The sequence below is a fragment of the Artibeus jamaicensis genome, unplaced genomic scaffold, assembly GCF_021234435.1.
Source record: "Artibeus jamaicensis isolate MK-2021 breed Jamaican fruit bat unplaced genomic scaffold, CSHL_Jam_final scaffold_3222, whole genome shotgun sequence".
NCBI classification, from domain to species: domain Eukaryota; kingdom Metazoa; phylum Chordata; class Mammalia; order Chiroptera; family Phyllostomidae; genus Artibeus; species Artibeus jamaicensis.
Window position 1 is genome coordinate 6,836,445 of NW_026522038.1, and position 71,172 is coordinate 6,907,616.

The following is a 71,172-nucleotide window of genomic DNA, read 5'->3' on the forward strand; positions in this document are numbered from 1 at the left end:
GTGTAATAACAATACGTGTGTGCACATGTGCTTTAAGAGACATGTTGGAGAATGTTCATGGCAATGCCGGTCATAATATCAAAAAATTGGAAACAGCACAAATGCCAATCAATGCAAATAGGAAATGATGGTATATTCATGCAGTTGAATTCTATGCAATGATGAAAATGATGAACTACATTCAGACAACATGGATTATTCTAACAAAGAAAACTATTGAGATAAAGTCAGATACAGAAGAATTTACATCAGTTTAATTTATATAAAGCTTTTTAAATAGATAAGACTAAACTACAGGGATTATGGACATGTGCTTGAATACATCTCTAATGAAAAGCAAAGAAATGTTTATAATATTAGTCAAGATATGAATGAACTTTGGGAGGGATGAAGGGGGCAACAATTGGGAGGAAGTGTGGAGGGGAACTTCCGTGGAGATAACAATGTGCTATTTCTTGAATGGGTTACATAGGTATTCACTTTGCAATAATCGTTAAGCTGTATTTTTATTTTGTGTACTTTTGTGTATGTGCCTTATATTTCACAATGTAAGAGTATTTTTTAAATTACTTTCTATGTTAGGACTGAGATTAAAATTTGAAATATCATTTTGATAGCTCTCTGATATTTTAGTGATGTACTTGAAATGAGTAAAAAATACACTGCAGAACAATATTCACCAACAATTGAGCCAAGGTAATAATAGTAATAGTCATGAACATAATATTAATAATGGCTGAGACATACAGCACTTAGTACGTGTCAGGCACTATTATAATTACTTATGTATATACTAAATCATTTAATCTTGCAAGCACTATAAAACATGTAGAACAGAAATATCTAAATAGATATCCTCTCTTGTAATCTGAACCATTGCAATGCTATTTGTGAAGCAATGCACAGCACAAGAAAAGCAGCTCTGGCTATAATAGCCCTCACTGCTCCCAGCATGTATCTTTTCCCAAAGTCAAATGTCACAGCAAACAAAACCATTTACCAAGAAGTTTATGCCAACAGTCAAGAAGAGATTAAAAGCACCTTTTTACATCATATAAAAGAATAAACTCAAAGTAGATTAAAGACTTAAATGTAAGTCTTGAAACCATTAAAACTCCTAGAAGAAAACACAGGCATTAAATTCTCTGGCATTTCTCTTAGCAATATTTTTTCGATGTATTTCCTTGGGCAAAGGAAAATAAAATAAAATAAGTAAAATAATGGGACTATAACAAACTAAGAAGTTTTTGCACAGTGAAAGAAACCAAAAAAATGAAGACAGTCTACTAAATGGGAGAAGATATTCATCAATGATACATCTAAGTGGTTAAGAATATTCAAAATGTACAAAGAACTTATACAACTCAACATCAAAAAAATAAACAATCCAATTTAAAAATGGGTAAAGGACCCTAATAGATACTTCTCCGACAAGGACATACAGATGGCCAATAGACATATGAGAAAGATGCTCAACATCACTAATCAATTGGAGAAATGCAAATTAAAACTTCTATGAGATAGATACCATCTCACACCTGTCACAATGGCCATCATCAGTACATCAACGACCAACAGATGTTGGCAAGGATGTGGAGAAAAAAACCCTCTATATCAACGGTGGGAATGAAAATTGATGCATCCTATGGAAAACAGTATGTAGGTTTTTCAAAAAATTAAAAATGAAATTGCCTATGCAATTCCACTTCTGCTCATATATTCATTGAAACCCAGAACACTAATCTGAAAACATATAGACAACCAGAAGGTATTATCTTACCTTCTGGGTGAAATAAGTAAGACAAATACCATATGATTGTATTTACATGTCCCCACTTGGGGGTATGCAAGAGGCAACCATGTATTTCTCACACAGTGATGTTTCTCTCCCTTTCTCACTCCCTTCCCTTCTCTCTAAAAAAATAAATAAAATTTTTTTTACTGTTGTACAATTACAGTTGTCCTCAGCTCCCCCCCCATTATTTTCCCCAACCCTATCCACACCCAATAACCCGCACCCATTATCTTTGTCCATGGGTCCTTTATACATGTTCCTTAATGACCCTTCACCTTTTTTGCCCAGTTATCCCCCTGCCCCACTCCCCTCTGGTTACTGTCAGTTTGTTCTTTATTTTTATGTCTCTGGTAATATTTTGCTCAGTTGTTTATTTTGTTGATTATGTTCCACTTATAGGTGACATTACATGGTATTTGTCTTTCACCACCTGGCTTATTTCACTCAGCATAGTGCTCTCCAGTCCCATCCATGCTGTCACGAAGGGTAGGAACTCCTTCTTTCTTTCTGCTGTGTGGTATTCCATTATATAAATGTACCACAGTTTTCTGATCCACTCATTTTCTGATGGACACTTTGGCTGTTTCGAGCTCTTGGCTATTGTAAATTGTGCTGCTATGAACATTGGGGTGCATAGGTTCTTTTGGATTGGTGTTTCAGGATTCTTAGGGTATAAGCCCAGTAGTAGAATTTCCAGGACAATTTTTAGTTTTCTGAGGAAATTCCATACTATTTTCCACAGTGGCTGCACCAGTCTGCATTCCCACCAAAAGTGCACTAGGGTTCCCTTTTCTCCAAAACCTCACCAGCGCATGTTGTTTGTTGATTTGGTTATGATGGCCACTCTGGTTGGTATGTAGTGGTATCTCATTGTGATTTTAAGTTACATCTCTCTGATGTCTAGTGATGCTGAGCATCCTTTCATATGTCTATGACCCCTCTGTATGTCCTCCTTGGAGAAGTGCCTGTTCAGGTTCTTTTGCCCATTTTTTAATGGATTGTTTTTCTTCCTGGTGTGGAGTCATGTGAGTTCTTTATATATTTTGGAGATCAAACTCTTGTCTAAGGTACCATTGGCAAATATATTTTCCCCTACAAATAAATAAAATCTTTTTTAAAAAATGGAAGAAAACAACTCAATTGCCCATCAATAGGCAATTGGGTAAAAAAGATGTGGTGCATATATACAATCTTGGCCATAAAAAAATGAAATCTTACCATTTTTAACAGCAAGGATGGCCTAGAGGATATTACGCTAAGTGAAATAAGTTAGTGAAATGTAAATACCATGTAAATTCACTTATATGTGGAAGCTAAAGAACAAAATTAATGAACAAACAAAACAGAAACAAACTCGTAGACACAGAGAATAAACTGATGATTGAAGGAGGGGAGGCAGGTTGGGGGAGTGGGTGAAAAGTAAAGGGATTAAGAAGTACAAATTGTAGTTACAAAATAGTCACAGAGATGTAAAGTACAGAATGGGGAATATAGTCAATAATATTTTGATAACTCTATGGTACCAGGTGGGTACTTGAAATATCGGGGGGACTGTTTTGTAAATTATATAGTCTAACCACTATTGTGTACCCTGAAACTAATATAAACTAATATTGAATGTCAACCATGTAATTGAAAAATAAAATTTAAGAAAAAGAAGAGATTAGATATTTTAAAAGAGATCAAGCCTGTCCATCAGCTAAGGGTGGAGTCAGTTAGAAAGCACTGTAAATAAATGAGTGAATTTAGTAGAAGATTTTTTAAAATCCCAGTTGTCTAATTCATTCAGCCATTTTGGACATCTCTTGCCTTGAAATACTCCTCAGTAGAAGATTGTGCTATGAAGTACATTTCTTTTTCATTTTTAATATCCTAATATAGTTTTGAGATAACTCTTCCATAGATCAGCTAATATCCCAAATGAAATCGAGCTGACCTGCAGGGTAGTGATGTGAAACACCCCACCAATGCCCCACAGGTGGGAGGATGTATTTGGCCAAGTAGAACACCTTTTAATATATAAACACTACAGTACCTTTGAGATTCTAGGGAGATATTTTAATTCTTTTTAAATTCTGTGGTTAAAAGCTCACTAAAAATTGTGTTTTAGCTTGTGACAACTCAAATATCTGATCTACTACTTGGTAAAATAAAATCAGTTTCTTTAGATACACAAAATGGCATGGCCAACTAACTTGGAGTTTGTTGAATATTTTACTTTCAATTCTCTGATTATATTTGGTATAGACAAACTGATTGTTTGAGCTCCTTGGCTCTCTCAACATATAAAATAACTGCAGATGTGGAAAATAATTCTTCTTATAATTTTGATAAAAAAGATCAGTATGGAGAGCACCTTCAGCATGGTGATGGTAATTTATAAAAACAGAATAATAGATATCCATCGATAGATGAAAAGGCTGTTCTGCTGACTAAAAGTTAATTAGAAAACAGACTGTTTTATCTGGATTTAGTGAAACATTTAAAGCAATTTTATAAAGCTGTGTTCATGAATATGTATACAAGATAAAATCACTTTACCAATATCTATTTTCTTAGTGAATTAAGTTATTTACATTAGGAAATACAAATTTTCTTTTGTTCTGTTTATAAATAATCACTCCAGTTAATTTAATTTTAAAAAAATGTTTAACTATGCAAATATAGAAAATAGTAATATAGCCATTTTACAATATTAATATATTAGTGACATAGTAAAAACTATTTTTTAAAGCTATTGGGGTATTACATTGTATGTCCTTCACAATCAGGATGCTGTATTTTACTGTAACAGTGGAAAATTGTAATGGGGAATTCTAACCCACCCCACCATTCTTTCGATATTGTTTCTGTAAGTACTGACCGACTAATATGTAGCCTGTGCATAAACAGTGCATTTGTATAAGAATCCCAGGAATTAATTTCAAAAGATAAAATCTCTGACCTTCAGGCATTCGAGCTCAAGGATATTTGCTGACCTCCAAATATAAAACCCAGATAACATGAAGGCAGGACGACTAACCCAGGATGATGCACTCGGGACCATCACTTGCCTTACTGGAATGGACTGTGCTCATCTGCACAGAGAGAACTTATCAACCCCCTCCCCTATCTCTTTGTTCTGTTCCCCTCTCCCTCCTTATAAAAACCTCTTTCTCCACTAATATGTAAAGATGGGCTTTATGACATAAGTCCTCCATCTTCCAGGTTTCGGACACCTGAATAAACCACTTTCCTTTGCAAAAGTACTGGCTTTCATCATACAGGGGCAGCCAGACCTGAGTTAGGTTACCTTATGATGCAAACTTTATGTTAATAGACTTACAGTATGATGCAAATTTTATGTTAATAGGCTTAATTTAAATAGGAAGATTTAGTATACAAACCTATGTGTACATTCATTAATTCAAAACTGAGTTATCTTTTGTAAACCCTATTATACTTTTGATTAATCTTTTATTTTGAGATAATTGTAAATCACATGCAATGATGAGAAATGATATAGGGAGATCTCATATACCACTTATATACCTTTACCCAGTGAAAATATCTTGCAAAACTATAGTACCATATTACAACCAGAATACTGGCATTGGTACAGTGAAGATCCGGGCAGTTGACATCACCACAAGGATTCTTCCAGTTGCCCTGTTACAGCCACACCCACCTCTCCCCACCCTTCCTTCGCCCTAAACCACTGGCTACACCTAATACATCCATCTCTATCATTTTGTCACTCAGAATACATATAATTGGGATCACACAGTACATAACCTTTCAGGATTGGCTTTTTTTCCCACTCAACATAATTCTCTAAAAAGTCATCAGAGTTGTTGCTTGAAAAAATGATTTGTTTTCCTGATCACCAAGTAGCATGGATGAATGTACCAGAGGTCCGGGGGGGGGGGGGCAATACAATATTTGGCCCACCTAGGGATGCCAAAATATTGCTACACAACAGGGGCCCCTCCCAAAAACAAAATACTAAAATCTACTGGGCTCTTCTGTCTGCCGCCAATTGGAAAGACATCTCTCAATGCCAGAGATTTGTGAAAAGGAAACAAAATGTTTATTTAGTGCTATTCAGGCCTAAAGCCTCCATTAAAATAGCAAAGTCCTTTAGGGTATACACTTACACCCACACAGCGCTCCCTTCTCCCACTGTCCCAACTCCGGGTACCGTAAATCAGGAAAAGAGCACACGTCTGTGTTGCAGGCCGCTGGCACCGTCAGCTGTGTCACCATGCAGGCAGGATCTCTGTCTAGTTAATCCAAAGTACTATGGTACCCTCTCATGGTCCACTGGTAAGAGTCCTTTGTACCCAGTTCCAGTCAAAGTCTCTCTTGCTTTCCAGGCCACTCGGCCAAAGGGGGCACCCCAAAGCCGCAGGGGTTCAAACTCCACCAAAAGCATGTGGCTTTCTTCTTCACCTGGCTGCAGGGATCTCCATTCTGGCAAAGCTGCGTGGTTTTCCCTTTCACCTGGGAAAGAGGGGGTCCGCACTCTGCCAAAACTACGTGGCTCCCTCTTTCACCTCACCAAGAGAGGGTCCTCACTCTGCTGAAACCGCGTGGCTCTCCCCCCTCCCCTCGGGCAGTTATCCCCTCATGTGCTGGAGCCCATCTTTTCCAAGCTCTCACACAGGCCTTCTCACTCAGGAGTGCAGCCCCTAGTTTCATCCTGAGTCCCAGCCACTCCCTTCTCCCTGGCTCCAAACTTGGCCACAGCTATTTAGCATATCTATGAAACCAGTTAAAGGTTATAGATATGTTAAATAATCATTCCAGAGGTTAGCTGCAATACTATTGCTATGCAAAACAGCTCTCAATGTCCCTTCCCCCTGGGGGGGGGGGCGGTGAGGACATCTTATATGTCTCTCCAATATTCCTATACACTTTGAATTCTGGACACCATTCCAAATCTTTTTTTTGTGCCCCCCCCCCCGGCTGCACCCTGTATCATGACCATTCATTCATCTGTTGAAGAACATCTGAGTTGTCACTAGTTTGGGGCTGTTATACACAAAGCCTCTATAAACAACACGTACCGGTTTTTGTGTGAACATAAATTTTTATTTATCTGGAATAAATGCCAGAAGGGCAATTACTGGGTTCTATCATAGCTGGGTGTTTAATTATTGTGTGTGTGTGTTTCCAGAAACTGTCAAATTGTTTTCCAAATTGGCTGTACCACTTTACATCTCCACCACCAATGTGTGAGTGCTCCAGACTTTTTACATTCTCACCAGCACTTGGTGAACTCTACTACAATTTTTAATGTCAGCATATTGTTAGGGCACAAATATTCAGATAATGTATTTATGTAAGTAATTCCATTTCCTTGTGAAATGATTTGTTCAATTACATATAATTAAAAGATGGTCAGTTTAAAAATTAAGAATAAATATTGAAACCAGTTAAAATTGAAACTAATAAACTAGGTGACAACTACAAATAATATTTTACTTAATGTGGCTCTCTAAAATAATTTTTATAAGCCACTGACTTATCCTCCATTGAAAAAGCTCCTGACAAGCTCATCTTCACCAACCACATCTTAAGTTTATAGCTTTACCAACAGTTTGTTGGGGGTGGGGGGGAGTTGCTGGGAGAGGTGTTGAGAGGGTCAAAATCCAATAAAAAATAACTATCAGCATAAGTAAATAGCTAAAAACAGAGTGTTTCCACGTGTATTCACTTCATTTTCTTCTCTTTCATTCTCTATTTCTTGGGGGTTTTCCATATTTACTTTGTCTTCGCTTCAGCTTATTTATCTAAGCCAATTGTTGCCTCTCAAACAGAACTGCCCACAGAAGTGTTGCTAATCGTCTGGAAAGACTCAAAAAAAAATTGTAATCCACCTAGACTCAACTCACAATTCACTACCTCAATAAATCCATAGGATTATATACCTATTCAGTTATTTAGGAAGTTAAACCCAGGCTTAGGTATAATGAAAGCTTGCTAAAATGTCTTTTGTCCTTTTACTGGAATACACAGTCTCACATGCAAAACAGAGAAGCAGGAAGCCATCCCAGGAAGAGGAAGGAGAGCCCTGCACACTGAGACTAACCAGAACGTGTTCTCCTGTGTTTTGAGTTAGCCTCTGCTCTCCATACCTTGAGAAGCATCAAATTAAAAGAATGTGACTTGAGACAGCAAAAAAAAAAAAAAAAAGTAACCACATAGATTTACAGGCATGTTCACAAGTGCATGTAGTTGCACAGCTCCAGGCAGAAGGTTTATGTTCATTTAAGAGTGGAAAATGTTTAACTTCTTCCAGAAGCACCATCTGTTTCCACGGCTGGTCTTGGTTTGAATTATTTATTACAATAATCTCAGATTTATCAGGTTAACCTCTGGATTGCCTCCTAAAAATAACTATGGAATATTTAGAACTTCTTGAGTGATGTAGCAGAATAGAGGAATTAATTTTACCATTTTTACTGAAAGGACTTTAAAGTCTTTATCACAGCAAAACTGACTCAAAAATTGCATTATCACATTTAATGGGTTTGATTTCTACAGATATATATAATAAATCCACAAGATGGCGCTAAGGTAATTCAAATTTTTAAAGGATGATTGGGTTGGGGGCAATTTCAAATAACTAAAAAAATTAAAAATTTCCCACCATGGTTGCCATAAGGTATCAGTCTTATTGATCTGTTAATGAAAAATGGGGGGTGGGGGGGGACAACAGGATTCCCAAAATCAAAGCCAGGATTTTAAAACCTGACAAACAGCTTTCTATGCACCTTTACGATCTGGTAAGTCTCAATATCTTAAGAAAACTATAAGTGACTTTCTACAAGCAAAGTTAAAGATAAACTGCATGCAGTGAAAAGATTAAATATAGAAACACGGGGAAAAATGCATTTCCAAAAGACGACATAGCTTTCTCTACTGCATGTTACATTAATCTCAATGAAAGTTATTTTCAAGAAATGGAGGGTGAAAAGAACAAGTTTTCACATATCTGTTGATGTAAGAAACATCCAAAACCATAGAGAAGTCTCATAAGAGTTTATCTGAGCCAAACTGATGACAATGGCCAGGTGTCAAGATCTCAAATGCTCAAGGCCGGCGATTTTCAACCTGCCACGGCAGGCACACCTGCGCAAGGTTTTCAAAACATGCAGTGTCTGACTAGTCAGAGGGAATGATTTCTCTCCCCTTAGATTTTCAAATAAAAAATGACTACCACCAACAACACAACAATAGTTGTCCTGTGTGAGCAAATTAAAAGTATACTTGTTTTTTGTCAGATAGGCAAAAAATAATGGTTTTTTGGTGTGTCACAGAATTGTAGTAATTAGTTTACATGTGTCATGAGATGAAAATGTTGGAAACTGCTGCTCTAGAAGACAGTTTTACAGTTTTTTTAATGCACTTAAAATTAAGGAGGAAACATAAGGGAGATTACATGAAGGCTGGAGAAAGCAAGGCAGGAATCTGACTGCACAATGGTTAACACCATGTGCTCTCCTGAGAGTGGTTATGCTTTCAAAGGAGGCATTTCATAGGTATCTTAACATAAATGCACCAGAACGATGGACGAGACTTGGTAAAAAGCAAAGATAAGCTTTTTACTAAAGAAGTTATGTGCCTGGAACATGACTACCACCATTACCTGCCCAGTTAAGAATTTATGATCAGATCACCCTATGAGGTTACTTTCCACAGAACTCCTTTTTTATCTACATATTTAAGAACTCCACTTACAGTGTCTTGGATTTTGTAGACTGGGACAACAAACCGTCAGTTAAAAATAGACAATTTTTTTAAACTGGTTAATTAAATTACTACACTAAATTGACTAGTCAATTTCCACCCTCTTGAACTAAGTGACAATTAGACATTGTCTGTCTAATTCAACTGAATTTTCCCAGGGTCTGGCTTCAAGACAGCATCTAACTGGTTAATAGCATAAAAAACAGAGGAGGGTACAGGCTACAGTTCCTTCTAAATGAAGGTATCAGCTTTTCTTTCTGTGTTCTCTTGATTTTGTTGTGGCTGTATTTTTTTTTGGCTTAAAAATCTCCCACACTCATACCTAATACTTTTTTACTACTTGGGACCAGCAAGAACTGAGACAAGCAACTGTCTCTTATCTTTCTTAGTGAGAAAGCGTCATTTTAGTGTTACAAGCCATTTGTAAATGTTGATAAATTTTTAAGTTTGTTAGCCAAAGTTCCACATGAAAAAAATAAAATGGAGTCCTAGTGGCTTTTGAAAGCATAAACCACAACTTAGAAAAGAACTACAAGTCCCACAAGACCAACAATATTCTTAATGGGAAACATTTCAGACTGTGAGTCCATTGTAAGTAGCTAGGAGTTTTACATCTTTAAATCTTAATCCTTTGAGTCTGTGTGTAGGAGAGCAAGGAAAGCACCCTGCACCTAACTCCTAAATGACCTCTTAGGATTAAAGCCTAATATTTTCTTGGCCACATTGAAATTCTGTGTTACTGAGCAAAATACTCAAAAGCCACTTCTTAATTATCAAATTACGATCAATGGGGGAAAACTATCATATTTTTGGACTGTAAGATGCACTTTCCCCCCCATATTTGGGAGGAAAATGGGGGTGTGTCTTAATAGTCTCAATGCAGCTTACCTGGCTCGCTGCGGGGCTGGGGGGGCAGGCAGCGGTAGAGCAGGGTCACAGGTTATTAAATTTTTTTTGCCTCAATTTTTTTTCATGTTTTTTCTAAATGTTTTTTTTCTAAACATTCCTTTCAAATGAGAATTTAATCTTATTCATCGTGAAGGAGTCACGGCAACTTTGAAGATTAAGATGTTTCTTTTTATCTCATTAAAAAAACAACTAAACAATTCAACTAGTAAAGAAGTCATGTATTTGTCTAAGCTGTTTCATAAAATTGATTTTGGTATTTAATAAAAGTTTTCAAATCACAAAGTAATAAATAGTATATTAAAATGTTCAAATGTTTTATTTGAACTGTTTTCTTAAAAATTCACCACTTATTCACTAAAGGAGAAAAAAGAAGGCCTAGAAACAGAATTTAAAAGTGTCTTTAGAGAATGGTAATAATTTCTAATCCAAAAACCACTGGATTTTTAGTTCAGTTCAATAAGGAGGGTATAAAAATATGCATTATTATTGATTGGTCGATCCTTAAGTGTATGTCTGATCTAAGACACCATTCTTGCAAACAGAGAAGAACAATGAAGCTACAGAGGAAAAGAATACTGAGAGGGACCCTGTCTGGTGTTGCTCAGTGGATTGAGCATGGTCTTCAAACCAAAGGGCTGCCGGTTTGATACCCAGTCAGGGCATATGCCTGAGTTACAGGCCAGGTCCCCAGTAGGGGGTGCTTGAGAGGTAACTACACATTGATGTTTCTCTCCTTTCTCTTTCCCCTTCCATTTCCCTCTCTCTAAAAATAAATAAATGAAATCTTTTTAAAAAAGAATACTGAGAGGGAAAGTTTATATTTTGGTGGGTCACATCTCATATTAATATTGGTGTGTTATACATTATATTGTCAATGGTATAAATAAAATACAATTTATGATTTACCATTTATAATCTTATATTAGCCTTTGGTTAAGAGCTTAATCCAATACTGGTAATTAAGGAATTAATTATTAAATAGGTGATTTTAGAGATATTTTTTGTGGAAAAAGAGGCTTTCATTAGTAGAGAGTGAGTACAGAAGTTAGACAAATAGATTATAGATAGAAAATGATGAGGCCCTGGCTGGTGTAGCTCAGTGGATTGAATGCGGGCCTGCAAACCAAAGGATCACAGTTCGATTCCCAGTCAGGGTACATGCCTGGGTTGCAGGCCAGTTCCCAGCAGGGGACGCACAAGAGGCAACCATACATTGATATTTCTCTCCCTCTCTCCTTCCCTTCTCCTCTAAAGATAAATAAAATATATTTTTAAAAAAGATGGCAGATACATAGAAAGAGATTCAGTTAAGTTGAATGTTTTCTTTTTATAGTATATTTTATTGATTATGTTATTACAGTTGTTCCACTTTTTTCTTCCCTTTATTCCCCTCCACAGTGTACCCTCATTCCCACCAGCATTCCCCCACCTTACTTCATGTCCATGGGTCATACATATAAGTTGACTTCTGCACTTCCTACACTATTCTTCACCTCCCCCTATCTATTTTGTACCTACCATTTTTGCTCCTAATTCACAGTACCTTTTTCCCCATTCTCCCCCTCCCCACTGATAACCCTCAATGTGATCCCCATTTCTGTTATTCTGTTCCTCTTCTAGTTGTTTGCTTACTTTGTTTTTGTTTTTTAGATTCAGTTGACAGTGTGAGTTTGTTGTCATTTTACCGTTCATAGTTTTGATCATCTTCTTTTTCTTAGATAAAGTCCTTTTAACATTTCATATAATAAGGGCTTGGTGATGTTGAACTCCTTTATTTGAAAAGCACTTTATCTGCCCTTTCATTCTAAATGATAGGTTTGCTGGATAGAGCAATCTTGGATGTAGGTCCTTGCCTTCCATGACTTTGAACACTTCTTTCCAGTCCCTTCTTGCCAGCAAGGTTTCTTTTGAGAAATCAGCTGATAGTCTGATGGAAACTCCTTTGTAGGTAACTCTCTCCTTTCTTCTTGCTGCATTTAAGATTCTCTCCTTATCTTTAATCTTGGTTAGCTTAATTATGTTGTGTCTTGGTGTTTTACAATTGTATACAATTTCTTTGAGACTCTCTAAGCTTCTGGGACTTCCTGGAAGTGTATTTCCTTTGCCAGATTGAGGTAGTTCTCCTTTATTAATTTTTCAAATAAATTTTCCATTTCTTGCTTCTCCTCTTCTCCTCTAGCACCCCTATGATTCAGATGTTGAACATTTAAAGTGCCCTGGAGGTTCCTAAGCCTCTTCTCATTTTTTTTTAATTCTTGCTCCTTCATTGTATTCTGGTTCTTTATTTCTTCTCTCTGATCCAAACTGTAGATTTGAGTCCCGGTTTCCTTCCCTTCACTGTTGGTTCCTGTATATTTTTCTTTATTTCACTTTGTATAGCCTTTACTTTTTCCTCTATTTTGTGACCATGCTCAACCATATCTGTGAGCATTCTGATTACCAGTGTTTAGAACCCTGCATCTGATAGGTTGCCTATCTCTTCATTACTTACTTGTATTTTTTTCTGGAGCTTTGATCTGTTCTTTCATTTGGGCCATATTTTTTTGTCTTGGTAAGCCTGTTACATAGTGAGGGACAGGGCCTTAGGTATTCACCAGGATGGGACAACGTGAGCCCCAACAAATTTGTCACTGCTTTGTGGTGCCGTATGTGGGTGAGGGGTCAGAGAGGGAACAATGCCACTTGCTCAGCTCAGTGGCTTTCAGTCACTGCCTCCACTAACGTAAGCAAATTGGGCCCTTCTGGTGCTGATTCCTGGGTAGGTAGGTTTGTATACCTTCTAGGACCCTGTGGGTCTCTCCAGTGAATTCTCCTATGAGGCTGAGAGTTTCTCCTATAGCCTCAAACCCCAGAGGTTTTTTCAGTCAGTAGTTTTGAGGCTTTCTTTTCCCCCCTGAACCCCTAGGTTACATGGCCTGTCTCGCTGTCCAGTTTTTCCTCCTAGTTTATCTGCACATAAATGTGGGACTGTCAGCTGCTGCCTTGCCATGGGTCCTCTCCACCCCAGCTGCCCAACTCCACCCTTCCTACTAGTGTGGATGAATGTTTCTTCCTTAACTCCTTCGTTATAAGACTTCCATACTGTTTGATTTTTTGGCAGTTGGCAGTCATGGTTGGTTTTTGTTTTTAAAGTTGTTGTTGTCCTTCTTTTAGTTACAAGGAGGCAAAGTGTATCTACCTACACCTCCATCTTTGAAAGTTTTCTGATATGGTGTTGAAAATAATGCTAATTTTCCTGGATACGGTTATCAGTATATAAACACCGGTTAAACTTGAGAAATATTCTAATATGCAATTTCTTCAAATTAACCTAAGGCAACAGGAAACCACCAAATGGTCCCTACCATTAGGAGAGTCTAAGTCATGTCATCACTTATTAAGGTCGTATGAAGCAATGCCAGCAGCACAAAATGCACCTGCACCAGAAATCGCTGGCATTGGTTTTCTAACACACCGGGATTTCTCTGGAGGAATTCTCTGGAGGTTTTTTCTATCTTGAAGGGTGTCATAAAATTATCAAAACAAAATTAACACTCTTACTTTTTAAAACTATATCTTAAGGCTCTGCAAAAGAACTCAATGAATATAGCCAATAAATAATAAAACATTGCACTTCAAAATTGCCAGAAATCAACAATCTTTACCTATTATGGCTAAGCAAAATGTTGGTGAAAAGTCAGGGAAGTTACTGCTTGAATCTGTGAAATGATCTGTGAAAAGATTACTTGCCTGATGCTATACCTCCACCCAGTGGCAGTTAATGCTAACAGGACTAGAAGCACTCCAACCAGGTAAGAACAAAGAAAAGAGCAAAGATGTTCACAGTAAGGAAGGAGAATCTGCAAATAGACAGGTTCCCACCACACTAAAACTGCCTTGTACCAACACATGCATTATTTCAAAGTATTTAAAGAGTCTCAAAGCTGCAAGGCCATTTAATATGAGGAAACTAAATCATTTGAGACACCACAGTCATGTCAACAGTGTAAAAAATAAAGTCCAGTGGAAAGTGAAAAATTAGGTCAATTGTCAAATGTTTGACTCTACAGAAATAATAACCCTTGGACTGACCCTCCCTCCGCAGATTCCTAGGTAACAGTTGTATAATCTTAGATTAGAATCTGAGCATTTTGCTTTCATTGTGTTTTCTCTAACTGATTTCCATGACATTTCTTGTGAAATGTTACTCTCTCTGGTATGTAAATTCAAGGAAAGAAGAATCTGTCTGGTTCACAGCTGTAGCCCAGCCTCAAAACAATGCCTGTTTCATATTATGTTCTCAATACATATGTGTTGATTTAATGAAGAAACATAATTCTTTAGATATGCTGTCCTTTATTCTCAAATACTTTTGAGAATCTGAAAAAAGCAATAAACTGTTTCTCCCAAGATATGCATATATAGTTACGCTTATAGTTTTGTGGGTTTCAAGGATTCTATCACTCATGCTTATGGACCACAGGATAAGAAGTTCTACTCTAAAAAGAATGTTAAGATTAACTTCATAATTGGGAAATTGAGATGATCAGTTCAATAAATTATTTTTGCCCTCCTTACTTCAGCTATTATAGTCTCAAATTATGGTCCAAGAGGAAGTGGATATCCTGATGGTAAAAATAAAACTAATAAGAAAAAATCAGTGCTATTTGAAAATATTGCTAAACATCAAAAATATATATGAGAAGAACATGGGGGGGGACTAATCTGAGAACACTGAACATTCAGTCCACCATTGTTTCCCTTCTGTTCTTCAAATGGATGTGTCCACAGTGATCCTAATGATCAGTAGTCTGAGAAGAATGAGATTCTCCAGGTCCAAATGCCCTTAAAAAGTCACTCCTGGAGTATTACTCCCATTTTCAAGAAGGGCCAAGTCAGTGCCCAGAAGTTTCCCCATAAGGCAATAATACTGTTGCTAAAAAAATGGATTTGACACTAAGACAGTTTCCAAGCTCTGGGCTCTGAAATCTTTGTTGCACCAATAATTGTACAACCTCCCTTTTCTATGCCTTAAGTCTTACAACCATTCCTTACCTGCATCTTTGTAGTAGAACATAAGAATTTTTCAGTTACTCTCTGCAAGGACATTGCTATGAGCAGATCCTGTGCTGGTTTGGAACCTCTTAGTTTGCAACCTCTGGAGTTCCCCCAGGTGAAATTTGACACTGGCCCCCATACATGGAGGGCAGGGAGATACTAAAGAAAGAGGCAGACCATGCCAGGTTAGTAGGTAACAGGTTTAATAAGCAACAGAACTTAATATATGTGGCTTGTCTTGAAGAGCCACAAATTGAGATCTCTTCACCCTCCCACCAGAATCTTAAAAGTCTATATAGAAGTGCTAATGGGGTTAGACATGTACACAGTCCAGATGGTCTCAACAACACAGTGCTCTTTCAAGGTTGCATCCTTGAAGTGGCTGTCAGTATGAGAATAGTAGGCATAGCCTGCCTGTGTTCCAAGGACAGAAGTGAAGAGCTTCTGGTTGCCTAGGTTCTGCTATCAGGTTGACAGTTACTCACATCCTCTTAATGACTTCCTCCAACACCTTGTCATAACCCATGAAAGCCATCTACTTTAATTTAATTAAACCATTATTTAATGATAACTCCTATGTCCCAGGCTAACTACTAAACATAAAGGGGGAGGAAAAGAAACAGCAATTCCACTCCTGTGAGAGTTCCTGAGAGAATTAAAATCATAGGCTTATACAAAAATTGTTCACAGCAGTATTATTCATAATAGCCAAAAATGGGAAGCCATCCAGATGTCATCAAGTGATAAGCAGCTAAATAAAATGTGGTATATTCATACAATACAATACTTAAAACGTCATAAAAAGAATTAAAGTCTTGACACATGCTCTACACCATGACTGAATCCTAAAAACACTATGCTGAGACTTCCAGCCAAGATGGAGGCATAGGCAGACACTCTTTGCCTCCTTGCACAACCCTAATAAGGATTACAACTAACCTTAAAACAAAAAACACCCACAACTGCCAGAAAATCAAACTGTATGGAAGTCTGACAACCAAGAATCTAAAGAAGACATATTCATCTAGACAGCTAGGAGGAGGGGAGCTGGGGAACCAGGGCGGAGGGAATGTGGTATGGCAGTGTCGAGGCAGCAGTGACAAGGCAGCAGCAGCCAGCAGAACAGGCGGCCCAACACTGGGGATACCTGGAGAGCTAACACCTGGCCAGAGCGTGCAGTCCAGGGTTCCAGCACTGGGGGAAAAAAGTCTCATAACTGCTGGCTGTGAAATCCAGTGTGGGTTAGGGCAGTGGAATAAACTGTGGGTCTCTCAGGACAGTCCATTTAAAGGGCCCACAGAGTCTTAAAACGTACACAAACCCACCCAATCTGGGAATCACCACCAGGGCAACAGCTAGAGGGGCTCTAGTCGCATATATGACTGGAAGTGGGGCAAGTGCTGAACAAGCTTCCAGCAGTCAGGCAATGGTGTTGCCTCCTCTATGACCCCTCCCCAACATACAAAGCCACAAAGCACTAAAGCAGGCTGCCCTGCAGGGACAATTACCTAAGGCTCTGACCCATAGAACTTAACGGGGTACTCCAAGACAAGGATTCAAATCAGCTCTACATAATACACAGAATAAAACACAAACAGGCTGCCAAATCAAGGAGACAAAGAAATATGGCTGAAATGAAAGACTAGAACAACATTCCAGTAAAAGAACTAGGTGAAATGGAGATAGCCAACCTATCAGATGAAAAGTTTAAAACATTGGCAATGAGGATGCTCACAGAAATGGCTGAGTATGGTCACAAAATAGAGGAAAAAGTGAAGGCTATACAAAGTGAAATAAAGCAAAATATACAGGGAACCAACACTGATATGTCTGAGAAGGGGTTAATATTCAAATTTTATAAAGTATTTACAAAACTCAACACCAAAAAAACAAGCAACCAATTAAAAAATGGGCAAAGGACCTGACTAGACACTTCTCCAAAGAGGACAAACCGATTGCCAATAGATACATGAAAAAACGCTCAATATCTCTAATCATCGGAGAAATGCAATTTAAAACCACAGTGAGATACCGCCTCACACTTATCGGAATGGCCATCATCAATATATCAACGAACAACAAAAGCTGGTGAGGATGTGGAGAAAGGGGAACCCTTCTGCATTATTGATGAGAATGCAGATTGGTGCAGCCACTGTGGAAAGCAGTAGAGAGATACCTCAAAAACTTAAAAATGGAACTCTGTTTTAATCTAGCCATTTTACTTCAAGGAATTTATCTGAAGAAACTTGAAACATTAATTCCCAAGAATATATGCACCCCTATGTTCATTGCAGTGTTATTTAAAATCACCAAAATTTGGAAGCAGCCCAAATGTCCATCACTAGATGAGGGAATAAAACAGCTATGGTATATTTACACAATGGAATATTGCTTGGATGTAAAAGGAAAAGAAGAAAATTTTATGCTTCCTGACAGTATGGATGAACCTGGAGAACATTGTGCTAAGGAAATAAGTCAGTCAGAGAAAGACAAATACCATAAGCTTTCACTCATATGTGGAATCTAATGAACAAACTGCACTAACAAGCAAAATAGAGACAAACTCATAGATGGATAGCAGGCTGACAATTCTCAGGGTGAGAGTTGGGGGTAGCAGAATCTGGCAAAAAATAAAAGAATTCATGGGCACAGACAACAGTGTGGTGATTGGGGTGGGGGCAGAGGGTAGGTGAAAGAGTATAAATGGTAATGGAAAAAATACAATAAAAAATAAACTATGCTTCCTAGATGAAGTTAAATGATCATTTCAAATACTTATTATATGAAATGATAAAGCAACTTATCTAAGAAAAAGAAGATCAAAATTATGAACAGTAAAGTGACAACAAACTCACAAGTAGCAACAACTGAACCTAAAAACAAAAGCAAAAACAAACTAAGCAAACAACTAGAACAGGAACAGAATCACAAAAATGGAGATCACATGAAGGGTTATCAGCAGGGAGGTGGAGGGGAGAGAATGGGGGGAAAAGGTACAGGGAGTAAGAAGCATAAATGGTAGGTACAAAATACACAGGGGGAGGTTAAGAATAGTATAGGAAATGGAGAAGCCAAAGAACTTATATGTATGACCCATAGATATGAACTAAGGGGAAGGGGAAATACTGGAGGAACAGGTTGCAGGACAGAGGGGGATAAACAGGTCATAAAAATGGGACAACTGTAACAGCATAGTCTTAAAATATACTTTAAAAATAAAATGAAATAAGTTTTATGAAAAAAATATAAGTGAAAAAAGCCAAACACAGACGAGCACATATTGTTTGATAACATTTATATGAAATGCCCAGAATGAGTACGTCTATAGAGATAGAAAGTAGAGTAGTGGTTGCCAGATAGTGTAGAACTAGAGGAATTGAGACTGACTGCTAATACATGAAAAATTGTTGGCAGGGGTGGGGGTAGATGGAGAAGTTCTGGAATTAGATAGTTATGAAGGTTGTGTAACATAGTAAATATACTAAAAGCAACTGAAGTGGGCACTTTAAAATGGTGAATAATACGCCATGTAAAGGATATCTCAACAACGAAAAATACTATTTAAAAAGTCAAGATGGTGTGGATTAAGGAAACTAAATGGTAATGGAAAAAATATAATAGAAATTATATATTTTTAAAAAATAAAAAATTTAAAAAGCCAAGACAGTGAGTATCTCTTGAAAGGACGGTAGCTGGGGAGAGACACGCAGGGACTGTGTGGGAGCAACAGCATTTTATTTCTTGCTTTGTGTGGTAGTTACACGGTGTTTGCTCTAAAACTTATTAAGCCATATATTTGTGTTTTATGCACAATTCTAAATGTGTACTTCACAATAAAAATTTTTAAGAGAAAGAATATTTGAGATAATACATTGCTATCTTTATAATATTGTTTCTAAAAAACCTGAAGTATCAAAATTAACGAGGAATCTCAATGTTTTGGAACTGAGATAAATGAATATATATTAAGGCAATGAATTCTTTACACATTATATGTATTGGTATTATTACATATTTTTTCTCTCAAGTAGATATTTTAAAAGATGAGTGCTGTTGAGAAAGATGTATTTAAAACTGAAGCAAAATCAGAAAAATAAAGATCATATTCATATAGAAAATACTGACCTTAAAAATTTACAACTGATAAAAAGGTAATTATATTCTTCCATAAAAAGTAAAAACAATAACAAACTAATCTATAACTAAAACAATTTTTGTGGACTGAGAAAATCAGAGAACAAGACAGTTTTGTTTGGAAAATAAACACTTAAAAATTCTCTGTAACATATGCAACTTGTGTTCCTTGACCGTTCACTCCTCTTCTCCTCCTCCTCCTCCTCCTCCTCCTCCTTCCCTTCCTCCTCATCATCCTCCTTTTTGTCCTCCTTCTCCTCCTTTTTGTCACCAATCCATAGTAAATGGGTGTAAAAAGGAAAGTAGAATAAAGTTGAATAAAGAATTCCAAAAGGAAAAATGTCACTCAATTTCATCATTTCACAATGTTAGGTAATAAATGCAATTTATAAAAGACTCTTGAAAATCAAATAACTTTAAATAGTCTGGAAGAGTAACTGCATAAAGAAATACTTAAAAATACTGAATCTCCCTTTCTGCAGAAAGAGTTTTACATAATAAAATTTCAGCACATGATCAGTACTAGGAGTAGTTGTACTAATACCTATTAGTGGATGTAGTATAAGTCTTTCTCTAGGAAGTCTATCATTTCTACAAGTGAATTTTTAAAAATAAATCTTTTCTACCTAAGATCCTCCTTCCAACCAAAAAAGCAAACCAAGAAAAAAAAATGTGTCATTTAAATTCAAACCCATTTATATTGAAAGTTATAAATATGCCAGGCTTTGTCCATGCAGAACATTCTATTTTATCTGTCAGCTACTGACATTAATAGAACTATAAAATTTAAAAAAAGGAAATTACTTGTTTTCCTCCTGCATAGTAACAAAAACATTTTTTGTCCCTCCTCACTTCAGTACCTGGTTCTTTTGTATGCCTCCTACTCATCATTCTTCACATCTCAGATTAAATATCTCTTACTCGAGGGCCACGTTATATCCTGACACTACTGCCTCACAGTCTCTACCCTTCTCCTTCATAACACTTAGCACAATTTGATTATTTATGCAAGTGTTTAATACTTCTTATACCCACTAGATTGTAAGCGCCATGAAAATAGCAAACATGAATATTTGAGTTGCTATTGTATCCCAGCAACTAACCCGGTACATGGTAATAAATAAATAAGAATTTTATATTTTTATTTCCTTTAATTCCCTTAAATTAAAATTCAAAAAAAAAATTGTCATGAACTTAAATGCCTCAGAGACACTCAATGTACATACTTAGCCTAGGACAATTCCAAGCTCCATTAAAATTTATTGTTTAATAAATATTGAACAACATAATGAGGCAACACCAGGCCATAAAGTCATACACTTACTATAAAGTAATACTATTTTTAATCTCTTCTGAAATATTCCTACTGAAATTTCCATAAATAAAATGAAAACTTAAATATAAGTTCTCTATTTGAGTATCTGTCACATTTAATCAAAACAAACCTGTACCATCCGTATTACTGGCTTAGAATATATGTTTGGTCACATCTTGTATTTTTTTCACTGTATATCTCTCTCCCTACCTTGCTTCATTAAGGGAAGGTCAGCTGTCTCTCTCTTCTGACCTACCCTTCCCCTTTCTGAGCCTCATTTATTCAGAATGCCCGGCTGGTGGTGAAACAAGAGGGGTTCCCGGCCTAGCACAGCTGTTGTTTCTTTCACTGTCACCATATGTCATTGCTGAAAACCAGCCTTCACAATCTAATGGACACATATCTGTCTTCTCTAAACTGCAGCAAAATCCTTTCTAATCCCAGTCGCTGCATAACTCCACCCTTGAAGGTAAGTTTACAGCTCTTTAATTTCCTACACAGATGCTCAATCTTTTTCCCAAAACATGGAATTAGGCCAGAGTGGCTGAGCCCACAGAAGTTCACAGCCTGCTTCGTATTCTGCCAGAACTTGAAAATCAGGGGACCCTGGTTCAAATATTTCTCTTTGATATGCTTTGTTTACCCATACTCTTTGAAAAGTCACAAAGTTTTTCACAGAAATGAGCAGAGTTTCCAGTTTCTCTTAAATAATGTTGCAATACTGAACTTATGTCTGACACAGCAACAACCTTCTGGAGCTGAGTAGCAGGTACTCCCTTCCGCCTCCTTCATGTCCCGATTGCAGACAAGCACTTCCCTCCAGTCTTGCACTCCACATTCTTTGAAGCTGGCAGTTACCCGCCTGTAGGCAATTGAATGTATGCTCATTCCAGGTCCTAGTAGTTATCCAGTGTCAACAATTCGGAGTCTCTCTTTTTTCACAAACTTTCCTATGTTCACCTGCCACAAAACATCAGTCAAGACCACTTTTGTCCATGAGAGAGGTCTCTGAGACCTTACTCCCAGAGGACTCATTGACCCCAACCACCCAGTAACAAGTTTTGCAGAGAATGCCAAATACATAATTTGCAAGGCCCAATACAAAATGAAAATATGGGATCTCTTATTCAAAAAGCCAAAACCATGTCCATCGAAGTACTACAATATAATTTTTTTCTCTTACAGCCCCATTGTCTAAACATGCCATGGTGGTTTTCATTTGCTATTTAATAAAATAGTAGAAACCTCTCATTTATAGTCAGCTGGTCAGAAGTACAGGTAACAACCTGGGATTTTCACTGGCATCTGAAGTGGAGGGCAGTCTCATAGGACCAAACACAACCGGTGGAATCTGATGCAAGCTCCACATAAACAGTGTTGAGATGAAATGGAAGACACTTAGCTGATGTCAAAGAATTGCATGGTGGTGTGGAGAAAAACTCCTGCAATATGTGATAACTGGTGAATGGAACTGATACACACTGTGTTCAGTTATGAGAAGTTATCAGGTCATACTAGTCAATCTCTTCTGAAGATCACCAAGTAATAAATATTAAAGCAATCAGGCTACACATTAATAAGGAGGTTCAGAATTGCTTTATTGTATTACCAAAAAAAGTTTTCTTTTCTAGGAACAAGCTTATCCAGCCCAACTTCAATTATACATTAAAATGGAAACTATGATACCATTTTAATTTCTCTGATAAAAAAGATGATAAATGGGGTGTAAAAATAGTGTCCATTTCTAGTGGGGAATTTTAACAATCTATTAATAATTGATTTTCCACAGATTTTCCATTTGTCTTTTTCCCAGAAATATGGTTTTAGTTTTTCCCACAGATGTTTAAAATTTTCTCTCTTTTAATACTCTTCTATTCCTATAATGCATGTTCTATCAAACTGTCTGGCTTGGATTTTTCTAAAATAAAAGATAAAAAATAAAAACTAACACAAATAATTTTATTTAAAGTTTTCAAAAATGAAACTTCCATCAAAATATGTACATGCCTCCTCATCCTTCTTTATTTATCTTCTATGAGTACTGAGTAGCAAGCCTCACTGGCTCTCCAATAACTCTACCATAGAACTCATTTAAGGTAAATTCCTGAGATTCAGTTCAAGTCACCTGATATTCCTATTCCTAAAAATGCCACCATGTGAAAAGATGTTCTAAACTGATAAAGTAAACCTGAAGGAAAACATTTAGCTGAACATTTGTAACTGGACTTTAGACAGAGTGTTGAATTATGCTTTATGGAAATAACACAACTAAGCGAGAAAGACAGAGCCCTTTTTAAAGTCTTAAGAGAACTGATATTTACTAAGGTTTTCTGATGACATTTAGCAATAAAGCTGACTATAAGAGAGGAGACATACCTCAGCAAACTATTTAGGTTGTAAATGTTTAAGGAATTAGACAGCTTATACATGATTATTAAGATGCATAGCAAAGGAAATAGGAAGTAAAACAGGAGTTATTGATGTTTTTCAAAGTACATACGCCAAAAATATGCTTTGTGGTAAAGCGAATATCAAAATAAGTTCAGAGTGTTGAAGCAATGCTTTTTTAGGGGTAGTTATACACCAATAGCTACTAACAGAGGCACTAACCTCAACTTGCCTGGGGACTCATCCGGTGCCAAATAAGAGTTTTCTCTGAAGATTAAACCAGGTGGCATTCACCAATCCAGCTGATACTAAAAACTATTATGATATTGAGGATGGTGGTTTCTCAAAAAAGAAAAATTAAACATAGAATGACCATGTTTATTCCACTTAATTCCACAGTATTTTCACTTCTGAGAATATGTCCAGGAGACTTAAAAATAGATATTTGTACAGTAGAATGGTAGTTTCTGGAAATGGGAGAGGAGAACGTGGGGAGGTTGTGGCTTAAGGGGGACAGAGCTTCAGTTAGGGAAGATGAAAAAGTCCCGGAGATGGGTGGTGGTGGTGGCTGCACAGCTGCGTGAATGCACTTGATGTCACTGAGCTGTACACATAATATATATGATTCAAGTGGTAAGTTTTATTAATGTACATTTTACAATTTTTTAAAATCTTATAAAAGACATAGATGTTAGTCATACAAAATTTAGAAAATTCAGATAAGCCAAAAGCTCTCCTAATTTTATAAACCTCATATAACTACTGTTAGCATTGGGTGGGGGGGGGGGGATATGTCCTAATGCCAACAATTGTGTTGAATGTGACATAGACACAATTCACATCCCTCAAAAATAAAGTCTAACAGTTTAAGCAAAACCAAGTTGAAGGAAATCTTAAAACTCACATCTTTTACACATTAAAAAATAAAAAGAGTTCCAGAGGGGTTAAAAAATTAATTCTCAGCCTTATGGAACTCCAAATATAACATTAACTCTTAGCAAGTTCTCATTAACACAAAATATCTATCATACCTAGAAAAGAGCTAATTAATTTCTAAACAAGTTAAATCTATCCATTGTAGCCAATGTGTTTCACATTTAAAACCTTACTGCATAGATTTAAGCAGCACAAGGCTGTAGTACTTTAATTAGCAGATAGGAAGGAGGTGGAGAGTATAATCTAGATGGCAGCAGAGCTCCTACAAGATATATAAGCACCAGAAATGATACACATTTGAGCCAAACATTATTATTACTGCTTTGTGTTTCTATCTTGTTCTCATACATTTAGATTACTCATTATCATATGGTTTCTCAAAAGCCTAAAAGTTAATCTCTCATGTGGACAGGAAAATTGATTAAAACATTGGTGCCATGAGCTGTCTCTCTTAATACTTCCTGTGGGCTCACTATAATAAGAGAAAAATAATCCACTTGATCTAGAACACGATCCTTGGAAATTGAACTTGACTTGAATTTTTTTGCATAATCTAGTATTTATAAGCAAATCAATCAATATATGTTGGTGGCAGTGTTTATCTTTTGGGGGGTTATTTTTTATTTACAGTTCACATATAATATTGTATTAGTTTCAGGCATACACCCCAGTGATTAGACATTATATAACTTAATAAGTGATCATCTCTATCAGTCTAGTACCCATATGACACCATACATAATTATTAGAACATTATTGACTATATTCCCTATGCTGTACTTTGTATCCCCATTGGTTGTTACATTGGAAATGACCAATTTGTACTTCTTGATCCCTTAACCTTTTTCACCCACTCATTTCCCCAACTCCCCCCATATGGCAACCATCAAAATGTTCCCTGTACATATGAGTCTGTTTCTGTTCTCCTTGTTCATTTATTTTGTTTTTTTAGATTCATTGGTTGATAGCTATATATTTATTGGCCTTTATTGTTCATATTTTCTATCTTTTTACATTCCTTCTTCTTCTTAAAGAAGACCCTTTAATGTTTCATGTAATATTGGTTCATTAGTGATGAACTCATTTAGCTTTTCCTTCTCTAAGAAGCTCTTAAAATGGACTTCCAACCAAGATGGAGGCATAGGTGGAAATACTGTGAATGCTGCACGACCCAAATTAAGGACAACAAAGATTTACAAACAAAAACACAACCAGAACATACAGAAAATTGAACTGTACTGAAGTCCGACTATCATTCATCCGGACCAGTAAGAGGGGCAGAGTCGGCAGCTGGCAGAGAGGGGTCACGGCAGGAAAAATCAATGGCTGCCAGATCTGGAAGCACAGGCGACACAGGGCTGACCCTGTGCAGGTAAACTAGGCAAAAACATGCAGTAAGACAGACTGTGCAAGCCAGGGCTCCAGCAATGGGAAATAAAGCTTAAAAGCACTGATTGAAAAGGTGCAGGGAGAGACTCCCAGCCTCATAGGAGAGTTTGTTGGAAAGACCTACAGGGTCCTAGAATGTACACAAGCCCACCCACACGGGAATCACCATCAGAAGGGCCCAATTTGCTTGTGGGAAGAAGCAGAGGGGACTGAAATCCAAGAAAGAGTAGAAAAAGCACCATTGTTCCCTCTCTGACCCTGCCCCCACATACAGTGTCACAACCCAGTGACTGGGTTGCCCCACCCTGTTGAACACCTAAGGCTCTGCCACTCATACATAACAGTCATGACCTGACCAAAAACTTGTGGCTCAAACAGAAGAACAAATCAAAGCCCCAGAGCCAATACTTATATTCGACAAAGAGATAGCCAACCTATCAGATGCACAGTTCAAAGTACTGGTGATCAGGATGCTCACAGAATTGGTTGAATTTGGTTGCAAATTAGGTGAAAAAATGAAATGAAGGAACTAAGTGAAATGAAGGAAAATGCACAAGGATCCAACAGTGATGGAAAGAAAACTGGGACTCAAATCAATGGAGTGGACCAGAAGGAAAAAAGAAACAACCAAACAAAAAAGAATGAAGAAACAAGAATTTTTAAAAAAAGAGGAGAGGCTTAGGAACCTTCAAGACATCTTTAAATGTTCCAAAATCTGAATTATAGGGGTATCAGAAAAAGAAGAGGAGGAGCAACAAGTGGGAAAGTTATTTGAACAAATAATAAAGGAGAACTTCTCCAATCTGGCAATGGAAATAGACTTCCAGGAACTCCAGGAAGCTCAGAGAGTCCCAAAGAAGTAGAACCCAAGGAGAAACACACCAAGGCACATCATAATTACCTTAGCCAAGATTAAAGACAAGGAGAGAATCTTAAAAGCAGCACAAGAAAATGAGAGAGTTACCTACAATGGAGTGCCCATAAGATTGTCAGCTGACTTCTCAGAAAAGGCCTTGCAGGCAAAAACGGGATGGAAGAGTATTCCAAGTCATCAAAGGCAAGGACCTACATCCAAGATTGCTCTATCCAGCAAAGCTATCATTTAGAATGGAAGGGCAGATCAAGTGCTTCTCAGATAAGGTCAAGTTCAAGGGGTTCATCATCACCAAGCTCTTATTATATGAAAAGTTAAAGGGACTTATCTAAGAAAAAGTTAAAAAATATTTACAGTGAAAGGACAGAAAATTCACAGTTATTAACAACCACACCCAAAACAAAAGCAAACTAAGCAGACAGCTAGAACAGGAACAGAAACACAGAATGGATATCACATGAAGGGTTATCAACAGGGGAATGGGAGGAGGAGAGTTGGGGAGAAGGTACAGAGAATAAGTAGCATAAACAATGGGGAGAAAATAGACGGGGGGGCAAGAGCATTGTGGGAAATGTAGAAGCTAAAGAACTTATGACCCATGGACATGAACTAAAGGGGCGGGTGAATGTGGGTGGGAGGGAGTGTGGAGGGTGGAGGGGAATGAAGGGGGGAAATGGGACAACTGTAATGGCATAATCAATAAAATACATTATAAAAAAAGAAGCTCTTAAAATGTCCTTCAATTCTACATGACAGCTTTGCTGAGTAGATTAATCTTGGTTGTAGGGCCTTATTTTCTATCACTTTGAATATTTATTGCCAATCCATTCTGGCTGTTTTTAAGATTCTTCCTTCGTCTTTAACCTTTGGCATTTTAATTATGATGTGTCTTGGCGTGGTCTTCTGTGAGTTCATCTTGTTTGGAACTCTCTGTGCTTCCTGGGCTTATATGTCCATTTGCTTCACCAGGTTAGGGAAGTTTTCTTTCATTATTTTTCCAAATAGGTTTTCAATTTCTTGTTCTCACTCTTCTCCTTCCAACACCTGCCATTATGGAAATGTGAAAGAGAAATACCTATCAGTTGCTTCCTACCCATTCCTCAACCAAAGATCAAACCCTCAACCTAGGTATGTGTCCTGACCAAGAATCAAACTTGCAGCCTTTTGGTATATGAGACAACACTCCAGCCAACTTAGCCACCTGGCTCAGGCCAATGCCCATTTTTTAATTGAATGGTTTGGGGGGTTTTGTTGGTAAGATGTGTGACTTTTTTATGGGATGTATCATTGGTATCTTTTTCCATTCAATAGGTGGTCTTTTAATTTTGTGTTGGGAACCGCCCTTCCTGGTTTCAGGAATTGTAACTGCCTCCCATGGCTAAGTGAGTGACATCCAGAATGCGGGCCCCAGGAGACAAAGCTTGTCTCTGGCATCAAGCACTGATTCTGCTTCTTCCCCTGCTCCCATAGCATGGTCGATGTCCATGGTGGGTACGATCCCTCAGAGATGGGCAACCTAGGCCAGACACCATCACTTGGGAGGCCATCATAGAAATACTCGGGGGGCTACAACAAAGAGGTAGCAATGGACCCTCATCCCCCCAGCTATTGTGACATAGCCTGAGCCCCCATTTCCATCTGGGAGAAGCATTGCATGGCTCTAATCCACTTAAGCCTAAAAACCTATGATAGGGAAGGCAGTGCAGCCCTGTGCTAGAAAGGGCAGGTATCAGGGTAAATCAGGCATAAGAAAGAATATGTAAAAATCCTGTGAAACCTACTTTGTTTAGAATGCTCTCATTTAAATGATAAGGGTCCAAGCAAGAAGTTTGTTCCTCAAAGTTTTATGGCTTATTAGCTATCTGACCCTGACTGAGAATAAGCCCTCATAGTTCTTTGAATGACATCTATTGTTTGATCCTTACCTGTATTCTTGTGCAAGAGAACCCAATAAAAGCCCCTTGAGCTGGGGGCTCTTAGCCCTTCCTCTTTGAGGGATCAGCCACCTTTCCTCCCCAAGCAGATCATTTCTTGGTAGTGTTTACTTTCATCCATGGCAGACGGGGTTGGGGGGGGGTACTCTGCGGGCAAAGTTGCCCCCACAGTTTTGTTGGTGATTTCCTTTGTTGTAAAAAATCTTTTATTTCAATGTAGTCCAATTTGTTTATTTTTTTCTCCTGTTTTCCTTGCCAGCGAAGATATACCAGAAAAAAATACTACTAAAAGCAATGTCACAGAGTTTAGGGCTTATGCTTTCTTCTAGGAGTTTTATGAAAAGATGATTTTCTTTTTTAAAAAATAATTTTCTTAAGATTTTGGCATTTTCTGTGGCTGGGAATTTCCAGATTTGTGAAGGAGACTTTTGGCTTAATAAATAAATAAGATACTGCTCTGAAGCATATTTTTTTTTTTTACCTAGGCTGTTTTGTTTTGTTTTTTTACTGGGAGACCTGATTAAGAGCAAATCAATGTTTTTTATTTTGGGGTGTTTTTTTGTTTTTTTAAAGGTAAGAACTAGTATCACTACTATTAACTACAACATATAACTGAAACCAACCCTTAGGTCTTGGTGCTGGTAAAGTTATGAATGCTCTGACCTCCTGGCATATGTCTTATTGATTAATATAGTTCATGGAGGGATTGCCACTTCAGCTGATGTCTTGAATTTTTGCTATTGATAGAGCAGTGGTTCTTAGTCCTTAATGGACTGAAGAGACTCACTCATGCTCTTTGTTTTAACAATTGTAATTTCTGTAACAGATCTGGGAAAAAGTCTGTCATTGATCACACACCAAAGATAATTGTGTGGCAGGAGCTCCATGGGCCATGTTTTGAATAACACTTGCTATCTAAGTTTCCTATGAGATAAATATCTGGATTCAGGCTGACAGTGCAGTATGGGCTCTTACTGATACAGTGGCACAGATGAGAAACTAATTTTGCTCAATGAAAAGGGAAAGCAGGAGGAGAGTGAGAGAGATCCCCAAAGAATAGGTGATATCTAATCTGGGATTTTAAAGATGAGAAGGAATTTTCCAGTTGGAAGAGGCACGAAGAGAAAGAACCAGCAGAAAGGAAAGTGCATGCAAAAGAATGGCAGATAGAGATGGCAAAATATTAGACTACAAGGATAGTCTTGGGCTACCTCATGCAGAGCTTTGTATCCTCAGAGCAGCACAGTTTATTCTATGAGTTAGTTATTTCCAAATACAACAGCTGCACCATAAGTCTTCTGAGCTACTTATTAAAATCTAAATTCCCAGGAACTACAGCAGACTGACTGAATCAAATCCCAAGAGGAGAGAACAGCATATCCAGACTCTTAAGAAGGGTCCCGGGCATTCTGATAAGCAGCCAGTATGGGAACTGCTGGCAGACGAAGGACTTGTCCAACCTGAGATTCTAGATCCTTAAGAGCATACAGCATCCAAGAACTGATGGCAGGAAATATCCAGACAGATGAGCAAAATACAGTCAAGGAGAAAGTCCAAAGAAATAAGTCAGTCTAAAAAGTTCCATAAAGAGATAGTTACAAACATGAGAATTAGGCAAATGAGTTGGACTAGAAAAAAACATAAGATGTGGCCACAGAAGGCAATTTGAAGAAATAAAGACAAAGTGAGACAGAAAAGCATTCTATAAGCAATCAGGCAGAGGTGAACTTTCTGAACTCTACAAGGCCCTGTCCAAGAAAATAGTTTAACAGCATCCTTAACGTAGCTGATGGTTTTTTACCTGGGGTTAAATATACATCCTTTTCAATTAGCAGCTGAAAAGACAAACCTAAGAAAAATCAAGACTGGAGTTTGCGAATTACGATTCAATAGAAAACTGACTTTTACAGGACATGATCAAGAAAACAGACACTGAATTATCAAGAGGGTGGTTTCTCAATAGGTTTCTCTCTTCTTTTGTAAATTACATTGGCAGTTGGATTCAACACATAGTTTACCTCATGCTTCTTTGAAACTACGAGTAGATAGTTCTATGGGTTTTGGTGAAAAATAAACCTAAAGCCAATGATAGTAAATTTAATAACTTGATTTTTTTAAAAAAAGAAAAACTTGTGTTAAGAAAAATCTAAACCAAAGTAGATACTGGATCATATTTGAAGGCTTATTGTTCAAATAAATATTACCCAGAATTTTATGCCCGACATTAATTTTGACTTATGACCAATAAATTGCATAACCCAGCCAGAAATGAAACGGATCACCAAACCCACAAGCATAAAAACTCTGAAGAATTTCGAATATGGTTATCAGTTAAGAGATGTTTATTTGCTTTAGAGCTAGCTACTTTCAGTGTGTGTTACAACTTGTGTGAGCCTTGGGCAGTTTCACTTTCAAGAGACCCTTCTCCATTATATATATAAATTGTTTTTTATGACTACTTTGGTATAAGCACAAATATACTCCAGGCTGGATTAATTATTAAATATTATTATTTTATTCAGTTTCTCCTCTTAATGTATAATGTATTTTTGTGGTCACCTAAAAGTATCATGGGATCTATACATGTGCCTATTATACCTAATAGATTAACCCACCCTGGCTACTTTGTAAGAAATGAAACATAAAAAGAAACTAAAACTAGAGAGAGAGCATGAGGATGAGGAAGAGTATAGCCCAAGTTGTCCATGGCAAAAGTAAAATTCCTTGGAAGCTACATGCATTATCTTAAAATTACATTCAAATATTGCAAAAAATGTTTAATTACTTACCTTGAGAACTTGGGCTTTATCTTTTAAAGTAGATACAGAGAGCATTAAAAGAGAATTGTACAAATGGGTTCTCATTTTAAAATGACCCCTTCACCACATGGTAAAGAGTAGACTGAAGGAAACAAGGCAAGCACTTGGTTTACAAAGAACACCCACCACGTCTCTCACAAGTTTGTTCTTACAAATTTCTCTCACAACATCATGCAGCCTCCCGTTGGCATTGAAATACTCCTGAATATCCTTCCTTTAAACTTGGTTAAGCCTGACCTTTCATTTTTAGGACTTATTAAACACCGCTATGGGGGAAGTAGAATTTCTGCTTGATTAATCTTGGCTGAAGGGTAGCAAGATATTAAAATAGGACTTTTTGTCTTAGAGTTTCACCAGTGGCCCCAAAGTCTAAGGAATGTCTAAACCAAATTGCTAGACTACTGAAGCAATACATTCTAAGGACTGTGCAACTGATTCTATCAACACCGCTCAATTTCCTATATCCATTTTCATGAATGTTGAAACCAAGGAAGCCTATAGAAGGAATGTCTTTGGAAAGAGTTCTGGGAACTACAGAGGGAAGGGGATCAGTGAAAGGAGAAAAATACTTTCCCTCACCTTAATATAGGACAGAAGAACTTCTATGAACCTCTCTAAGAACTTGGCCTACAGCCTCTGAAGATTGGGATACCAGAGACTGGACTCCGCTGCAAGAAGCCTAAAGGTGCAAAGCTGTGATTAGAGTAGCCTAATTATAAACAGCAAAGAGGGCTGTGCTGGACAAGATCTGTACTTCCAGTGAAGTGTGCAAAGGTGTTTGTCTCAGACCCAGATAGGAATCCTGGGGCAAAAAGGCAGTCTGCAATGTGAGAGGTCAACCTGGAGAAGCCAAAGGCCCATAATAAGAGGTATGTTGCTAGCAACAGATAAGAGAACATTATTTGTTTAATGCAGTCATAGCTCCTCCTGCAGAAGGGTTTCCCAGAAAAAAAAAGCACCCACAGGGGAAAAAAAGGGTCAACAATTGTGTATCTATCATATTTGACACACTTACCTTTGTCTCCTGCCCTTAACTGGGCTGTGTGTGTGCGTGCGTGCGTGTGTGCGTGCGTGTGTGTGTGTGTGTGTGTGTGTGTGTGTGTGTGTGTGTGAGACAAAGAGAAAGAAAGAGAGAGAGATTCTCTTTTAACCAATACAATGCAGAAGAAGTGACATTGAAAGACTTTGGAGGCTAGGTCAGAAAAGGTGATGTAGCTCCCACTTTTGTGCCACATACAACTATTTCAGTCAAATAAAACCTTTCTTACCTCTTTCCTTTCTTCCAGAGAAGTAGGAATTTAAACCTAAGAGTAGAAGAGGGGGTAGCATTAGGAAATCATGAAGAGGCAGAGCATGCATCCCTCATTCCTGTGCAGGCCTAAATTGAAGGACCATAGAACTTTAAATTAGATTATAAGCCTACATTTTTATATTAACCTTGACAGAAATTTATTTTTCCTAAAGTGAAATTTTCTTGTGATTGAAGGATCCAGAAAGATTTTTTTGCCTGAAAAATTTCACCCAGGGCAGAGAAGAGTCCAAAAGCAAGAAAGAAAAAAGCAAAAAAAAAATAGTCCTCACATGACAGAGTTTAATTTGTTTCATAAAACAATTACACAGTTTATAATGTATTTTGAAGCAGATATAAAACAAGAGCTGCAGAGTCAACAGAGGTCTGGAATTACACAGAAAGTGAGGCCAGCTGGTGACTATATAGAGGCCAGCTAAAACCCTGGCCTCCTCAGGGTAGGATTTTATATAAAACAAAGATGAGTCATAAAAAAACCAGAAGAAAGAAAACGTGGGTTATACTTGCTCAACATTATTTTATCCTTTTTTCTTAAAATATTATTGGAATTTTGGGGTAACATTCGAAAGCTTTTTGGAAGTTGAGCAATAGGTAATCAATGTAAAAAGCAAAACTTGGGACTTCCAGTCAGGATAGGTAAACATGGCTCACCTCCTCATACAACAATGATAGGGGACCGATCTCTATGGCAGTGGCAAATGTAGCCCAGCCCTGACTTGGAAAACTGGCAGGCACAAGGCAGCACACAGGAGCCAGGTGCACAGATCAGCTTTCCCCTGGGAAACTAGGCCTGCATTCTACCTAGGCTGCTTTGAGGCTTGCTTTTGCTAAAAGTCCCTTGCCCTGAACTGAAGCAGCAAATGTTTTTTGCATATCTTTAAAGTAACTTCCTAAAGTCTGTGCTAACTCTCCCAAGGATGGAATATAAGCAGATCAATCACTTTTTTATGGTTGTTCTATATTTTATTTTTATTTTTTTAATATATTTTATTGATCACACTATTAGAGTTGTCCCATTTTCCTCCTCCCTTCATTCCCCTCTACCCTGCACAGCCCCTCCCACCCACATTCCCCCCCTTTAGTTCCTGTCCATGTGTCATACATATAAGTTCTTTGGCTTCTACATTTCCCATACTATTCTTATCCTCCCCTATTTTCTACCTGCCATCTATGCTATTTATTCTCTGTACCTTTTCCCCTCTCTCCCCCTCCCACTCTCCTGTTGATAACTCTCCATGTGATTTCCATTTCTGTGTTTCTGTTCCTGTTCTAGTTGTTTGCTTAGTTTACTTTTGTATTTGTTTTAGGTGTGGTTATTAAAAATTGTGACCTTGCTGCCCTTTCACTGTTCATATTTTTATCTTCTTTTTCTTAGATAAGTCCCTTTAACTTTTCATATAATAAGGGCTTGGTGATGATGAACTCCTTGAACTTGACCTTATCTGGGAAGTACTTGATGTTCCCTTCCATTCTAAATGATAGCTTTGCTGGAGAGTATAACCTTGGATGTAGGTCCTTGCTTTCATGACTTTGAACACTTCTGTGCAGCCCTTTTTGCCTGTAACATTTCTTTTGTGAAATCAGCTGATAGTCTGATGGGAATTCCTTTGTAGGTGACTGTCCCCTTATCTCTTGCTGCTTCTAGGATTCTCTCCTTCATTTTAATCTTGGCTAATGTAATTATGATGTGCCTTGGTGTAATTATTGTGTGTTACTCCTTGAGTCCAACTTCTTTGAGACTCTGAGCTTCCTGGACTACCTGGAAGTCTATTTCCTTTGCCAGATTGGGGAAGTTCTCCTTTCTTATTTGTTCAAATAAGTTTTCCACTTGTGGCTGTTTCTCTTCCCCTTCTGGTACCCCTATAATTCAAATGTTGGAATGTTTAAAGATGTCCTGGAGGCTCCTAAGCCTCTCCTCATTTTTTTTTTTTGAATTCTTGTTTCTTCATTCTTTTCTGTTTGGTTGTTTCTTTCTTCCCTCTGGTCCACTCCATTGATTTGAGTCTCAGTTTCCTTCTCATCACTATTGGTTCCCTGTATGTTTTCCTTTATTTCACTTAGCATAGCCATCATATTTTCATGTAATTTGTGACCAATTCAACCAATTCTGTGAGTACTCTGATTACCAATGTTTTGAACTGTGCATCTGATAGGCTGGCTATCTGATAGTTGTATTTCTTTTGGAGTTTTGATCTGTTCTTTCATTTGGGCCATTTTTTATCTTGACACACCTGTCACATAGTAAGGGGCAGAGCCTAAGATGTTCACCAGAGTGGGGTAACCTACATTGCTGGATTGTGATGCTGTATGTTGGGAAGGGGTCCAAGAGAAAACAACGGGGACCCCTTGCTCCGCTCTCTGCCAGTTTTCAGTCACTTCCCCTACTTCCCACAAGCAAAGTGGGCCCTTCTGGTGATGATTCCTGGGCAGGTTGGCTTCTGTGTGTTCTAGGACCCTGTGAGTCTCTCCAGTGAACTCTCCTGTGAGGTTGGGAGTTTCTCCTGCTGCCACCTCAACCCCCACACGTGTTTTCAACCAGTGGCTTGAGGCTTTCTTTCCCTGAGCTGGGACCCCAGGTTGTGCAGTCCATCCTGCTCCCCCTTTGTTTCACCTGGTTTACCCACACGCAAATATGGGACCACCAGGTCTGCCTTGCCACAAGTCCTCTCTGCCCTAGCTGCCCAACTCCGCCCCTCCTACGGGTCTGGATGAATGTGTCTTCTTTAACTCCTTGGTTCTCAGACTTCCATACAGTTCAATTTTCTGTCAGTTCTGGTTGTTTTTTGTTTTTAAATTGTTGTTGTACGAGGAGGCACAGTGTGTCTACCTACACCTCCATCTTGGCCAATAACCTGCCCGGATCAATCACTTTTATTGTTCCCTTGCATTTGCAACATTTTTTTCCTTTGTTATCAGTAAGAAGCAATCAGCAACATCCTTTCCCTTGTCACATGTAAAAGTAATCACCTAAAGCAAACCTGAGCATAATGAATGAAAACCTTCTTTGATGTATGCTATTAGAAAGTAGTAAAGGCCTATCCAGGTAAGGGCTGAGGTGCTCTCTCACTCAGAGAGTGGCCATACTGTCCCTTTCTCTCCACAGGATTTCTGAAGTTTGTGTTCATCACATCCACAACACCATGGACACCACTGGTCGGAGTCTGCATCAAGCAACAACAAAAATTACAACTCGACTACAAAACAAATATTAATTACCCAGAATCATCAGAAATCAAGCTGTATGGAAGTCCAACACCAAGGAATTAAAGAAGCCACATTCATCCACATGGGTAGGAGGGGTAGAGACATGGAGAGATGCAGAGACATGGAGTGGGCGTGATGGTGGATAAATGTCAGGAGGGATACCTTGGGAACAAGGGATCCCAGCCCTACACCAGACCACCCAACCCAGGTTCCACTGCCTACAAGATAAGTCTCTATAATTTCTGGCTGTAAAAACCAGTGGGTGTTGGGGAGGTGGGAGAAATTGCAGGACTTTCAGGACTCTCCTCTTAAAGGACCTGAAATGGACTTAGGACTTATGAAGACTCATTCCCTGTAGGCTCCAGCACTGGGGCAGCAGCTGGAAAGGCATCAATGGCATAGGGGGAGAAACTGAAGTGTCTGGAATCAGAGCAAGTGCGGGGTGACAGCTTCCTCCTAGACAAAATTCCAGAGGACAGGCGGAAGCATTGTCTGAGCCCTCCCCCACACAGAGCCACAGAGTGGCAACACCATATCAGAGACTCCATCAACTTGGTTCACAACGGTTGCCCTGTGCTGTGATTACCTAAAGCTCCACCCATTTGAACTTACCCGGTGAGCTTTTCTACAATGGGTGATTCATCTAAGACAAGGAGTTAAAGCAGCTCTACCTAATACATAGAAACAAACACAAGGAGGCCACCAAAAGGAGGAAACAAAGAAATATGGTCCAAATGAAAGAACAGAACAAAGCTCCAGAAAAATAACTAAACAAAATGGAGATAAGCAATCCATCAGATGCTTGTTATCCTTTTACAGTTGCCCCCATTTTTTCCCCTTTGCCCTCCTCCATCCAGCCCACCCACTCCCACATTCAATACCCACATTGTTGTCCATGTCAATGGGTCATTCATACATGTTCTATAACTAATTCCTTCCCCTTCTTTCCACCATTATCATCCTCCCCCTCCTCTCTGGTCACTGTCAGTCTGTTTCATGTTTCCATGCTTCTGGTTCTATTTTGTACATTAGTTTATTTTTGTTCATTATGTTCCTCTTACAGAAGAGATCATATGGTATTTGTCTTTCACCAACAGGCTTATTACACTTAGCATAATATTCTCTAGTTCCATTCAATATTATCATGGAAGTTAAGAGTTTCTTCTTTCTTTCTGCCTCATATACTCCATTGTGTAAATGTATCACAGTTTTTTTTATCTACTCATTTACTGATGGTCACTTAAGCTGTTTCAAGCCCTTGGCTATTATAAATTGTGCTGCTATGAACACTGGGGTGCATAAGTTCTTTTGAACTAGTGTTTCAGGGTTCTTAGGTTATATTCCCAGAAGCTGCATTGCTAGGTCAAAAGACAGCTTAATTTTTAGTTTTTTGAGGAAATTTTATACTACTTTCCACAGTAGTTACACCAGTCTGTATGACCACCAACAGTGCACTAGGGTTCCCTTTACTCCACATCCTCACCAGCACTTATTGTTTGTTGATTTATTAATGATGGCCATTCTGACAGGTGTCAGGTGATATCTCATTGAGGTTTTATTTTTTTGGAGGGGGGCATATCTAAAGAAAGATCAAGTTATATGGTCTTAATTTTATTGGCATTATGTTCTTTTTTTTTTAATTGATTATGCTGTTACAGTTGTTCTATTCCCCCCTTCATTCCCCTCCACCCTGCCCCCCATCCCCACCATTACCCCCCTTTAGTTTATGTCCATGTGTCTCAAGTCCTTTAGGTTCTATATTTCCCATGCTATTCTTGCCCCCCCATCTATTTTCTATCTACTGTCTATGCTACTTATTTTCTGTACCTTCTCCCCCCATCTCCTCCTCCCACTCCCCTGTTGCTAACCCTCCTTGAGATCTTCATTTCTATGGTTCTGCTCCTGATCTAGCTGTCCTTTTAGTTTGCTTTCATTTTAGGTGTGATTGTTAATAACTGTGAGCTTGTTGTTCTTTCACTGTTCATGTTTCTTTAACTTCTTTTTCTTAGATAAGTCCCTTTAACATTTCATATAATAAGGGCTTGGTGATGATGAACTCCTTGAATTTTATCTTATCTGAGAAGCACCTAATCTGTCCTTCCATTCTAAATGAAAGTTTTGCTGGATAGAGCAATCTTGGTTGTAGGTCTTTAGATTTCATGACTTGGAATATTTCTTTCCAGCCCCTTCTTGCCTGTAAGGTCTCTTTTGAGAAATCTGCTGACAGTCTGATGGGGACTCCTTTGTAGGTGATTGTCCCCTTAGCTCTTGCTGCTTCTAGGATTCTCTCCTTCATTTTAATTTTGGCTAATGTAATTATGATGTGCCTTGGTGTGTTCCTTCTTGGGTCCAACTTCTTTGGTACTCTCTGAGCTTCCTGGATTTCTTGGAAGTCTATTTCCTTTGCCAGATTGGGGAAATTTTCTTTTATTATTTGTTCAAATAAGTTTTCCACTGGTGGCTGTGCCTTTCCCCCTTCTGGTACCCCTATAATTCGGATATTGGAGCGTTTAAAGATGTCCTGGAGGTTCCTAAGACTCTCCTCATTTCTTTGAATTCTTGCTCCTTGACTCTTTTCTGTTTGGCCATTATTTGCTTTCTTCTGGTCCACTCCATTGATTTGAGTCCCAGTTTCCTTTTCATCGCTATGGGTTTCCCGTCCATTCATTTCCATTAGTTTAGCCTTCATATGTTTCTCTAATTTGTGGCTATAATCAACCAGATCTATGAGGATCCTGATGACCAGTGTTTTAAACTGTGCGTCTGAGAGTTTTGCTATTTCTTCGTCGCTTAGATTTATCTCTGGGGCTTTGAGGTCTTCCTGCGACATTTTTGGTCTGTTCTGGCCCTTTAAATGTGAGAAGCGGCGCTTTGGACTCCCAGGTCGCTGGGTTGTGACGCTGTATGTGGGGGCGTGGTCAGAGCGGGGAAATGGCGGCGCCCACTACCACCGTGGCCGGTCCAACCGCCCACTCCCTCGCCTGTCCGCTCGCGCACAAATAGGCAACCGCAGTCAACACGCAGCACCGCCTCCCCACTGTCTCCTCTGCAGTCGCTCACCCGGTGGGTTGCTCGGTCGCTCACTAGGTCCAATCCTGCGTTTGGAACCCGTGCGTCTGGATTCGCGCATCTGGATTCCGCGCCCTGGTCCAACCGAGTCGACCCCTCACCAGACGCCGGTTTCGCCCCTTACCAGTCGGGCTGAAGAATTTGTTGTTAATGGACTTCCGAAAAGTTCAATTTTCCGTGTTCTGGTTGTGTTTTCTGATGCTAATATTTAGTTGTCCCTAAACTTGGTTGTGTGAGAAGGCACGGCACATCCACCTATACCTCCATCTTGGCGGAAGTCCTCAAAGGTAAGCTTTCGGCATTATGTTCTAATCATCAAACAAATTAAGAAATGAAAGGGCATTTCAATCAATTGTGGTCACTTGAAGTCATTGCCTTTTTTCTGTACTGGCAATTTTCTAAAAGCCAAAGAGCATTGTTTTTGTATTTTTAATATATTTTATTGATTATGCTGTGTTAGCTGTTCCATTTTTTCTCCCCTTTATTCCCCTCCACTCTGTACCCTCTCACTATCATTCCCCCACCTTAGTTCATATCTATGGGTCATACATATAAGTTCTTTGGCTTCTCCATTTCCTATATTATTCTTGACCTCCCCAATCTATTTTGTACCTACCATTTATGCTCCTTATTCCCTGTACCTTTTGCCCCATTCTACCCCCACCCCCTCCCTACTGATAACCCTCCGCATGATCTCCATTTCTATGAATCTGTTCCTGTTCTAGTTGTTTGCTTAGCTCATTTTTGTTTTTGTTTTTGCTTTAGGTTTGGTTGTTGAGAGTTGTGAGTTTGTTGTCATTTTACTGTTCATACTTTTTATCTTATTTTTCTTAGGTAAGTCCCTCTAATATTTCATATAATAAATGCTTCGTCACAATTAACTCCTTCAACTTGACCTTATCTGGGAAGCACTTTGTCTGCCCTCCCATTCTAAATAGCTTTGCTGGAGAGTATAACCTTGGATGTAGGTCCTTGCCTTCATGAATTTGAACACTACTTTCCAGCCCCTTCTTGCCTGTAATGTTTCTTTTGTGAAATCAGCTGATAGTCTAATGGGAACTCCTTTGTAGGTAACTCTCTCCTTCTGTCTTACTGCTTTTAAGATTCTCTCCTTATCTTTCATCTTGGGTAATGTAATAATGATGTGCCTTGGTGTGTGCTTCCTTGGGTCCAACTTCTTTTGGATTCTCTGTGCTTCCTGGAAGTCTATGTCCTTTGCCAGATTGGGAAAAATATTGCTCTGTGAAGGTTTCTTCATTATTTGTTCAAATAAGTTTCCAATTCCTTGCTCTTCCTCTTCTTTTTCTGGCCTCCCCAGAAAGATGCTGGAACATTTGAAGATTCCCTAAGATTCAGATGCTGAAATGTTTGAAGTTGTCCTAAACGTTCCTAAGCCTCTCTTCATTTTGTTGAACACTTGTTCCTTCATTGTGTTCCACTTGAATGTTTACTTCTTCATTCTGGTCCAAACCATTCATTTGAGGCTTCCTTCCATTCACTGTTGATCCCCTGAACATTTTTCTTTATTTCACTTTTCATAGCCTTCATTTTTTTCCTCTATTTTATCATGTGACCATGTAATCAACCATTTCTGTGACCATCCATTTCTGTGATCAACCATTTCTGGGATTACATTTTATCATGTGATCATGTGACCATGATCAACCATTTCTGTGAGCATCCTGACTACCAGTGTTTGGAATTCTGCATTTGATAGATTATGTATCTCTTTATTACTTAACTGTATTTTTCCTGGAGCTTTAATCTGTTCTTTCATTTGGGCCATATTTTTTTGTCTCAGTGAGTCTGTTATGTAGTGAGGAGCAGAGCCTTAGATATTTGCTAGGGAGGGAAAACCTGAGTCCCAACAAATTTGGTGCTGTATGTCAGGGAAGGGTTCAAGAGGGAACAATGCCACTTGCTCAGCTCTCAGTTGGCTTTCAGTCACTTCCGCTGCTACCCACAAGCAAATTGTGCGTTTCTGTTGCTTATTCCTGCTTGGGCGGGTTTGTGTACATCCTAGGACCCTGTGGGTCTCTCCAATGAACTCTCCCATGAGGCTGGGAGATTCTCCTACCTCAAATACCACAGGTTCTTTCAGTCAGAAGTTTCAAGGCTTTCTTTTCCTGCACTGGAACCCTGTGTTGTATGGTCTGTCTCATTCCCCATTTGTTTCTTCCCAATTTTTCAGAATGCAAATGTGGGACCATCTGGTCTGTCAGCCAATGCTTTACCTAGTCCTCCAGCTGCCACCTTGCCCCAAGTCCTCTCCACCCCAGCAGCCAGTCTCCACCCCTCCTACAGGTCTGGATGAATGTTTCTTCTTTAACTCCCCTGGTCGTCAGACTTCCATACAGTTCAATTTTCTGGCAGTTCTGGTTATTTTTTGTTTTTAAATTGGTTGTTGTCATTCTTTTGGTTGTGCAAGGAGGCAGAGTGTATCTACCTATGCCATCATCTTGGCCGGAAATCTTACTGTGGTTTTAATTTGAATCTCTGATGGCTAGTGATGTTGAGCATGTTTTCATATAGACATGGTCCATTCATATGGTCACCTGGGAGAAGTGTCTGTTCACATCCTTTGTCCATTTTTTAACTGGATTGTTTGTTTTTCTGGTGTTGAGTCATATTGTGGACATCTTTACATACTGTGGACATCAAATCCTTGTCCAATATGTCATTGGCACATATGTTCTCCCATATAGTCAGTTCTCTTTTCATTTTGATAATGTATTTTTTAACTGTGCAAAAGCTTTTTAGTTTGATGTGGTCCCATTTGTTTATTTTTTCTTTTATTCCCCTTGCCCTAGGAGATATATTGGCAAGAATACTGTTCTGTGGGATATCTGATATTTTACTGCCTCTTTTTCTCTAAGCCTTTTATAATGTCATGGCTTATATTTAAATATTTTATCCATTTTGAGTTTATTCTGGTGTACAATGTAATTTGGTGGTCTAGTTTCTTTTTTTTTCCATGTACAGTCCCATACTTCCAACACCATTTATTGAAGAGGCTATTTTTACTCCATTGTATGCTCATGCCCCCTTTTCAAATATTAATTAACCATAAAGACATTGGTTTATTTCTGGGATCTCTATTTTGTTCCACTGATCTATGTGTCTATTCTTTTTTAAAATATATTTTATTATTTATTATTTAATATATTTATTATGCCATTACAGTTGTCCCATTTCCCCTCTTCATTCTCTCCACCCTGCACACCCCTCCCCCCACATTCCCTCCCTTTAGTTCATGTCCATGTGTCATAAGTTCTTTAACTTCTACACTTCCCACACTATTCTTGCCCTCCTCCTATTTTCTCCCCACCATCTATACTACCTATTCTCTGTACCTTATTCCTCGCCTCCTCCTCCCACTCTCCTGTTGCTAACCTTCCATGTGATCTCCATTTCTGTGGCTCTGCTCCTGATCTAGCTGTCCGCTTAGTTTGCTTTTATTTTAGGTGTGGTTGTTAATAACTGTAAGTTTGCTGTCCATTCACTGTTCATATTTTTTATCTTCTTTTTCTTAGATAAGTCCCTTTAACATTTCATATAGTAAGAGCTTGGTGATGATGAACTCTTTGAAATTGACTTTATCTGAGAAGCACTTGATCTGCCCTTCCATTCTAAATGAAAGCTTTGCTGGATAGAGCAATCTTGGATGTAGATCCTTGTCTTAATGACTTGGAATATTTCTTTCCAGCCCCTTCTTGTCTCTTTTGAGAAATTAGCTGACAGTCTGATGGGCACTCCTTTGTAGGTGATTGTCTCCTTATCTCTTGCTGCTTCTAGAATTCTCTCCTTTATTTTACTCTTAGCTAATTAATTATGATGTGCCTTGGTGTGTTCCTACTTGGGCCCACCTTCCTTGGGACTCTCTGAGCTTCCTGGACTTCCTAGAAGTCTATTTCCTTTGCCAGATTGGAGTTCTCCTTTATTATTTGTTCAAATAACTTTTCACTTGTTGCTCTTTCTCTTCCCTTTTTGGTAACCCTATAATTCAGATGTTGGAATGTTTAAAGATGTCCTGGAGGTTCCTAAGCCTCTCCTCATTTTTTTGAATTCTTGTTTCTTCATTGTTTTCTGTTTGGTTGTTTCTTTCTTCCTTCTGGTCCACTCCATTGATTTGAGTCCCAGTTCCTTTCCATCACTATTGGTTCTCTGTGCATTTTGCTTCATTTCACTTACTGTAGTCTTCATTTTTTCATCTAATTTGTGGCCAAAATCAACCAGTTCTGTGAGCATCCTGATTACCAGTGTTTTGAACTGTGCATCTGATGGGGCAGCTATCTCTTGGTAATTTAGTTGTATTATTTCTGGAGCTTTGATCTATTCTTCTGTTTATACCTTTTTTTTTTTGTCTTGTCCCACCTGTTAGGTAGTAAGGGGCAGAGCCTTAGGTGTTCACCAGGGTAGGGCAACCCAGTAACTGGGTTGTGATGCTGTATGTGGGGGCAGGGTCAGAGAGGGAACAATGGTGCTTTTTTTGCTCTCTCTCTCAGATTTCAGTCCCCTCTGTTGCTTCCCACAAACCGGCACCTTTTCAATCAGTGCTTTTAGGCTTTATTTCCTGTCACTGCCACTTCCCACAAGCAAATTGGGCCTTTCTGGTGCTTGTTCCCAGGTGTGTGGGCTTGTGTACATTCTAGGACCCTGTGGGTCTGTCCAACAAACTCTCCTGTGAGGCTGGGAGTCTCTCCCGGTACATCAACCCCCAAAAGTTTTTCCAATCAGTGCTTTTCTCATCACTGAGGCCCTAGGTTGAACTGTCTGTCTCACTGCCCATTTTTTGCCTGGTGTATCTGTGCACGAATGTGTGTCCACAGTCAGCCAACCACCTTGTGCGTCTCACTGGGTTTGCTGGTTTCCTTCACACACCCGGGTTGTCTACAACCACCTTTTTCTGCCAGGACCCCTCTGCCGGCTGCCAACTCTGCCCCTCTTACCGGTCTGGATGAATGGTTCATTGTTGTTGGACTTGGGTACAGCCCAATCTTCTGTCTGTTCTGGTTGTGGTTTTGTTTCTAAATCTTTGTTGTCCTTAAATTCGACTGTGTGAGAAAGGTACAGTATTTCCACCTATGCCTCCATTTTGGCCAGCAGTCCTATGCGTCTGTTCTTATTCCAGTACCAGACTGTTCTGATTACAGTGGCCTTAGATTATAGTTTTATATCAAGTATTGTGATTCCTCCTACTTTGTTTTTCTTTATGAAGATTGCTGAGGCATCATGTGTCTTCTTTGGTTTCATATAAATTTTTGAAATATTTGTCCTAGATCTGTGAAATATGGTCTTGGTATTTTAATAAGAATTATACTGAATCTATAGATTACTTTGGGTAGTTTGGACATTTTAATGACATCAATTCTTCCAATCCATGAACATGGTATATGCTTCCATTTATTTGTATCTTTGTTAATTTCTTTCTTCAGTGTTCTATAGTTTTCTGAGTATAGGTCATTTACCTCCCTGGTTAAATTTATTCCTACGTATTTTTTTTCTCTTGCTAAAGTAAATGGGTTTTTTTTCCCCTAGTTTCTCTTTCTGCTCAGAGATGGGGCATGACTGTGACATCTCCCTGCCCACTTCACAGGCCTGCAGTGGGGCCACAGAGGAAGTCCTTGGTGGACTAACCAGCTATTCAAATGCAAGACATTGGTCCTTCCATTGCTAGAGTTATTAGGTTGAGGGGAACAGAAAGTCGTGTGTCTGTGTGTGGATTTCTTATTTAAAATGGGAATACTAATGAGAATAGAGCAACCTACTCTCTCCTACACTTTATTCATGTCCCATCTCCAAGCCCAATGCAGCACTATTGGGCAACAGGGACCAGCAGAGCATGAGGGTTGAACAAGCTCCAAGTCAGGGAGGCTCAGAGAAGGTACAGAGTTTGCTGAAGATCACACATCTGAGCTGGAATCACAGACCTGCACAATGGGATATGGCAGCTATATCCTGGGATGGCAGCCAAACCCACTCTCAGCCCACCACTGAGTCCACCACTTGGAGTAGCTTGTTCCATGAAGACAGGAACAAGCCACTCCAATCCCAGCATCAGTCTCACTTCGGTCAGTGTAGAGTATTTTAAATTACTGTAAAAATGCCTTATGAATGACAAAAGTTTTATCACAATTGCCCCCTGCCCTAAATCACTTCTGGACACTGGTGTTGGGCTCCATGCACTCAGTGGGCCCTGCTGTCTTGCAGATGTGTCACGCAGCCACCAGTGCCTTCTGCCGATCCATTAAGCTACAGTGTGAGCTCTACCCCTCTAGAGAAGTGGCCATCTGCTTGGACCCTTACTGTGGACTTGGGTTTGTTCTGTGGTGCCTCTGCAGGTGAGTTTCCCTTTAATACCTTTAACATAATAAATAAATCATACATGATTTCTTGCGACTGATCCCTGTTTTGATCCTTCTTCTGCCACATTTTTCAGCCAGGCTCTCAGAGTGGAATGGGTTCCGCATTCTGGGGTGTCTTACAAAATTAGTCTCCATGAAGTTTACTGAAACACACAAAGATGGCGGCTGTGTTCTTTTACTCTGAAATCCTAACAGTTACCCCTGTCCTGGAATTTGCATTAAATCAGTGGCTGATGCAGGCACTCTCCTCCTTCAAGCTTCTCCCTGATGCAGGTGTGGGTGTGGGGGGCGGGGAGGACTGCTACTGAGGTAGGGAGGCAGCTGGCCTCGCGTCCAGGGTCCAATGCTCCTCAGCCATCAGCCCTCCAAGCCCAGCTTCTAACAGGTATTTATAGAGAGAGTGAACATGGAGACATATTGTCATCTTTTCAGGATATATATATATATATATATATATATATATATATATATATATATATATTCATTGTAAAAACTTTAGAAAATACAAAGTATAAAGAAGAAAATAAAATCATCAATAATCATACCACCTTGTGATACCAAGAAATATTCACTCTTAGCATTTGGCATATAGCCTTTCAGAGTTTGTTTTCTAATACAGCATAATATTTCTTATTATTAACATACCAAGGTCTGTCCAGAAAAAGTACAGACATTGCTATTATAACAAGAATACTTTGCATGACATTGATGTAACTCACAGCATAGGAGTGGACATGCATAGACAATGACGACTTCACTGTACTAGTCAATGGCGGTGGTAGACTCCATTGAGTGAGCATGTGTACTGTATGGCTATCGTATTCAAAATGATTGAGCAAGTACAGCATCAAATCTGCATCAGATTTTGCATTAAGCTTGAACATTTCTCTGTGAAAACCATTTGAATTATTCAGGAGGCCACATCTGTGGGCAACCACCTGCCCATTCACACATCACGTCTTGTGCAGTTTTTTTGGCAAAACATCCAAAAAAACATCAGATTTAACACCCTCTGACTCTGGCTTTTTCAAAAAATAAAATCACCTTTGAAAGAGAAGAAATTTCATACCATCAGTGAGACTCAGGAAAATACTACAGGGCAGCTGATGGCAATTGAGAGAACTGTGTGAGGTCCCAAGGTGCCTACTTTGAAAGAGACTGAGGAGTCATTGTACTATGTACAATGTTTCTTGTACCTTGTGTCTTCCTCAATAAAAGTTCTACTTTTCATATTACATGGCTGGATACCTTCTGGAAATACCACATATGTAAGTGTGCACAAAGATGCTCCAATAAACACCAGCACCTACCACCCAGTTTCACATGGATCAGCATGTCACCGATTTTGTTTCATCCTTCTTCCCAGTTTTCCCAACCCTTTTTATATGAGACATTTTAAAGCAAACACCTCAACAACACATCATTTCACCCATAAACCTTTAAGTTACATATATAATTTTATAAGTGTACATCAATATATTTATAAACTGAGGTGTTACAGTATGAAACTGGTCATAATTTTCATTTTTTCCTCATAGTCTATAGTAGACATTTTTCTCATGTTTTTAAACATTCTTCTAAAACAATGATCTCAATGCCTTCATAATATTTAATAGTATTAGACTGGATTAAAATACAATTCTTGTATTTTTGAAAAACACTGACATTCTAATTAGTACAATAAAACATTTTGAGAGCGCACATAGAATTGAACCCTAGAGTGTATTTTAATGATTTGTGCCTCCATCTAAAATGCAACAGCATTGTGGGTAGCTTTTTCTTGGGAAATAGTTCAGAATATACCATCCCAACAATAGGGCCAAAGTGACCTTAGCCATATTTGGCCAACTGAGTAGGAAGCCTGTCCCAAACTACTGACCTTTTAGGACAGCTGTCTGTGCTAAGGACAAGCTGCAGCGCCTGAGTAAAGGGCTTCCTGGTTCTGCAGAGTCATCAAGCCTAAGCCCCACTCAGGCAACAGAGAAGGTGCTGTTGAAGGGAAAGTGAGTTTTTAATGTGCATCACCTATAGCAGGAGAGGGATGGGTTGGGGTCTTCAAAGAAACTGTGCAGAGAAGGTTGCAACCAAACTTTACTTAATGAACGTCTTTCCTGAAGATTCATTCAGAAGTCTAGAAATCAGTGTTCTTGATTGACCCTGCAATGTTAAACATAAATGCCTAATAGCTGTGAACGTCTTCATTCTGAAATCCTTTGTAGAAACAGATCCCAATAGACTTGCTTTAAAAACTGAAACTGAATCTGAGAGTAGCTACCCAATAGCAGTGAGAATGCCCACCATCCATAATTGTTGTAATTAGCGTTTTCCTCTCAAACAAGCCAGGGCTACATTAAGAAGAGGCTGATTTCAGGCTGGGATAGGAAATGTATGAGATGACCCTGAATGTCTGTGTGAGAAACAAGGCAGTGCCCACAGAATGAGGAAGGGCATGCCAAAAGGACCAATAAGCCAGCTTACAGGGACTCCCACTGGCCAAACTTCAAGAGCATCCAAATAAAGGTTATAATAGATTATAACACTTTATGAAATGAGAAATTATCCAACCATTCACATATAAGTAGATGACAAATTGAAAGCCCAGTGAGTAACAAGGATTTACATGGTAGCCATCCACCAAATAGTTGTTCATTATAAAGGAGAGGAGAGAACCTTCACAGTGGAGAAGCCTGAACCAAGAGACCAAAGTGAAGCTCATCAACAGTGAGACAAGGGGCCCTTGAGTGTCACTGGGAGGGGTGCAGTGAGGGACACTGCGTCAAAGCTGCTTCACCTCAGTCTAATCATGGGGACATTGGACACTCAAACTGAGGGACACAAAATAGCACAGTGGCCTGTCATCTTCATGAATGCCATTGTCATAGGGTCAGGGAAGCTCTGAAGGCTCCATCTGGACAGAGTTGACAGCTTAAATGCAGGGTGAGACTCTGAACTGGACCCTTCACAGTCAGATATCACTGGGACAACTGGCAGAACCTGAGCAGGGTCTGATGGAACTTGAAAAGAGTTAATGGAAGAAATGTATCAATTAGTGTCCTGATTTTGAGCCCTTAATTGGCTTGTGGAGGAAAATATACTTGTTTGTTGGAAATACTGTGGGGGGCAATTTTGCCTACAAAGTCCCCCCTGTCCACCACGGATGAAAGTGAAACTACCAAGACATGATCTGCTTGGGGAGGAAAGGTGGCCGATCCCTCAAAGGGGAAGGGCCAAGAGCCCCTTCCTCAAGGGGCTTTTATTGGACTCATTTGCATAAGAATAAAGGTAAGGATCAAACAATAGATAGCATTCAAAGAACTATGAGGGCTTATTCTCAGTCAGGGTCAGATAGCTAACAAGCCACAAAACTTTGAGGAACAAACTTCTTGCTTGGACCCTTATCATTTAAATGAGAGCATTCTAAACAAAGCAGGTTTCACAGGATTTTTACATATTCTTTCTTAGGCCTAACACCCCGGATATCGCTCTAGCAAGGCAAGGAGCTGCACTGCCTTCCCTATCATAGGCTTTTAGGCTTAAGTGGATTAGAGCCAGGCAGTGCTTCTCCCAGGTTGAAATGGGGACTGGGCTATGTCACAATAGCCCGGGGCGGGGGCGCGGCGGGGGAGAATCCATTGCTCCCTCTTTGTTGCAGCCCCCTGAGTCCTTCCATGATGGCCTCTCAAGTGATCATGTCTGGCTTAGGTTACCTCTCTCCGTGTGAGAAGTCCTACCCATCATCAACATTGATCATGCTTTGGGGGCAGGGAGAGGAAACTGAGGCAGCATTTGCTACTAGAGACAATCTTTATCTCCTGTGGCTCACATTCCGGAGGTCACTCACTCAGTCTTAGCCATAGGAGGCAGTTACAATTCCTTAAACCAGGAGAGCGGTTCCCAACAAAATACCAGCAAACTTTAGGGACTAAAGTATTTGAGACTGTTGGGACATAAAGTCAGTGACTCACCCTCAAGTGATTCAAGAGAGAAAGTTATATGACTTCTTGGAAATTTCCTTTAACTTTGTGATTGTTTCAGAGTTCTTTTTTTTTTAATTTGATACAAATAGTTTTTTTTTTTTAACATTTTAGTTCTTTATTTTTAGACAGAAGGGAAGGAAGGGAGAAAGAGAGAAACATCAATGTGTAATTGCCTCTCAAGTGCCCCCTACTGGGGACCTGGCCTGCAACCTAGGCATGTGCTCTGACTGGGAATCAAACCGGTGACCCTTTAGTTCACAGGCCGGTGTTCAATTCACTGGGGTATACCAGCCAAGGTTGAATAGTTTTTTTTGTATATCTTTATCCTAAAGTTTCCTTCAGTCATGAAGTAGAAGGTTAATTATCTGAAAACCATTGCCATGATAGAATGGTTTGAAAATATTTAGTAAGATCATACATGTTCTTAAAAGCATGTCAGAGAATTGATATTCCCTGATAAGAAGATTCAATATTGTTAAAATGGAAATTCTCCCCAAATTGGTCTAAAGATTCAGTGTAACCCCTGTCAAAAATCTCAGCAGGATTTGGTTGTTTGGGGCTGTTCAGCTGTTTTTTGTTTGTTTGTTTCTTTTTTATTTTTTTACTTTTGGAGAAAAAGGAAAGGAGGGAGAAAGGTAGAGAGAGAAACATCAATGCAAGAGAGATTCAGTTGCCTCTCCAACACCCCCAACTGGGGACCTGGCCCACAAGCCAGGCACGTGTCCTAGACTGGGAATTGAACCTGTGACCTTTTGGTTCTCAGGCTGGTGCTCTTTTGTTTCAGTTGCTAAAAGTACCAACATGATTCTAAAGTACAAATAAAGGACCCACCACATACCCAAAACAATCTTAGGGTAGAATAATGAAGTTGGAAGACTCAGACTTCCCAATTTCAACACTTACTATTATAACCAAGACAATGTGGTACTAGCATAAAGATATAACGTACATATGGAGGTAGATACATAAAACAATCAGTTAAACAGACTTGAAAGTCCAGAAAACGAACCCTTATATGTGTGGTCACTTGATTTTTCAACAAAGGGAACCAAGGCAACTCTGGGGAAAGGACAGTCTTTTCAACAAATGATGCCGGGCAAAAGGAAAATCCACCTGTGAAAAAGATTAAACTTCTACCTAACTTCATATACATAAATCAACTCAAAGTAAATCATATACCTAAGATTAGAACAAAGACTATAAAACATTTATTTAAAAGGCAAGTAAATATAATATTAGATTAGGCAAAGGGTTCTTAGGTATGACATCAAAGGTACAATACATAAAGGAAATACTGATAAATTACACTCCAACAAAATTTAAAACTTTTGTGCATTAGAAGACACCATTAAGAAAGTGAAAGACAAACCACAGACCAGGAAAAGATATTGGCAAATCATCTATCTGATAAAGTCTTTCTAACCAGACATAAAACAAACTCCTAAAACTCATAGACAAGTGAAATATTTAAAAAATGGGCAACAGATTCGAACAGACATTTCACCAAAATAGACATATGACCAATAAGCACATGATAATATGCTTAATAGTCATTACAGAAATGCAAATTAAACCCAGTGAGCTACCATGTCACCAATAGAACAGTTATAACCTAAAGACAGAAAATGAAGTGGGAGGCTTGTATTTCCTGATTTCAAAACTATAATGTGCTGTTAAGCAAAGGTAACCAAGGACGTACAGAAATAGGATTCTTATACTCCATTTATAGGAATGGAAAATGATGAAACCACAGTTCTCACGTTCTTAAAAATTAAACATAAATGTACCATATGACCCAGCAATTCCACTCCTAGGCATCTACCAAAGAGAAAGGGCAACATGTCCACACAAAGACTTGATGCTTGAAGCATTCTCAGCAGCCTTTGTTTAAAGGGAAAAAAATAAGGAAATAATCCAAATGTCCACTGACTGGTGGGCAGTGTGTAAACAGTATTTGTTGTATGAATAAACATTCATGCAACGGCATACAGCTGCCATGTGGGTAAACTTCACAAACACTGTGCTGAGTGAGAGAAGCCAGATCCCAAAGGCCACACATCATATAACTGCATCACGGTGCCATTAGTGGGAAATGTTCAGAGAAGGCAAACCTGGAGACAGGAGAGTGATGATGACTGTGGCAAGGGCTGGCAACAGGATCAACTACAAATGGACACAGGCCTACCCTTAGGGTTATGGAATGTTCTAGAACTGCATTGTGGTGATGATTATACAACTCTGCAATTTACTAAAGTTTATTTAGCTCTATGCTTAAAATGGGTAGATTTCATGCTATGCAGCCCAGTATTGAATTGACTGAGTGCACATTACAGGCACTAGCCTGTCAGTGAAGGAGGCTCACCCGTGTGACACAGGGTGGTATGTGTCCAAGTGAGCCAAGTGGCTGCCTTGCTCACAGCTGCCAGGTTGTGATGGTTTTCAGTTGTTTGTGTATTTTGTCAGGTTAATAATCTGAAATTACTCAAATACAAATGTGCAAACTTATATTAGTTACCGATATATCTTTTGTTCTCTCGTGGTCAGTCATGTTTTTGTTTTTATTTTCTTAAATAGACTTTATTTTTTAAAGCAGTTTTAGGTAGGTTCACAGCAAAATTGAGTGTAAGGTACAAAGACATTTTCTGTATCCCCTGGGCCCACACACGCACAGCCTCCTCCACTATCAGCATCTCCCACCAGATGGTACATGTTCTGTGGTCTAGGAACCTATGTTGACATGTCATCACCACCCAGAGCCTCAAATTTGCATTAGGGCCCATTATTTGTGTCTTTATAGCACTCCTGGTGCTGTAGAGACCAGAAATAGACCCACCTAAATATTATCAACCAGTCTTTAACACAGGAGCAAGGCAATACAGTAGAACAAGGGGTGTCTCTTCATCAAATGGTGCTGGGGCAACTGGACATTTTCATGCAGAAGAGAAAAAAAGAATCTAGACCCAGAACTTACAGCCTTCACAAGAATTACCTCAAAATGGATCGGAGGCCTAAATGTGAAAAGTAAAACTATAAAACTCCTAAAAAATAACACAGGAGAAAACCTAGATGACCTTGAGTTTGATGATGACTGATGACTTTTTAGATATGACACCAAAGATGCAATCCATGAAGGAAAAAATTGACAGGCTGGGTTTTATTAAATTAATAGTTTCTGCTCTGCAAAAAGCACTGTCAAGAGAATGAAAATACAGGCCACAGACAGGGAGAAATATCCCCAAAGTGTCTTCTTAATCATTTTGTTCTTTTTGAAGTTAAAATCTACACTAGAATAGGTTACAGAAATTCTCAAAAAATAATTGTAGTTCATTACCAGCAACCTGCCTTTAAGTGGGTTTGTCTTGTCCATGCAGGTATTCACAGCCAGTGCCAACAAATCAATACTGGTTAGTACACAAAACAATCAACACTTATAAGACTGAGCAAGGAAAGAGCAAGTAGAAAACTCACGAATCAGGTTTTCTGCTTGTCCTGTGTTATCAGGATTTATCGGCTTCTGTCCTACTGATTTTCACAGCTCTGCTTAAAGTTCCTGAACCCCGAATTCTACAGTGTGCTAGCCACCCTTCCATGTGCTCATGCTTCTGATCAAATCACTCCTGCTGATATGTATTCTTGGGAGAGGTAGTAAGTGATTTGTATTTAATTTTCTTCATTTTGGATCTCCTTTCATGCTATAGCATTTATGAAGTAAGACGCTGGGAACAAGACATAAATGCTAGATTGTTACATTAAGAGGAATGTCATCATAAGGTTTCTCCTACATCTTAGTTCCCTACAACATGAGGCTCAAGGGCCATCAGACGTGTTTGGTACCAGCACTGAAATGTAAAAGTCCTTGGTGTGAGCTGTGCAGATCTGAGCCACCATAAAAATTGTACAGGGTAATCTAAGGTGGAGGTGTTAACCCCGCTTCACAAGTGGGTTGAATGACATTCAGCGCTAACATAAAACTGTTACAGAACAGGCACACCGGGCCCAGACTCTGGAGGATGGTATACCAATACTGTCCGGACCACCTACTGGGCTCGATCATCTGTTGCCAATTGGAAAGCTATCTCTCAATGCCAGAGATGTGTGAAAAGGAAAGGAAATGTTTATTTAATACTATACAGACTTAAAATAGTAACCTAATGTCTTCATTAAAATATCAAAGTCCTTTAGGATATCCACCTACCCACACAGGGCTTCCTTCTCCCCCTGCCCTAATTCAGGGTACTGTAACTCAGGAAAAAAGCACACGCCTGTGTTTCCAGGCTGCTGGCACCATCAGCTATGTCTCTGTCCAGGCAGGATCTTTAATTAATACAAAGTCATGTGACACCTTCTCACGGTCCACTGGTGAGAGTTCTTTGTACCCATTTTTCCAGGCAAAATCTCTCCTGCTTCCCAGGCCACTCGGCCAAAGGGAGCACCCCAAAGCCACATGGTCCTCTTCTACCAAAGCTGCAGGAGTCTACACTCCACCAAAAGCACGTGACTTTCTTCTTTACCTGGCTGCAGGGGTCCCCACTCTGACAGAGCCACGTGGTTCTCCTTCACCTGGCCACGAGGGGGTCCTCACTCTTCTAAAACTGCATGGCTCCCTCCCTCAATGGCTGTCATGTCTGGGTTTAAATCCCCACGTCAATCTTCCTCTGTACGCCCATTTCTGACTCCTGCCACAATGTTACACCTGCCAGTATTCCTGTATTATTCCAAGTTTACTGAGCTACCATTGTGAGTCTGGGCAGGTATGGCCCCATGTCCTGGAGCCAGTCTTCTCCAAGCTCCCATGCAGGCGCTATAACTTGGGGGACCTGCCCCCCAGTTACATCTTGGGGGGGATGACTTCTATCCCCCTGGCTCCAAGCCTGGCCACAGCCATTTAACATATCCAAGTGACCTACCAAAGGCTATAGATAAGTAAAAGACCCTGCCATGGCTTAGCTGCAAGGCTGTGGCTGTACAAAACAGCCCTGCATGTTCCTGCTCCATGTGTCCCTTCCCCCAACTCACACCTGTGGAGAAAGGGGTGAGGACATCTTATATGTCTCTCCAATAATTCCCATACACCTTGAGTTTTGGATACCATTCCAAATCCCTTTTTGGGGGGCCCCCTCTTGGCTGCACCCTGTATCAAAATGTATCTGTATCAAGACTTGCACTTCCTAGGGGGTAATTATGACTTATTCGATGTGTGACGTGCAGGCTTGTTAGATCTTAGGCCTACACATTAGATCTTTGACCTAGTACACAATCCCGCTTTGGGCCTGAGATTTTCTTTTAATATCTACTCAGCAGAGATAAATTTTCTGTTATTTTTATTTCTTCTTGCTTCATGCTGCCTTGAGGCTTCTAACTGGAGTTGACACATTAGCTACTAAGAACTGCTCTAATTCAGTCACACCAGATGTAGTGTGCAGGCTGATTCTGCAGCACAGTGTGACTGCAGCACAAGTGACAGAGGAGGACTGAAAGACGGCCCACCCACCGCAGCAAAACAGAATAGCAGCTTCCAACAGGATCAGTCATAGGAACTCCCTTCAGCTTGCTGTCAGCATTCTCAGAGGCTGCCCACCTTGGGGAACAGGGTTGCAGCAGGAGCGAGGAGAGTGTTGTGTCCCTCACCTCTTCCAGCCCCTGCAAAAAAGACTAGGTCTCTAAGGATGGCCTGGGACTGCAACCGGAAAAGACACCAGCATTTAGGCGGCATGTAACTACCAAATCCAATAAGCAATGACAGCGATTGAATCTTTTATGGGTGCTTTATTCAGATGGCCGGTGATCCGAGAAGATGGCGGGTTCATACCCTAACAAACCATCTTCCCTTCTCTTTCCTTGCAAGACCTTTTACGAGGGGTGGGGAAGACAAACAAGGTGCAGTGAGGGCTTTGAGGTTCAGAAGCTGCAACACTCCTGTCCTCAGCAGTTAGCTGTTCCCAAGGGGGGAGTGGTCCTCTGCTCCCCTGGAGGACAAAAGGCACGGATGCCTCCAACTTGTCCCCAGGCGGTAATGTCTAGCCAGTGCCCCAGAAGTCTGGCTGGTTTTCCCAGGAGCCAGAACCAGCTTTATCTGTAGTTTCTGAAACAAAAGCTTTAACATACTCATTGCCTGTTAGACTTATAACTTTATCTTAAGGTAAAATTTTCCAAGTCTGGAGTCCCCTATCAAAACTTCTGTGAGTATGAGGGGGCAGAATCTTTTGGTCCCTGGATATGTTACTGGAGCTAAGGAGTTATTTGGCTTTGTTTTCAGATGCCATGTGTAAAATTCTTGGAAGGTTATTTTAAGAAAAATATGGAATGCCTCAAAAGTAAAAAATAAAATATCGGCTTGTATTAGTATTTTGTGATGTAGATATATTTGTTGTGATGTTCCTTGACCTCTGAATACCTTTAATATAAAGTGATTTTGAATGGCCTAAATTAATGTCCCAAACACAAATCTCAGATAATTAAACCATTTAAAAAGATCACAGAAAAGGTCAAAGATTGCTCTTTCCTTTTGACAAAAATAAATGAAACTGGACTAGAGGAATAAGAGAAAAAAGAGAACTCCCCACCCCACCCCACCCCCGGCATGCCCTGAAGAATCGTTTTTCTGCTGAGGGCCCTGTTGAAAGTAGATTTTGTGAGTCAACTTCATTTCCTCACATTTTTTAACCAGTTGGAGTCTATTGTAAACAATTGTGGAAATTTTAATGTGAGATTGGCTTCATTCCAGAAGATCTGGTTTTAGTATCATGGTGTAGTAGTTGAGGCTCACTGTGCTTTTCACCTACCTTCCAGATTGTTTGTACCTGGAAAATCCCTTTTTCTTCAATGTTAGATTATTAACTGAGGATATTTTATTATAATGCATGACATCTGTTAATGTTGATCTATCATCAGCAACCATTAAAAATGCAGTTTTGACAAATACTCCATTATTTTAAAACCACACTTGCTCCACCAATTGATGACCAATCAAAATGTGTAACCTAGCATTTCCTTCATTTCTCTAAATGTGTTCTCTTATGCAAATGTGTTTTCCTTATTTCTCCTGTTTGGTGATTTGTTTGGATTATTCTGAAGCAAAATTTCAAACCTTAAAAATTGAGTGACAAACTTCATCTGTGTTCGTTTTCTTTCATTTGCTCTGGGTGTTGGCGTTCTAAACCAGAGGTAGGCATGCTTTTTCTCAAAGGGCCCTTCAGTAAATGTCTTGGGCTCTATGGTCTCTGTTGCACCCAGTTGGCCCTGCCTATTGGTGCAAAGCCACTGTGGACTGTGTTTAAACCAGCAAGTGGCTGAGTCTCAAATAACTTCATTTACAAAAGACAGGCAGCATCTCTGGTTTGCTAAGCCCCCTTCTACCACGTTTTACCAAAATTCAGTTCTGTGTTTCCTGCTGTGAAAGAGAACCCAGGTTGTTGTTTAGTACTGGCTTTGAGAGAAACCCCACAGCATCACAGCTTAGATGTTTCAGGTGAGTCCTCAACTTGGTGCTAACTCTCAGTCATAATTTCTATAGTTCTTTCCTGTTTTTCACAGTGTTTTCATGAACACGCCTTCATTTTTTGCTTAAAGATATCTAAGTGTAGAGTAGCTGTGACTGCCCCTCTCTTGCACATGGAGCACAGGCCTTTCTCAGGCAGAGGTTGGATGCTCCTCTGCATCCTCACTAACCTCTCCATTTCTCTCTGCAGCGTCTACTCTGGGCACCAGTCTATTCTCATTCCGCCTTCTGAGCTGGAAACCAACCCTGCTTTGTGGCTTCTGGCCGTCAGTCAGTACAAAGTCCGGGATACGTTTTGCTCCTATTCGGTGATGGAGCTTTGTACCAAGGGGCTAGGCTCGCAGACAGAATCCCTCAAGGTAAGCACCCCCCACCCCTCGCAGTGCCTGCAGAACATTCCCAGTGTCCTGGGAAAGCAGTGTCCAAGGGCATGAAAAGGGTTTGGCGAAGTTAGAATAATAACACTTCACAAATGTGAGGGCTTACAAAGCTGTTTTCATGTGAAAACCTCATTTTATGACATGAATATTTTGTCACTGCCCCATCCAAAGAGTACGAATGATGTTATTGATGTTTTGAATCCCATTAGGTCTACTTGAAGGGCCCCAAATTGCTTTTTTGTTACTTGGTGGATTCAGTTCTTCAGCACAGTTCATGTGATTCTGACACTGGTATTCAAGTCATAGGTTTAGATTTAGCTCCCATTTTTTGTTTACCTTGAGGACCCTGATTTGTAGGTCGTAAGCAATCCTAACCAAAATTCATTTTTACAGTTAAGTGAACAGTGGTGTTTATGACAATAATAGCATTTCCTTTCATGTAAACCAGGGACAACTAATAGACATATTTTCATGGTACATTAAGCAGTCTTTATCCAAGGAACAAGGAGGAAATAATCATATCACCTGTGTTCATTTCTGTTTACTGTTTCTGTGCCCAGATGTGTGGGTTTCTGTGTACATATCCAGACAGACCTTGTGTGTGTGGGTGTGTGCGTGTGCGTGTGTGTACGTGTGTATGCATTTGTATGCACACACACACAGTAAAGCACTTGCCTCCCCTGAATGTTTTTTATCAACTTAATGGATTAGAATTGAGCAGGCGAAATACAATGTAAATTTGAGCAAGTGAAATACAATGTAAATTTGAAATTAGGTTGCATAAATAAATGTATAATTACTTGAAGTTATATATTTATACAGGAAAAGAAATTTGTAAAACATAATTATTACTCATGTTCACCTCTATTACATAATGAAATGAATAAGTGCATTTCATCAAATTTCCCTGTAGGGGCATAAATAACCAAAGTGAAATAATATCAAAATTGAGTGATTTCTAAGCACTTTACATTTTGATTCATTTCACCTTCATAACAGCTCTCTAAAATAGAAACAATTACTGTCTTCATTTTAAAAATGAAGAAATATAAGTTACAGGAAAATTGAGCACCCTTTCCAGGTTCTTACATTCAATGAATTTGGGGACTACATTTTGAATCTTTGACTCCAGGTCCACCATCCCAAACCCCAGGCTACACTGTGTCCCAAAACATTCCCGATGTATATCATTTGCTTTGCCCAGGGTTTAATGTTCCCTGTGTGACTCTATGTATATAAAACCACGTTTATAGACTACATTTCAGTGTCAACACTCTATGTGTGTGTTGCCCTCTTCAGTTCAGGAGCCTTGTCAGCTCTCCCTATGCCAAGGCACCTTGCAGGTGCTTGAGGCACTAAAGGGATTTGCGTGTGGCCATTGTCCTCCCTGAGACACCACCACTCAAGCTCAATTCACGTTCAGACGCAGCCACTACCTCTTAGCAGGTCCCAGCTCTTACTGCAGAGAGTGTGCAAACTCACCTGGTTGTTCCTCCTCTGAATTTTGTGGTTTTGCTCCATCAACTGAATTTGGTACAGACAGAGGTGTGTGGACCTTAGAAACAGAGATGCCCTTGATCATGAGCATTTCTCTCTGACCTGTGAAGTCTCATGGAACATAAAAGGCAAGCTGCTTTGTAAAAGTTCTCCAAACATTTTAGTTTTCCATTTCTACATTAGAAATAGGTTTTCCTATTTCTCTCCAGTTTCCGTGCATCCATGTCCGTAGCGGTCTTTTCAGATGCTTCCTTTCTTCCCCAAACCCTGAACCTTATTTTGTACAGGGCCTGGCTTCTTTCTCCTCAACCTTTCTACTCCTCATTCTTGCTGTTGCTTCTTGCCATTATTTAAAATATATTTGTAGTAGCATCCCTGATCATGTTATCTGTGTGCTGGTTATATTTTTTACACAGACATTCTAGACTGTTTCAGTTAATGGTGTGCAGCCATTGGACCCTCGAAACAAAAGTCTGTGTGGAGTTTCTGCTGAGTGGGTGGGTCTGGTTAAGGAGGTCACACAGCTGAGCACTGGGAAGGCTGATCTCTCACTGCTGTCATTGTTTGTAGGCACAAGGACTGGACTTGTCCCGTGTAAGGACCTGTGTGGTGGTGGCAGAAGAACGGCCTCGAATAGCACTCACCCAGTCCTTCTCAAAACTCTTCAAAGACCTGGGCCTCCATCAGCGGGCTGTTAGCACCTCGTTTGGCTGTAGAGTGAACCTGGCCATTTGCTTGCAGGTGAGTGTTGTTGATGTCAGTCAACAGTGGTAGGGTGACAGTCACTGTTAATGAGAGGTGTGCAGCACATACTCAAGTTCAACCTACTTTCCTTGGCCAATGCTTAGCTACATATGAAAGATAAACTTTTAATTAAATGCAAGTATTGGGTCTCCTTCCTCCTGTCTTCCCTTCCTCCTTTTCCTTTTTTGTCTACATTTCTCAGTAACCATTATTCATAAATAGCATTGGTTGCATTTACTCTATTGGAACATTTTTACTTTTGGAACATGTGTGGCCATTGTCCCAGCCCTCTGAAGTTGGGCTTTTTAAAATTAAACATGAGACAAGTGTTTCATTGTGGAAAAGATTTCTGTCCCTTGAAGGAGTTAGTCTTGTGTATGTAAATAGTAATTTCTGTAGGAAGAATTTCAAACATTGAGAAGGGTTGGCAGTTTAGAAACAACTGTTATAGTTTCATTTCTGTATTAGCCCACTTCCAGGTATGGTCACTATTCCTTTCCTCATCTGGACTCCTCACATGAAGCCCAGGCTGTGGCCTTTGCTGTGCCAGGTCAGGGCCGCCTGAAACGAGGGAGAGGGGACCGTGTAGGAGTGTCCTCCCCACGGACCCTTCCCAGAACCTCACCCAGGACAAGCTCAGTGGCAGAGTTTGCTCCTCGAATTTGTTAAAACAATAAAACTTGACTCCCAGTCTAGCAAAGACCAATTAACACAAGTTACTCCCAAACTCTGCTCCCTGCCCACTGCGTCTCCCCATTTAAGCTCCCAAAGATGGTTGCATACAATGAGTTCTTGTTCTCATTGAACATCTTCTCGTCATCTGTGAGATGGACAGTAAATATACAGATAATTATTTGAGTAAGTGTAAAATAGTTTAGGAAAAATAAACAGAGTGAGAGGGTAGAGAATGGCTTGGACGTATGGGAGGCACTTGCAGGAAGGTGGCCAAGGAGGCCTCTCTAGGAGGTGAGTTTTAGCCCAGTGCCCTGAGGTGAACAGGGTGCGCAGTGTGGGCAAGTGCAGAGCCTTGGGGCTGGTAAATGAAATGTTTGCTTCTGTTCATTTTTGCAAAAATTAAAAAATCTGTGGTACCACACAAGCAGAGTGAGCACAGCCCAGGTCTGATGGCAGAAATCCCACATCTCCTGCTTACATAGGGCTGACTAACCCCCAACATTTTATCTGCCCAGAAATAATCATTGCTAATCCCTGATGTACAAAACATAAATAAGCGGGAAAAGCTAAAATATTCCAAATCATGTGCCTAAATACTTAGAGGCACTGAGAAATGTGTGCCGTTTTTTCTTCAGAGCATCGCAGTTACCGACGTATGTGACATCAGTGAGTGGGCAGCTCTGCTGTTCTGACGACGCAGTTTTCTTGGTCAGGCCGTCTGTCATCCTTATTCAACGGGGCTGCACTTCGGCTCTGGGCATTAGAGCCAAAAGTTCAAGTTGGAACTTCCTTCTGCAGTGGAGGCAGCCCTGTCAGAAGGGAAGTGTCTGTCCAAACGAGGAGTGGAGCTGTGTCCAAGCGATGCAGGGTTTCCCAGCCGTGTTCTCAGGGGCGGTGTTTTGTGGAGTCTGTGGGTGTACCCCTGTCTAAAGGGTTCCTTGGTGTTTGGGAAAGGCTGAGTGAAACAACCGACATGATTTACTGCCTAAAAATGAAACACATCTGATGTATGAGAATTTAGTTATATACAGGTAAACAAGGGATTTGGGGGTTTGGGGGGAGATTGCAAGAATATTCTTCATTTATGGCACCATGGAGCTTTCACAGTCCAGCCTCAAGCTTCTCTCACCCACATTACCAGCTGGTACGAAAGGACATCGTCTACCTTACAGTCTTTTGTGCTTTCAATTCCGAGCATCCTGACTCCCTCTGTTCTGGGTCTGAAATGGGCCCCCACCCATTTCACGTGGCAAAAATGGCTGCTTATTCCAGGTCTCGTTTCCAGTCCCTCCAGTGGGAAGTGTTTCCTTCCTTTGACGTCCACTGGCCCTTTGTCCCTCCCACTTTATACTTCCTAGCACATTTGATACATAGTTATATAACAGACTTCCATGCCCTCTGGTCCGTGAAAAACTGTCAGAGGACTCAGTGTCTCCCACGGTCATACAGTCACTTGTGAACGTGAACTCATTTCGTGGATGTACTAAAAGCAGTTCCTGTACCCGTAGACACGACTCATGAAGAGAAATGAGGCGTATTTGTCTGACTAGAGTCCAGCCTCCTGTGTGAAGTAAGTACATGGCAGCAGGGAATTTTCCCCAGAATGAGGCACAGTGTGATCTCCAGCCAATGAAAGCCCCCAGCATCACTCTGTAACCAAACTAGTGGGGTCCCACCGACTGCTGCCCACAGGCAATAACTCTGAAGAGACAGTCCGCTAGAAAGGGAAATGGAATTTTTATTTCCTTATAAATGTACACCATTGCTTGATGCCCACCCCCACTGCCAACACCGCCAGAGGAGTGAGCAGGCTGTTGGTGGCTGGCCACCAGAGCTTCACATGCAGGGGAGGGGCGCAGGGTTTGTTGTCCAGCCACATTGCTTCCCAGGACCTGCCTGCCCAAATCTCCTCTTCCCTCACCCTGCAACCCCCTTTTTTACTGGGCTTGCTCTGAGCACCTGCAGTGCTCCTGGTCAGGCCCGAAGCCCTCAGGGAGGGGAGTGGAGACTGACCCTCCCCAACTGCACTAGGGCATAGCCTACTGGCCCGCACTGGCATGAGCCATGGGCAGGTAGCGGCCACCATGGCTTCCTGCCTTGAAAGGGGCATGGGGCTTGCTGGCATTGACCACTGGTAGGAGGCAGCTGCCACAGCTCCTTGCTGGGGAGGGGTGCGGGATTTGCTAGCCCCAGTCTCTCTGAGTCTGCTGGCCTGAGCCTCCTCCCTTCCCCTCCTACCAGAGCTCATTGCACTCCAAGCCTGCCCTGGAGCACTCAGGGAGGGGCCCTGAGAAATGCTCCCAGGCAACCCAGCCTCCAAGGCCCCATCAGCTGGGAAGGAGGGTAGAGAATCTAGGAGGGCAGCATTCCCACCCACTCTCCTTTTAAAGTCTCCCCCAGATTACCCCAGGCAATGGAAGCAGTTGGGATAGTGTATCCTGCCCATCCAATCACCTTCCCAGTTTTTAGTGCCACCTTTCATGCCTGTTTTTTTCCTGTGTCATACATGTGTCATTCTGGTTGCTGGGGTGATGCACCCGTGCTCTATCTTTGGCACTTCTACATACCTACCCATTTCTAGGGGCAGGGGGTGTTTGCCCCATTACAATTACCCCCTTAACACTCTGGACACTTGTAATCTTACAAAGGCAGATGGACAACAGTCTTGTTCTTTTGTAATTACTTCCTGCTGACCAAGGCGTGTAGTCCTACCTATCCTCTGGTCCATAGGTCCCTAACAAGGTAGGTCTGGATGGAGGGGAGCCTCCATGTGAGGCAGAAGGATCTTGCAAAGTCCAGGTCAGTTGGTTGTCCCTGAAAAGCAGCATGTGCAATGTCCAAAGGATGGCATTACTGGACAAGTTGGCATCCTTGTTGTGTTCTGGAGGTGACACATTTGGCAAGATTGTTAGAAGGCACAGTCAAACCCATAACAACTGAATGACAAAGGCCGGGACTAATTCTAGTGTCCCTGATTAAGAAAAAATGGCTTCCTTGGAGGAAGGTATACAAGGCATGTCACCCCTGTCTGAAGCCTTACTGCCTACTGTAACTCAGCTTAAATTAGCCTTAGGGGAATATCCTGAGATTCCTCCCTTTAACAATACACTCTTTCTGTCCAAACTGTTAAGGCAGAAAAGAAAGCAATTTTGAAGCAAAGTTGATAGGCTGCCCCATTCTTCAACAACTCATTTAGTCCAGCTACACCATTGAGTTTCAAGAGGTGATGATGCAGGTAGGCTTTTTAGTGGGGTCTACACCATGTCTGAGTCTACAAAACTGTCTTTGAGAAGATGCTCAGTTGCAAGGCCTTTGCTGGAATGATACTAAGCAGCAACAATTTGATATTGTCAGGTTAAACCAGTTCAATTCTCAAGTAAAAACAAACTTTGAAGATAGCTGCACTAGAGTCCAATGGTCACAACTGAGCATTTTGATTTCCCTTCAAAAAAAATCTGATTCAACTCTCCCTGAGATCACCCTTATTACCTCAAAAAGACTGCTGGTTTTCAATTTTGCCTCATTGTTTGCATAAAAATAACAAAAGCAGCACTGAACACATAGGCTTTTTTAAGTCTGCTTTGCTGGATCTTCCACAAGGAACCTTCAGATTGACCCTAAGCCCTTCATAGAAGCCACACCCCACAAATGCCATACACCTTTGCCTGCAGTACTTGTATTCTTCAAGTCCTTGAGGTTTCCATTGTATCTTATGGTTCCTCCTTGCCATCTCTCAGGAAAGCATGCTTCATTCCTCCCCCAGATAGTCTGCCATGTACTACATGACCAAACAAGGTACCCAGACATTTCTCCAGTAGACTTTTGTTAGTTTCCAAAGTCAATCTTAGTTCCTCAAGGCTTTCTGGTAACAACTACAGTCCATACATGCCCCTTTCAGACATAATATTCAGGTCAAATTCTTGGTCATTAAAACCATAATTTCACACTGGTCTTACTGGTTTCATGCAAAGGAAATTTTACATCATTACTCACTTATTAAGAATGCCAAATTCTAGAGGGATGAGGTAGGGAGAAAAAAAATACAAAGCAAAAAAGAAATCCTTGTCTTTCCAATATCCACCAAGAGCATTTCCATGCCTTATATCTTTTATTACTTTTCCTCTTAACCTAATGTTAAGTTTTAACCCTTAGGAACCTCAAATTTCTTTCCAAAACAGAAACGAAATAAAAAAATCCAAAGCAAAAATAAGAGTTCAAAAAGAAAACAAGAGGAAACTAAAACTAGCCTTAGTATCTTGTCTCCCAGTCACACTAACTGGCCACACAGGCAACCTTTCTCAGGGCCCGAATGGCATGGAGCCCCAATGGTAGAGACGTTCTCTCACCTCAGCTGTCTCGAACTGGCACCAGACCACCTTTGCTAGGTAAATGGCACAAAGCCCAAATTGGCAGAGGTGTGTTCTAACCCCATCTGGATTCTACCCAGCACCAATGGCTGAGGTGCTCTCTCACCTACCAGTGCATCTGCTGGTCTCCTGGCAGAGACAGGACCTCTTATCAACCTCTCTCATGTCAGAGACATGCTCTCTCACCCCAGCTGCCTCGACCTGGCACCAGATGACCTTTCTTGGATCCAAATGGCACAAACCCCCAAAGGGCACAGACAGTGGATTCCAAGTGTAAACAAAACAGTTAAGTTCCCCAAGTCCCCAAAAGATCAGACAGCAAGACATAAAGCAAAACCTAAAGCAAAGAATAACTCAATCCAAGCACTGGGGTTTCTCCCCATTCAAAAAAACAAAAAATCCACACCATTCAATGGCCTCTACAACTTCAGAAAGCTTATTCTCCTTTTTTTTTTTTTTTGGCTTTCTATGTGCCTTTCAACTTTCTACATATGCTCTGCAACCTTCATAGACTTTCTTACCCACTCATGAATAACCATAACTCACTTTCAATACTTGTCCTTTTTTAACAATGGGATGGACCACAACAAACTCAGTATATGGCAGCTAAATATCCCTGAATCTGCAAACACATAAATAAAGTAAAAGAATATTGTCACTTTGCATTGGGGCCTGCTCTCTTCTTCCAAAAGAGAATTTCCAAGTCTCCTTTTGGAGTGCAGGTCCAGCTTTCCTTTACAGCACCAACCACAGCAGCAGGATTTGAATTCTCCTCAGATGGTACCCATTTTATTCGTGTGCGATGGATCCAAGGTTTAATTCCTGCAAGCCTCAGAGCAGAATGTGTCATCAGTAGGACATCATAGGGACCAGTCCTTTGCTTGTCTAACTGCTGTTCACATCCTGTGTCTTCCAAGTCTTTAGTAAGACTCAGTCCCCTGGTTAGAATAGGTATAAGGGCCTGTTAGATGAGTAGGCAGACCTGCAATGAGCAAACTTGTATAGAATGGTTAGTGTATGCACTAACTCTTGCACATAGTGCTTACTTGTCTACTCATGCTCCAGATCTAGAGGGGGTTGCTCTGTAAACTATTTCAAAAGAGTTTCACATAAGCCCACTTTCCAGGTGCTACCCTACTCAGGAGCAAAACAATGGGATGTGCCTGGTCCCATTTCAAATGTGTTTCCTGGCATATTTTTGCCAGGGTCTTCTTTATTGCCAGTTTGCTCAGTTGGTTGGAGTACCACCATCCCATACACCAAAATGTTGTGGGTTCAATTCCCAGTCAGAGCACATACGTAGGTTGCAGGTTGGATCCCAATTGGGGTGCACACAGGAGGCAACCCATTGATGTTTCTCTCTCTTCCCTTCCTCTCACTCTAAAATCAATAAACATGTCCTCAGGGGAGGATTTTAAAAACTCAAACTGGGAAATCATAAAATATATTGCCCAAACTGAGATACTTTTGAGAATGAAAGGGGCATTAATAATTACCGAGACAACAGAACCATGATCTATTAAAGAGAATATTTTCACTGAATATTTGTAAGCATTTATTTTTTAATGTATCAAACTTGTATTGTCCAGGTGACCACCCCATTTCTCCACTTTTCATAAGGAGCTAATGCCTACCACCACAAAAATCCATCAACTAAATTCACAAATTTTTCTTCCTCTTACATTTCAATTGGAGTAAGTCAGTTAAGTTCTCTAGGGTTCAGTCTCCTCACCAGTAAATCAATAGGTGAAATACAAGCTTTCTTAAGTTTTTTTCCCAAGCTCCATCATCCTGTAAATCTAATTTGAAAAATTCTCTTTATCAGAAATATTTCTAGCCCTGGATGGCGTAGCTCAGTGGATTGAGCATGGGCTGTGAACCAAAGGAACGCAGGTTTGATTCCCAGTCAGGGCACATGCCTGGGTTTCGGGCCAGGTCCCCAGTGGGGGGCTACACGAGAGGCAGCCACACACTGATGTTTTTCTCTATCTCTTTCTCCCTCCTTTCCCATCTCTAAAAATAAATAAATAAAATATTTTTAAAAAAGAAATATTTCTAAATAAAAATGTCCTAAGACTCCCACTTAGAAAAAGGCTTAAAATCAAAGTATATTTATAAAAGGCACATGAACTTGATTGATTAAAAGTCACTAAAAACTTACAATCTATTATGTAATTAGTGTGTAATTTTGAAGTATAAATTGTTAAAATGTACTATTACTGATAACCACATAACTAACTGTTATATAACTATGCGCCACTCACTGTGCTAACTAAGCACATAACATATTTTCTCATGCAATTATCACAGTCAGGTAGATACCACAGTGTCACTGTACAGACAAGGAAGATAAAACTCACAAACTTGACTGAGATTACACTGCTAGTGAATGAGAAAATCAAGATTAAAACAAAACTCTGACTTCAGAGCCTGAACTCTTCACCACAGAACTAAGCTAATGAATTTACCAAATAACGTTCCTGCTGTGAACTTAGTTGTCATCCTATTTATACCTAACATAAAAAATACCATATTTCCTAGACGTCATAACAGATCTCTTTTGTGTAATCACTTAATTGCTTATTATCACAAAAGCAATAATATCACTCTCTTGGTTTAGATGGGGGGAAGTATTCAATATTCGTTATTATACATTAAAAATATCAAGTCTTTGAGACCAATTATCTTAGGAATATTTCATAATGGACTATATCCTTGAATATGAAATACCTGCAATTGTGAGGGGAATGACTCTACCTGAAAGAATTTTTTTAAATGATGAAACAAAAAATACACTGCATGTGTTCCATGTGATGCTTAAAACCACTTCTATAATTCTTTAAGCTTAATATATGATTTAAATACATATGACGGGGGAACCAAAAAACCCAGAATTATCTTCCAGAGGACAGGCCCCTTGTAGTACAGGTTTCCCCTGCACTATAATGAGTGTTCTAGGAACCCATCTGTATCAGTGTAACCAGCTGGCATTGCTGTGAGATGCTATGTTCAACTTCAAGGAGTTTTTTTTGAAAACTCTTTCAACACATTTGCCCATTTCATAATGAGTAACTTAGGATCACACCTGCCCACACAACACTGAATATTCAGCAGTTTTTGACCAAAAATTGCATGACCCCAGTGCTCCACCCTCCCTATTCATCCAATCTTGCCCCAGTGACATTTTTTTGTTTCCCCAGATGAAAAAAAGTCCTCAAAGGGAAATATTTTGCGGATGTGGAAGAGGTGAAACAAAAAATGATAGAAGCACTAAAAGGCATCAAAATCAATGAGTTCAAAAACTTTTGAACAGTGGTAAAAATGTCTCAATAGGTGTATTGCATCAAATAGAACTTTGAAGGTGACTGAAGTTTAAACATATAAGAATAAATATACACCTATCGTGTATATTTATCAACTTTATTTATTACCTATCGTGTAAAACTTATTAACTTTTTGTAAATAAATTCTGGGTTTTTGGGGTCCCCCTTCATATAAAACATATATGTATAAAATCCATTTACTTCAGCACTGAGAAAATACATTAACACAACATATACTACTGCTACTTTAAAACATATACAACATATAACTACTACCACTTTAAAAGACACCACCTTATATCACCTAAGTACTACCGTGGATAAAGTTATAGGCCTTTATGGATGTTTAACCTAACTAATAATAGGTTTAAATGTTTTAACCTTGAAACCTAATATTGTAAGTTAACATACAAGTTTACAATGCAGATTTTCCTGGAGATACTATGAAAAGTCAAGTAAAATTTGCAATTAACAAATGTAAACAATCATAGGGTATCCGCCACCCGTGATTGCCTTCCTGTTCTTATATGAATTACCAATTTAGGTCTAGGACAAAGCAGAGTGAAGGTTTTTTCAGAACAGAAATCTCTGAAGACCTGTTCCACTGACTTACTCTGACATTTTCTCAACTCCAAAACATGTGTTCTTAGTTGTATAAAGGCTTTGTATTACCCATTAGATTTAAACACTCAACAACATGGAGGCTCTTGTAAGTGAATATGTGTTGCTAGCTAGCAAAACAAAAATAACAACATCACAAGATATCAGCGTTAAATTAGTCTATATTCTTGGTGATTTGAGAGCTATAAATTTTAGAAAATGTTTTAGAAAAAAACAAGTATTTCGTGGCTTTCCCTTAGAATGTAACTTAAGTTCACATAAATCTTAATACTTACATAAATTATAACCAATTTGTTATACAATTAGGGTGAGAGTAATAAAAACTTCCATTAGGAAGAAAACACTAGATGTGTAACAGATTACATATTAAAACCAAAAGTAACAAACATCTGTGAAAAAATGTACCTAAATTGTCTTGTAAAAAACATTTAAAAATACTTCCAAAACCAAGAACAATCTTTAAACACAGGCCAGAAATCCTACTTAATCAAAGGCAAAACTTGAAAGTTGTTTTAGCTCCATTATCCAGCACTTCAAACCAGCTGGGTACATACAGTAGAAACAGAGAGGCTGCCTCAAAACCACCCACACTGTGGCTGTTTTTCTGCTCCCAGGTCTGCCTGTGAAGACCAGCTTCCTGCTCCAGCATAAGGAGCACACCATGTGTACGGAAAAGGAAAACCGTGGAGCTAGCCAAATTACCACCCACAGCAGTTCTTCTCCAAGAGAAAGGAGCAAAACATATTAAAAAGCGGGCACATGAAGAAAACTAATATAAGAAATTAAACCCATTTCAAAGGAGCTGGGGAAGAAAGAAAATAAATTGCTTAATGTAAATAAAATTAAAACCTTGTCTCTCTAGAATCATTAGTGAATGAATTATAGTGTGTCAACTTCTCAGGAGAACTGGAAGTATATCCCTTAACTAATACACATTTAAAACAAATTTAACTGTCTTAAATACAAATCTTTCTAAAATCTGTTACACATTACTTTGATTCTTTTTTTTTTTACTTTGATTCTTAAATGTGATCATTCTTTAAGACTCATGATAAGAGATCAAGTGCTAGGTTGATGCATAAGGATGACCTGGGAAACCTCACAAAAACGTAGAGAAAAGATTTTGATTTACTAGAGCAAAAGTAAAACCCAGAAATCTGTGCTTTTTAAAAGCTTTCCCAGGTGACTCTCATTCGTGGCCAGTTTCACAAACCAAGAGTGTAAAAGGAAGAACACTTGCCTATTAGTGTTTGGGTAGCTTTATTTCCAATAGCAGTGCATGCATTCAATGAACATTGATTGGACATATTACTATGTCTTAATACTGAGCACCTAATATGGGCTTTGGTATATAAAGATGAATAAAACATGGTCTGTCAAAGAGTTCACATTCAAGTAGGGGGAAACAAATACATAATTACAGTACAATGAGTGAATTCAAAAGTAGAATGCAGTGAAAATCTAACACTGTACTGTAAAAGACCTCCTGTGTTAGCCTGGGCTTCCTGGAGGAGATGGCATTTGAGGTGAATCCGAAAGGTTGAGATATTAGCCAAGTGAATTTGAAGAAGGGATAAGCAAGGAAAAAGGGGGCAATATGCCAAGCCCCCCACCCCACCCCAATATTATAAACATAGCATCAGGAGTTCCTGGTATAAGGCAGGGAAGGAAGGACTGGATAGAAGTTCAATGTTCATCATGCAAGCAACAGAAAGCTGTTACAGCATAATGTCAGTGTGTGTCCCACCAGATCTGCATTTTAGCCAGGTGTCTCTGGCTGGACAAGTGGTATATGAACTTAAGAATAATAAGAAATTGAAAGAGAAGGATGAGTTAGGAATCAAGGAAAGAATTCCAGGTCTTATATCAGATCTTGAAGGTCTGATATAAGGCAGTATAAATTGAGATTTTTTTAGAAAAGGCATATAAATTTAAGAAAATTAATGGCAAAAACACAAGGTGATTGATTAGATGGGGATGGCAGCTGAAAGGGTGAAAAAGGTGAGAGAAAGTAGGAGTCAGAGGTGACCTCCTCTGCTCCAGACTATTTGAAGCAAGTGACCTACCTTTTCACAATGTCATTAATAAAATGCTGAGCATAGATGGCATTTAAGAGAAGTTGCAATGCTAAAAGTTTATAAATCATTATAATATTGATGATGTATTATTCAGTGATGTCCTCAAAACCTCTTAAAGTTGACCTTACATTAAGTGACTCCTAGACATTTTAAATTCACACACCTGTTTTCCAGAATATTGCTAGATTCTCTCTTGACATTAACTCATCAGCTCTAATTGTAGCTGCAGACAGCATGCCTACTTATAGCAGTTCTTCCCTCTTCTAAATCTGCTATTTCAGATGAATACTGTAGCTATGGAAGTTAGGTGACTATGTAATGTCTCCCTCTTCTGAACTACATAGCACCTTGTTAGTGATTACCTATGATGCCTTCCTCATTCTACATTGCTTTACTCTGCTGTGTAAAAGCTTTATAGTGCCTTACTAAGGAACGACTGCCTGAGAATAAGAAGGATGTCAATCTTCTTTGTGTCCTTCAACATTACTTGCCCCATACACAATCATCTTGCATACAGAACTTAAACAATACATAGGTTTCTTTTTGCACCAAGACTGTTAGAATTGTGAATAGATTACAAATAAACAGACTCTGAGTGAGACACAAGCAGCATTTTTGGGGGCCTGAGTAGAGGAACTATAATGCTCCACAGGTTTCAGTTTTTCAGAAGACTTTCACTCAGTTCTTTGTTCTTAATTGTGTTCTAGATATATAAGATTATTAAGAGGTAGAGATACAAAACAGCAACACGTTGTTCAGGCAGAAAAACTGAAGCAAAAAGTGGTTCACCAGGGCGGGGAC

At 39.6% G+C, this 71,172-nt stretch overlaps 1 protein-coding gene across 1 annotated transcript; it reads left to right on the forward strand.

Moving 5' to 3' along the window:
* Positions 1–45,026: 45,026 nt before the first annotated feature.
* LOC128626131 (disco-interacting protein 2 homolog C-like) lies at positions 45,027–59,304 on the forward strand (the record flags this gene model as incomplete). Its single annotated transcript, XM_053657030.1, has 3 exons — positions 45,027–45,187; positions 56,877–57,045; positions 59,134–59,304. Coding segments are annotated over exons 1-3 (501 nt in total), but the record flags the coding sequence as incomplete, so codon positions are not given.
* Positions 59,305–71,172: the final 11,868 nt, after the last annotated feature.